Below are 72,089 nucleotides of genomic sequence, written 5' to 3'. Positions count from 1 at the left end.
TCAAAGTCTTGGATGCTCCAGAATGGTACTCCTAGGCCACCCCAGATCTAGCCCTCTCGGCTGCCCTTTCATCCTTCAAAGCTCAACACTTAGGGCTTCCAAGATTGTTGTTTCTTCTGCAATTTGTCTCAAATTTTCCAGATCTAGGGCTATTCCAAACAAGCTACAAACAGTGATAAGATGCATTCTAAAGGGATTCCAAAATTACCCATACATAGTGAACACCATGACTAATCTAGGGCTTCCAAGACTTTTGTTTCTTTTGCAATTTGTCTCCTTAAAGTGTCCAGATCTAGGGCTATTCCAAACAACCCACCAACAGTGATATGATGCATTCTATATTACTGTTCTTAGGGCTAATTACCACTGTTGTTCAAACATTTGAACAAACCTTCCCATTTGCTTTACTACATCACCCTTGTCGTTGTCTTTCCATCTCAAACTTCTACCCACAACAAAGAGTTATCTGCTGCCTTTCTAGGGTCTCGACACTCTTTATTCATCACAGATCGAGATTATTCTTTCACTGAGATTTGGATAGACTGTAGGATGGCTCTCTGCATAGGAAGAAACCTTAACTAGGGCATATCAAAATTGTTGTCCAAAACCTCATGGACAACCCTCCAACCTTAGCAATCTATCTCCTTGAGGATGCTACCACTTAGCCCCCAAGCACCCATAATTTGGTCATTTTTTTCACTGATATCCTAAGCCTTGCTACAAATCTTTGAGGCCCCAAATTTAGGGTTACCTCAGACTTGCGATACCCTTCTTCCTGCCCTGTACTTGTTGCATTGGTCCTCTAAGGCATGTGGTGTTACTCCAAATTTCATCCAATCCTCATGACATACCAAAACAACCTTATTCTAGGTGTTTTGGCCCTCTAATGAGGTACATGACTCTGTGGCTAGATCATAGAAGTACAACTGCTATTAGCCCAGAAATTTCGACCCTTTTCCACAAGTCTCTTCCACTACTTGGATGCACAGACTTGCCCATTGAAACCATCACCAAACTCAGCCAACATCCTCCTTGAACCTAAAGCAGAGCATGAAACAAAAAAACCAACACGAAACCCTTCTTCTTGCTCTTTATCTAGCTCTGCTTCCTTAGGTATGCAACCTCCTTGGATCAATCCTCACTTGAGAAGAATTGCACTTGTTGGATAATCAAATGAGTTTCACAACTTCCCTTCTTATTGTTTTCTCATGAGGGTAGACGTTGCCCTCAAATGGTGCCTTTCCAAGCCTAGGCCGACTTGAAGCTTCTAGAAAAATCCCAACTAACTTAAGGAAAATTAATTTCTTTATTTGATCAAGACCCTCCATCGTAGCCTTAGTTTACCCTTTCTCCTCTAAGGGTTCTCCACTTGCAACAATGAATGAATAATAATTCCTTTTCTTGATTTCAAACCTACACCTTGGGTACAAAATCCCAATGCTTGGGTTATTTGCTTGATAAAGGGAAAACCCTTTTGTGGTGCAAATTCACACAAACCCAATCATAGGTGGTCTGACAGCGATGACTCCTCCATCAGTAGAGATCCAGTCTTATAGAAGCACATTTCACTTAACTTTGCACTTTCATTGCTGGAATGGATCTGAGATACGCTGAGAAGCTTCATTGATACTTTTCTCCCAAAGAACTCTTTGAGATTGTCTCCAATGTCTGCAGTGAAATCACTTAAATCCAATTTTTTTCTATATCACCGCAACCCCTTTAATTTTGTGTCATGTAGATGTAAACATAATGTTGTAGCCAAACCACTGTGCGGCCTTATATATCGTTGGGTGTTTCAATCGCTTATGCCTGCTAGCAAAATTGAAGAGATTGGAGGTCAATGTCTGCATACAAATATAAAACGGAATGATTTTTATAGTCGTGGAACGAACAAAGAAAGAAGTCTCGATAGGTATGAAAAGACCACCTTTGTACTGGAGTTCTTTAAGCTAAACACAATCACCAGCCCAGAGTTTGTATAAGCGACATTAGCGTCCGGAAAAACTTGTGAAGAAGATAACAATTTTCTTGTATCTCAACTCATTGACCAAAACTAAGCGAGAAAGTCCTATTTTATGAGATTCATTTTGTTTGATTTGGTAACTAGAAAGGTTAGCAAGGTGTACGAGAGCTATATTTCCCACAAACATAAGGGAAACAATGTTTTCTACAATAATTCTTTTCACATGCATCGCTGGCCTAATCTTCTGGTAGGCTGCAAATATCGTTGAAATCACCACCCAACCTACGCATTGCTCCATGGCCCTTTTGTTTTAATCATACACAACAAACCGTAAGTTAACATGATTGGCAAAGCTATTGTATATAGTTGTTATATGTGACACTGTAAAAAATATGGGTTGAATTCTTAGACCGAAAGTGCAATGACTAATTGCTTTCATACCCAAAGGAATTTATTTCTTTTTAAACTATTTTCCCTCTGCTCATATTAAATATAAAGCTAAATATATGCCCATCCAATCCACATAGGGTCATCACTATTGGGATTTATATCAAACTCAATGACCAAATGTTTCTTTTTAAACTATTTGCCCTCTGCTCATATTAAATATAAAGCTAAATATATGCTCTTCCAATCCACATATGATCATGAGCATTGGTATTTATATCAAACTCAATCACCAAATGTTTCTCCAATTTCCAGGTAGACAATATTAACCGTTCAGTGGCAAAAAATACCTAAAGAACATTGTGACTATAATTCTAAAAAATCCAGATGGTACTATCAAATATGACTAAATCTCTTTTTTGCCCAGTGGATTTGTTGATGCGTGCTCATGACTCCAGACTATAAAAGAAATCCTCTTTAACTGCTCCAAAACAGGGAACAACTTGACCTTATGCTTGACTTTCATTTAAAATATAGAAATTCGTTATAAGATCGATATTTACATATCTTTCCAAAATTTTGAATGTGAGCTTGAAACGACTAGCTACTGATGCAATTTGATAAGTTATAAATCTCCATAGCTCGACGTTATGTACACAAATCCGCTATTTAAATAAGAAGTTTTTGAAGCAATAGATGTTTTTCTTAGAAGTTCTAGCTTGAAACTAACAACCCTTTCCCCTTGACATATGACATGCAATTGAGAAATCCCTAAGATCACATAGATGTATTGAGCAATTGAAGAAGCCTTGAGATCACCTTGAAGGTATCAAGAACCATCCGCAAATCATAAGCATTAGTGATAGTCATAGAATTGGGTTTGGCAGATATTGGAATAAGAAATTGTATCCTCACTATGAATCTCTAAAAGAAACAGCCAAAATGTTGGCCTTCACACAAATATACAAAAGATTATTCATTCGAATTACTATGACATGAGTATATTGCATTAGTCAAAGCAATTTGATATATGGATAGCTTCAAGGCTATCTTAGCTAACCCTTGTCAAAAGTTCTTAGAGTAAGTCTGCTTGATTTTCTGTTTCAAAAGTCCTCTCTCTCTCCTCTCTAGAGAGAGGGCTCCCACAATGGGAATTCAATGTGTTATGGTATAAATAAAAACTGAAACAATTAAAGTGCATTTGTTGGTGTGTAGTAAGTTATATTTACTACAATCCATCAAAATTATGGATACATGAAATACAAAATGGATTATCCCCCTTTATATAACAAAACTCAATGACAAGTATGTTTCATATTATGATTAATTATTGCATTCAATTCTCTAGTTTAAATTGTATATTGATTTTAATATCTTATTATGTATTTTTTGTAGATGTCTTGTTCTGGTGAGCACGAGTAAGTGGAATACAAAATGGAGTGTTTATCATTATATAACAAACTCTAGAGGAGGTGTGTTTGATATTATGAATAATTATTGGTTTTTTAATATGCTTACCATTACTATCTATGTTTGGATTTTAATGTTATTCACCCCCCTTTTTCCTTTCAGGTGAGGAGAGGACACTACAATAGAGATAATGTGCAAAGGGGAAGTTCGCAATTTTTGTTTGTTATTGTCTACATGTTTTGTTTTGTTGAGTTTGAGGATAGTTGTGCTTTTTGTTGTACACGTTTAGCTTTGTTTTACATTTGTTTCTCATTTCTTGTAGTTTGGTCTTGGATTTGTTTATTGGATGTGCAATAGGAAAGGAAGGCAACAAGGAGAGAAAATCAAAGATATAAGATGGAGCATATCATTTCATAGGCAGCAAGGAGAGAAAATCAAAGAGATAAGATGGAGCTTATCATTTCATAAATGAAGGTCAATCACCTTAACTATATGCAATGCATTTCACTCACAATTATCTTTCACTCATTTGTGAATCCATTTGCTTGCTTTTCAATTTATTATGTTTTATATGTGGTCTCACACTCAACTATATCAATTTTCTTTTTGTAGTGAGCGACCACAATTGTATAGTCTATGAAGGTCAAGGTGAAGATACCCTAGACATTCTACCAACACATTGTATAGTCTATGAAGGTCAAGGTGAAGATACCCTAGACATTCTACCAACACAGCTTGGACGATTGGTGAGCCATATTTTTTTCCTACATAAGAATATTGTCCTTTAATCGACTGAAATATTTGTTTTTTGCGAATCGATTTATCCTTTTGTCATGGCTTCAGGGTAGTATGATCTTGTTAATGGGTGTGAGGTTTGAGATTTTCCAAGAACTTTGATATAGAATAAAGGGAAATGTTATATTGAGGTTCACAATTTCAGGGCTTATTGTTCATGGTTGTTGTTGCTATAACATTAGCCAAGGGCGAACAGGTATGTGTATGATTAATTTATCGCTCTGTATATTTGTTATTCATTTTCTCTCGTGGTTTATTTGTGATCTCATATATAATATTACTTTGTGCAGTGAGTGACTATAGTTGCAATATCTAAGATGGTGTAGCGTATGTGTTTTTGCTCCACATCACATGCACATCCCCACACAACGTGCCTTGTAGAGGAGGTGGGTAAGGTTGAGCAGACAAGTATACTAACCCTTCAACCAATCAACCATCGTGTTAACATAAAATTATTGCCTTGTGGACCCTGGGATTTTGGGTGTTCAATATGTTTAGATATGCTTAGATTGCTTTTTTGAAAAAATTACATCTTATGAAAACATTGTTTTTATTACTTGTAGTAAAAGTATATCTGGTTTATAAAATTTATATTTTTTTGAGATATAGCACAAAATATAACTGAACTCGAACTAAGTTGCATGACAAGCTCATACCTTCAAACTCTCTAGTTTAAATTTTATTAGAAATCTAATATTTTGTTGTATATCTAGTGCAAAGGGCTTGTTCCCTTGAGCATGAATACATGAAATACAAAATGGACTCTCCCCTTTTATATAGTAGTCTTAAGGAAAGATGTGTTTCTTATGACGATTAATTATTGCGTTTGACTCTTTAGTTTAACTTACATAACGATTCTAATATCTTATTTTGTATCTGTTGTAGATGGCTTGTTTTGATGAGCACGAACAAGTGGGGAATACAAAAAGAATGTAATCGGTATAAAACAAAATCTAGGGGAGGTGCGTTTTCTATTATGAATAATTTGTTGTTTTGAAATATGTTTACCATTACTAATTGTGTGTGTATTTTAACCTTATTCAACCCACTTTTTTTCCTTTCAGCAGGGGACAACACATCGTAGGAGAGATGGCGTGCAAAGGGGATATTAGCAATTTTTCTTTCTTCTTGTTTGGATGTTTTGTTTTCTGAGTTTGAGCATGGCCATGCTTTGAGTTGTGCTTTTTTTCCTTTGTATTTTTTTTAGCTCATTTTTTGTAGTTTGGTGTTGGTTTTATTTGTTGGGTTTGTTGTACTAGCTTTCCTTTGTTTTCTTGTTTTTTGTAGTTTGGTCTTGGTTTCATTTGTTGGGTGTGCAAAAGGAAATGAAGGAAGTAGACAGAGAAAGAAATGAAGGAAGCAGACCAATGTTACTTGGGAGCGGGAGCGGAAGCGGGGAGCGGGAGCGGAAGCGACCATTTTCAGAAGCTCCCGGTTTGGGAGCGAATCCCGGAGCGATTTTTTAAAAATATATATATTTTTTATATTTTTTAATTTTTGATACATATATGTCAACAAAAACATGTAGAATGATGAAATAGACATAAAAAACATAAAAAAACATAAATTGATCATTGAACCATATCACATCAATCATCTAGAAATTATAATCGTCATCAACCTTAGTAAAATTAAAATACATATTACAGCTGCAACATATTGAGTCTTATAAATCATGATTCATCAAATTCAATATTAAAGTTTCAACTTCAAGCTTTCAGAATTGAAAATTCAATAACATTTATCATCATTGATCACCAAAGTAACAAGTTGTACTTGTAAGCCAAGTTTAACCATTACAAGAAGTAATATCGAAGATATTTCTAAGTCCTAACTTCTAACTGTTAACATGATATGAAATGTTAAAAATTTATAAAATGAAACATGAATAATGAGATGAAATGAAACAACTTTAGTCTTTCACAAAGCATCATATTCATAATTCACAATCATTACCAATGAGTTATAATTGCCAAGGCCCAACTTCAAACTTCAAATTTTCATTGTCACAGTGATATAATGTTTACAAAAAAGATCATAATGTCATAATGATATGAAAGAGTCAAGAGTCAAGAGTCAAGGACTCAAAACTCAACACTGAACAGTTATGAAAACTAAAGTGACAAGTCTAATAGAAACTAAAAAAGACAAGTAAACTGTAAATCTACAAGTGGCCCTTGCCACGAGAGTCTCCAGGAGTATAAGTAGGTCATGGTGGTCTTCTAGGAGTCTCCCGCCCAGACCGACGACCAGAACTAGAGCCTCCACGCGAGGGTGTCGATGGAGGTGGCGACAACAATGGAACAAGACTCGGGCCCCGAGAACTGCTACTGGATGGTGGAGGTGGAGGTGGCATGGCTGCTGCAGCTGCTTCAGCTTCATCCCGTACAAGCTCCTCTTCTAGTTCTTCCATATGTACAATGCCATCCTCCAAATTGTCGTCCTCAGGGTGATTGTCCCAAATTTTATATATGGGATCTTCATTAGCCCGATCACAGTAATGGCTCAACAACCTCAAATTGTAGTGCACATAAACCAAGCTTTCTGCTCGGTTTTCGTTGAGCCTGTTTCTTTTCACATTATGTATATAACTGTAGGTGCTCCAACACCTCTCTGCAGAAGAAGAATTTACAACCTGTGCAAGAACTTTTTATGCCAATTTTGGCAAATGTCCATCGCCGCCATATGTTTCCCACCATGTGAGAGAATCAAATTTATCTTTGTCGTCCATTGCATGGAAGTTACCATACAAACCACTGCCAGTGAAGTATCTGCCTATTTCAAGGCGCACAGCTGCACATTCCTCCCTGTCAGGCACCAACTTTTCTAATGCTTCCAGATATCCTCTAGTTACCTCTCGATCTAAATGGGGTTTGGTCCTAACACCACCCCCTGCTGCAGGTTTGCCCAACCAAGAATCTGAGTAGTATTTTGGCGTAAGGATATACGCCAAGCAATGTAGTGGAAGGTTAAGCCTATTCCACCGTTCACACACACAATCGTGAATCAGTTTGTACAAGTCGGGATCTCTGTTATGAACAATGTCTTTTATTTCCCCCAACATGGTATCCATTTGCTCATACACCTCGCCAATCACTGGTTTGTCTGTATCTGCAAACCGAATCATGTTATAAATTGGCTTGGTGAAATCCAATACCTGTCTCACAGTGGTCCAAAACTGCCCATCAAGAGCGGCCTCCTCCACCGTTTCAAAACCTGCAATGTCAGCTACATTTGTAGCCCTTTCCTTTAACACCTGCCAATGTGGACTTGATACCATGCTAGCTAATGCCTCTCTTACCTTCAAAAGGCGCCTGAAGGTGAGGTAATAGCTACCAAATCTAGTCCTCGCAATCTTCAGCAACTCCAATCTCGAGTGACTGCGGAAAAGGCCATGGGTATTGCTATGATTTGTAATAAATTTTATCATTTTTTTTCCTTTCTTGTACAAATCACCAATCCATTGGTATTGTTCATTTTTGTTTTTGACAATATCATGCAATAGAAGGTTCAATGTGTGAACCAAACATCTACACCAAAATATGTTCGGGTATTTATCCTCAATAATTGCTCCCGCTGCCTTACAATTAGGAGCATTATCAGTGATGACTTGGATGACATTGTATGGGCCAATACGCTCAATTGTTTCAAGTAATGCTTCTGCAATGTTGATAGCGGTCTTGAACTTGTCTGAGTAATCATGTGCAGCTAGAAAGATGGGACCACTTCGGGACACAGCAAGAACACTTATCAATGGCTTGCCTTTTACATTTGTCCATCCATCAGATACAATGGACACCCCATTGTCAGTCCAAGAACTTGTCATTTTATTCAAAGAATGTGATATTTTTGCTTTTTCATGATCAAGGCCAACAGTTCTTGCCTTGTCATACCCAGGGCTCTTGTATCCTTTAGGGGCATCATTTATGGCAGAAACCATTTCGTGCCAATAAGGTGAGCGTAGAACATTGAATGGTATCCCACATGCATAGAGGAACCTGTAAACTTTTGAATCCACATCATTCCTACACCCCTCATCAAGGAAATCTGATATGGTTCTACGGCGTAAAGATGATGACCCTGTGCCTCCATGTCCATATCCACTGCCTTGGGAGGATGCTGAAGGAGTTCTTTGTGAGCTTGGTTCAAAGAAACCCCTTGATCTTTTTGCTCTGTATTGGGCGTCCTCCTCTTCCTTTATGTATTTGGCTCTATCTGCTGTTGACACCGCGTTACAAGTTTTGATTCCTATTTGTTTCTCTCCATCCCATGGCCTTTTCCCGCAGAGGTGTCTTCTAGCACGGGTGTATGAGCCTGTGTAATCAGTGTTGCAATGGGGGCAATGAAATTTAGTGGTTCCACCCCCTCTCCCTGTTTCAGCCCTGTGAACATATTTCCACAATGGAGTTTGGTCTTGTTTAGTTTTTTGACCCTCATGTTCACCCTCCTCCACATCCTCCTCACTGGGGTTTTCACCCATTTGACTTCCTCCGGCTTCTTCATCCACCTCTTCAGTTTCAGGCCCCCTCCGTTTCCTACTCTCCACCACCATAATAACCAGAAAGGGGACCAGGAAGAGGAAAATGCCAATAAAAATCCCCAGGTCCATCGTGTTTGATGTTTGTAGGGTTTGAGTCTTGAATCTGCAAATTAATTTAGTTTATTGGGATTAATTCATTTAATTTATTAATTTAATTTAAATTAATGATCTTTAAACTCAAACAGGTAAATTAAACTAACCAAATTAACTACCTAACCAGCTAAACTAACTAAATGATTAAGTTACTTACCTCTGCAAGCTTGCTCCTCGCTCCTTGGCACTTGCTCCTCGCTCCTCAGCTCTGGCTCCTTGCTCCTCAGCTCTTGCTCCTTGCTCCTTTGCTCTTGCTCAGCTCTCAATCTCAAGCTCAATGAAGTTGAAATGATTTTTTTTTGGCCCATTGGGCTTATAAACAAAAAAAAATTAGTTAAATTTTTTTAATTTTTCGGGTCCGGTGGAATTTTTTTCCGCCGAACCGCTCCCGGCCGGTTAAAAATCGCTCCCGGAGCGTTTTTTAATGCCCGGGAGCGATCAGGGAGCGATCGCTCCCCGATCGCTCCCGGGCATTAAAAAGCGCTCCGGGAGCTCGGGAGCGATCGCTCCCTGAAACGCTCCCTATCAGAGCAGGAAGCGTAAATTTTTTTAAGGGAGCGCGCTCCCGAAAATCGCTCCCGTCCGGGAGCGATTTTGGGAGCGCGCTCCCGACCCGCTCCCGAGCCGCTCTCGCCCGGAGCGCGCTTCGGGAGCGGGTTCGAAGGGGGGGGGCGCTCCCCCGCAACACTGAAGCAGACATAGAAAATGGAGGTTATTGTTCATAAATGAAGGTGAGTTAACATACCTATATGCAATGCATTTCACTTTGAAAGTATCTTTTGCTAATTTGTGGCTCCACCTGTTTTTTATTCAGTTTATTATGTGTTATCTATGCTCTCATAATCAACTATAATGATTTTATTTATGTAGTGAACCACTACAATTTTATAATCTACAAAAGGTGGTGAAGATACACTAGAAATTCTACAAACTTGGCACAAAGGATGGGTGAGCCATACTTTTCTCCTACAAAATACAATTGTCCTTTAATACACTGGAATATTTGCTTTTTGCACAACGATTTATCCTTTGGTAATGGTTTCAAGGTAGTATTATCTTATTCATGTGGGTGAGATTCACGATTTTTTCCTAAACCTTTGATATGAATGAAATAGAAAAGTTATACTTGAGGTTCACATCTTTAGTGCTTATTTTTCATGATGGTTGCTAAGATAATATTAGCCAAGGGAGGGCAGGTATGTGTATGCTTAATTCAAGCGTAAGGTTGTTGATTTTTCCATGACACTCGAGAATCTTGTTTGATTCTAAAATCACGAACACAAACACACTCAAATGTGACAACACTTCTACTTTGCACAATGAAATTACATACATCAGTGAATCACCGAGTGCTCATGACAATTTTTTACTTTTTAAACCCTTTACTATCAATGATCTCAACTCCTTTTGTGTCACTGAACTTTGGCTCACAGATCTACCCACTAGCAACCTTCGAGCTCCACTAAGAGGTTTGCTCCCTTGGTCTTTTGGATATGCCTGCTTGTCAACCATATGACTCCTTTCATAAGTTGAACTAGGGCTCCACTACTCTGCCTCCTAATGACCCATCGATTCCTTTCATGAACATTGTACTTGAGGTCTTCTAGACTACCCACTTGTCAATGTTTTGGATGCTCCAGATTGCTACTCCTATGTCACCCTAGATCTAGCCGTCTCAACTGCCCTTTCATCCTTCAAAGCTCAACCCTTAGGGTTGTTGAAAAATGTGTAACTAGGTTTGGTCTTCTTTAATATTAAATGTATTCTTGTGAAATATAAAATGAAAAAAATTATTATTGAAGCATGGATTTCATGGTCAAGTCCTTTTATTTTATAGGTCAAGCACCCATTGAGTGTTTCTAAGGTTTAAGAGTCATTGTCATATATATTGAAGACCCAATGGGTACATTGTTTCATGTAAAGAAAAATTGTTTTTGTCTTTAAAGTGTTGAAATTCCCTCAAAGATCAAGTCGGCCTACATGAAGAGCCACATCTACCCTTGAAGAGGGCTATATATAGAGACAAACTCGTCCTCCATTAGACACTCACTCACATCTCATTCTTTGCGAAGAAGAGGACCAAGAGAAGTCGAAGAAGACAAATGAAAAGGAAGTCGAAGTGCTTGGGCTAGTTATATCTCTCCTACATGAAAGTCGAAGCTAGGGTTTCTACGCTAGAGTTGTCTTTGGTTCGATCTTGAAGGAAAGAGAGAAAATAAGTGAAGCGAAGGTGTCTTAGAGTGTCTCACTAGCCCTAAGTCTCAAGAAGGGGCATGCGAAGGGAAGAGGAGGCTATACGAAGAAGATCGAAGTCTCTAAGAAGAGCAACAATAGTTGCAGCAGCTGCCGGGAGACAACGTTTCGGATCTACAGTGGGAGGTGGAAGTTCTTGCAGTAGGAGGCTGAATTGATCTTGATCTTGGAGGGTATTTGTCTAAGTCACTAGGTCATGGTATTCATCAATTGAAGGATCTATAAGAAGAGAAAATATTTGAGGGTTTTCCCCTCAATAGGAGGGGTTTTTGCCCTGGCTTGCAGCCTATATACTGTGTCACTGTTCTTATTGTTTTTGTAGTTGTTTGATGTATCTCACACTGTGATAATAAGTAACAAAGCTAACAAGGTAAAATATAACACAAACAATTATCAATTTAAAAGAGAATTAACATGCTCACTACCCTATTGAATTCTCAACATGGTATCAAAGCTAAGGTCATCTAAGGGTATCATGAAGATCTCCTCTACAACAAAGAAGTTCATCAAGATGATTGCAAGCCATCTCAAGAAAGGTAAAAGGGAAGCATGGAGTTTTCTATTCTCTTTGGCACATTCCAAGATTAAGACATTTGGGTAATTGATAGTGGTTCATCAAGGCACATGACTAACCATTCCAATCAATTGAAGAACTTATCAAAAGGAAAATTTGCTTATTCAGTGGAAGTTGGAGATAACAAGAGCTATCTTGTGAAAGGCGTTGGATCAACCTCCATAAAGCTAGAAGATGGAAGCAACATTCACCTCAACAACATTCTATTTGTCCCAGGTTTGCACAAGAATTTACCTTTCCATTTCAAGTCTAGAAGAAAAGGGTGATAGAGTAACTTTCATGGATGGTAAGGCCGTTGTATGGAGTAAAGACTCAAGTATAGATCAAGCTAAAGTCATTGGCATTCGAGAAGGAAGAATTTACAGACTAATGTCTCTTGTGGCCCAAGCCCTAGTTCACATTGAAATTAGCCCATGTGAACTCTGGCATAGAAGATTTGGGCATTTACATTTCAAAATCCTTCCAACTCTAAGTTCCATAGTAGATGACATTTTGAATCTAAAAGAAGATCATGAAGGAGTTTGTAAGCGATGTGCATTAGGCAAAAATACCAAGAGACCATTTGGAAGCAGTGCTTCATGGTCAAAAGAAATCTTGGATCTCATTCACTCCGATGTATGTGGCCCTATGACTCCTAAATCTCTTGGAGGTCATCTATATTATGTCACATTCATCGATGATCATTCAAGAAAAACCTGGGTTTACTTAATGAAAACCAAGGACGAAGTATTTCCAAAATTTCAAGAATTCAAAGCTGAAGTGGAAAACCTTACAGGAAAAAGAATCAAGATATTAAGATCTGATAATGGAGGAGAATATACATCCAAAGAAATTATAGCATTCTATAAGGAGTCTGGGATTAAGAGGGAGTTGATAGTCCCATACAATCTCGAGCAAAATGGAGTTGCAGAATGGAAGAATAGATCCATTGAATAAAGTGTAAAAGCAATGTTACACGATCAAGATCTTCCTAAGCTCATGTGGTGAGAAGCCATGAAGACCGCTGTTTACATTCAGAATCGAAGTCCCCACAGATCTCTAGACAACAAAACTTTGGAAGAAGTGTTCATTGGAAAGAAGCCATTTGTAGATCATCTTCGAATCTTTGGGTGTCCTGTATATATCCACATACCCAAGGATAAAAGAAAGAAGTTGGATCCTTTAGGAATGAAGGGAACATTTGTTGGGTACAACAACTCATCAAAAGCTTATAGGATCTACATGAAAGATGGACATCACATAGAAGTCAATCGTGATGTCATATTTGATGAAAGCATAGCTTTCAAGAAATCAAAGGAACTTTCCATAGACTCTGATGATGAAGAACTTCCCGTAATTGAAGAGGATGTGGATATGGGAGAAGAAGAATCACACCATGAATAAGAAGGTCCTAGTGAGCCCGTTCACCCTGTGGTTATTCCTAAGACAAGAAAAAGACCTAATTGGTTAAAATCTACTCTACTTGATGCAGAATGTCATGAGGCAGCGAAAGGATCATTAAGAGAAAGCAAGAAACCCAAAAGATATTTTGGGTATGCTGCATACTTGACAAAACTAATAGAAGCAGAACCATCCACTTTTGAAGAGGCTATAAATAATAAAGAATGGAAGGATGCCATGAATGAAGAGTATCAATCTATAATGAAGAATGGAGTCTGGGAGATCGTACTTAGGCCCGAAGACAAATCTGTGGTTACTACCAAGTGGATCTATAAAATCAAACATGCAGCAGATGGAAGTATAGATAAATATAAAGTAAGATTTGTGGCTAGAGGCTTCTCTCAACTTGAAGGCATCGACTATGAAGAGACATTTGCTCCAACAACAAGATATACAACGATTTGATCATTAGTCTCTCTAGCAGGATGGGATGGAACATCCACCAAATGGATGTCAACATTGTTTTTCTGAATGGCACAATAGATGAAGAAGTCTATATAGAACAACCCTTGGGATTCAAATTTAAAGATAGGAAGGCATATGTTTGCAGATTGAAGAAAACATTATATGGCCTTAAGCAAGCACTAAGGGCATGGTATGCTAGAATGGATGCATACCTACAAAGAATAGGCTTCACAAAAGGTTCTGCTGATTCAAACCTTTATATTAAGGTTGTAGATGGAGAGCCTGTAGTCATTCTTCTGTATGTAGATGATCTTCTCTTGATAGGTGTAGAAGGCTGAATTGAAGAATGTAAGAAGCAACTAGCAGCAGAATTTGATATGAAGGATTTTTCGCTGATGCATTAATATATGGGACTAGAAGTCTCTCAAGGATTTGATGAAGTCTATTTGGTTCAGGGAAGTACATGATGAAGATGTTGAAAAGGTTTGACATGATGGATTGCAAACCTATGACCACTTCGATGATCACAAACTTGAAAAGAATAAGGAGTTATGAATCTAGCCCTGTGGATCCTTCCAAGTATAGACAACTTATTGGCTCATTGATGTACTTGGTGAATACTCTACTAGACATATGTTTTGCAGTAAATGTTCTCAGTCAATTCCAAGTGGAGCCGAAGCATGATCATTGGGTAGCAACAAAACATATTATGAGATATCTGCGAAGAACCAACCACTACTGTCTAAAGTATGATAGAAGGAATGACGTTCAACTGATTGGATATACAGATTTCGACTGGGGAGGTAGTGAGCAAGATGGAAGAAGCACTACGGGAGAATGTTTCAGTTTGGGATCCTCCATGGTCTCATGGATGAGCAGAATGCAAGACACAATTGCTTTGAGTAGTGCTGAGGTTGAATATGTTGCAGCCTGTGAAGTAAGCAGAGAAGTAGTATGGTTGAGGAAGCTGCTATCCGACCTGTTTGAAGGACTAATGGACCCTACAGTGATACTTTATGATGACACCAATTGTATACGTTTGTCTAAGGATCCATTGTTTCATGGAAAGACAAAGCATATAAACAACAAGTATCACTACATTTGAGAGCTAGTACAAAATGGTGTGCTGCAACTACAATATATCTCTACTAATGAGCAGGTAGCTGACATACTGACAAATTCACTTCCCAACAAGAAGCTTGTATACTTGAGAGACAAGCTTGGGTTGGTTGATGTTATCGTCCCTAATTGAGAGGGAGAGATAGCCACTATGTTCTTGTCTTCACTTGAGAAGAAAGAATGGAGGATTGGGTAACCATCTGACATTCAATATTCTTTGATAACGAGGTAGAGCATTTAAAATAAGAGTAGTCCTGAACCGATATTCTTTGAGGATTAGCTACCCAAGATAAGAATAGTCCAATGAAGGTCATACTCGTTGAACACCCGGGTGGAGTATGTTCCTTGAGAGATGAAGATTATGGTGTTTATACGTCATTGGTCTTGCCAACATTGTGCTTTGATCTTGTGGAGAGGTAAAGTTATTAGTCAAGGACTTGCTATGTTACAATGCTGGTTAAATATGATGCTAGATAGATGGGTTACCAATCCGAACCTTTTTATGAGACCTCTTCAGATTGAGAATGACCATGTACCTCTTATGAATACCTCCCTAGTTGAGAGGGAGTTGAAAAATGTGTAACTAGGTTCGGTCTTCATAAATATGAAATGTATTCTTGTAAAATATAAAATGAAAAGAAATTATTATTGAAGCATGGGTTTCATGCTCAAGTCCTTTTATTTTATAGTTCAAGCACACATTGAGTGCTTCTAGGGTTTAAAAGTCATTGTCATATATTTTGAAGTCCCTATGGGTACATTGTATCTTGTAAAGAAATTTTGTTTTTGTCCTTAAATGTCAAAATGCTATCCAAGATCAAGTTGACCTATCAAGTCGGCCTACATGAAGAGCCACATCTACCCTTGAAGAGGCCTATATATAGAGAGGAACTTGTCCTCCATTAGACACTCACTCACATCTCATTCTATGCGAAGAAGAGGACCAAGAGAAGACGAAGAAGAAGGACGAAAAGGAAGTCGAAGTGCTTGGGCTAGTTCTCTCTCCCACGTGAAGGTCAAAGCTAGGGTTTTTGCACTGGAGTTATCTTTGGTTCAATCTTGAAGGAAAGAGAAAAAAGAAGTCAAGCGAAGGTTTCTTACGGTGTCTCACTAGCCCTAAGTCTCAAGAAGAGGCGGCAAGCCAAGGAAAAAGGAGGCTATACGAAGAAGATCGAAGTCTCTAAGAAGAGCAATAGTAGTTGCAACAGTTGTCAAGAGATAGAATTTCCGATCTACAGTAGGAGGTCAAAGATTTTGAAGTAAGAGGCCGAGTTGATCTTGATCTTGGAGGGTATTTGTCTAAGTCACTAGGTCATGGTATTCGTTAATTGAAGGATCTATAAGAAGAGAAACGATTTAAGGGTTTTCCCCTCAAGAGGAGGGGTTTTGCCCTTGGCTTGTAGCCTATATACTATGTCACTCTTATTATTGTTTTGGTAGTTGTTTGATGTATCTCACATTGTAATAATAAGTAACAAAGCTGACAAGGTAAAACATAACACAAACAATTATCAAGTTAAAAGAGAATTAACATACTCATCGCCCTATTGAATTCTCAACATGGGCTTCCAAAATTACCCATACGCACTCAACACCATGACTAATCTAGGACTTCCAAGGCTGTAGTTTCTTCTGCAATTTGTCTCCTTAAATTGTCCAGATCTAGGGTAATTCCAAACAACCCACCAACAATGATAAGATGCATTCTAAAGGGATTCCAAAATTACGCGTACATAGTGAACACCATGACTAATCTTGGGCTTCCAAGACTTTTGTTTCTTCTGTAATTTGTCTCCTTAAATTGTCCAAATCTAGGGCTATTCCAAACAACCCACCAACAATGATAAGATGCATTCTATATCCCTGTTCTTAGGGCTAATTACAATTGTTGTTCAAACCTTTGAACAAACCTTCTCTTTTCCTTTACTACATCACCCTTGTCGTTCTCTTTCCATCTCAAACTTCTACCCACAACAAAGAGTCATCTGCCTTCCTTTCTAGGGTCTCGACCCTCTTCATTCATCACAAATCTGGGCTATTCTTTCACTGAGATTTGGATAGACCATAGGATAGCTCTCTGCATAGGAAGAAGCCCTAACTAGGGCATATCAAAATTGTTGTCCAAAACCTCATGGATAACCCTCCAACCTTAGCAATCTATCTTATTGAGGATGCTGCCACTTAGCCTCCAAGCAACCACAGTTTGGTCATTTTCTTGACTGATATCCTAAGCCTTGCTACAGATCTTTGCGGCCCCAAATCTAGGGTTACCTCAGACCTGCGATACCCTTCTTCCAGCCCTGTACTTGTTGCATTGGTCCTCTAAGGCATGCGACGTTACTCCAACTTTCTTCCAATCCTCACAACATACCAAAAAAATCTTATTCTAGGTGTTTTGGCCCTCTAATAAGGTACAAAAATCGGCGGCTAGATCATAGAAGTACCACTGATATTAGCCTAGAACTTTCCACCCTTTTCCACAAGTCTTTTCCACTACTTGGACACACAGACTTGCCCACTGAAACCCTCACCAAACTCAACCAACATCCTCCTTGAGGCTAAAGCAGAGCATGAGACCAAAAGACAAACATGAAACCCTTCTTCTTGCTCTTTATCTAGATTGGCTTCCTGAGGTTACACATTGCTCCATGGCCTTTTTAACACGAAACCCTTCTTGCTCTTTATCTAGATCGGCTTCCTGAGGTTACACACTGCTCCATGGCTATTTTGTTTTCATCAGACACAACAAACCGTAAGGTACCATGATTGGCAAAGTTGTTGCATACGTCTGTCACTCCTATGTGACACTGCAAAAAATATGCGTTGAATTCTCAGACCAAAAAGTGCGAAGACTGATTGCTTTCATACCCAAATGAATTTCTTTCTTATCAAATAATTTTGCCTTTGCTCATATTAAATATAAAGCTAAATATATGCCCATCCAATCCACATAGGATAATCACCAATGGGATTTATATCAAACTCAGTGATCAAATGTTTCTCCAATTTCCAGATAGACAATATTAACCCTTTAGTGGCCAAAATAACCTAAAGAACATTGTGACTACAATTATAGAAAATTTAGTGGATACTATCAAATATGACCAAATCTCCTTTTTGCGCAGTAGCTTTGTTGATGCGTGCTCATGACTGCAGATTGTAAGAGAAAACCCTCTTTAACTGCTCCAAAACAGGGAACAAGTTGACCTTATGCTTGACTTTCATCTAAAATACATAAATTCGTTATAAGATCGATAGTTACATATCTTTCCAAAAGTTCTACATTTGAGCTTGAAACGACAAGCCACTGATGCAATTTAATAAGTCATAAATCTCCATAGCTCGACCTTATGTACACAAATCTGCTATCTAAATAAGAAGTCTTTGAAGCAACAAATGTTTCTCCCAAAAGTTCTAGCTTAAAACTAGTAACCCTTTCCCCTTGACATATGACAAGCAATTAAAAATCCCTGAGATCACCTAGAAGTATCGAGCAATTGAAGAAGCCCTGAGATCACCTAGAAGCTATCAAGAACCATCCGCAAACCATAAGTATTAGTGATAGTCATAGAATTGGGTTTGGCAGACACTGCAATAACAAATCATCTCCTCACTATGAATCTCTAAAACAAAACCAAAATGGTGGCGTTCACATAAGTACGCAAAAGATTATTCATTCAAATTACTATGACATGACTATATTGAATTACTCAAACCATTTGATATATGGATAGCTTAAAGGCTAATTTAGCTAACGCTTATCACAAGTTCTTAGAGTAAGTCTGCTTGATTTTCTATTTCAAAAGCCCTCTCTCTCTAAAATAATTAAAGGCATTGGTTGAATTCAATGTGTTATGGTATAAATACAAAATGAAACAATTAAAGCACATTTGTTGGTGTGTAGTAAGTTATATTTACTACAATCCATCAAAATTATGGATACATGAAATACAAGATGGATTATCCTGCTTTATATAACAAAACTCAGAGACAAGTATGTTTCATATTATGATTAATTATTGCATTCAATTCTCATGTTTAAATTGTATATTGATATGAATATCTTATTATGTATTTTTTGTAGATGTCTTGTTCTAGTGAGCATGAGTACGTGGAATACAAAATGGAGTGTTTATCATTATATAACAAACTCGAGAGGAGATGTGTTTGCTATTATGAATAATTATTGGTTTTTTAATATGCTTACCAGTACTATCTATGTTTGGATTTTAATGTTATTCATCCCACTTATTTTCCTTTCAAGTGAGGAAAGGACACTACAATAGAGATAATGTGCAAAGGGGAAGTTTGCAATTTTTGTTTGTTATTGTCTACATGTTTTGTTTTTACTGAGTTTGAGCATAGTCATGCTTTTTGTTGTACAAGTTTAGCTTTGTTTTACATTTTTTTCCTCATTTCTTGTAGTTTGGTCTTGGATTTGTTCATTGGTCATGCAATAGGAAAGGAAGGCAGCAAGGAGAGAAAATCAAAGAGATAAGATGGAGCATATCATTTCAAAAGCAACAAGGAGAGAAAATCAAAGAGATAAGATGGAGCTTATAATTTCATAAATGAAGGTCAATCACCTTGACTATATGCAATGCATTACACTCACAATTATCTTTCGCTCATTTGTGAATCCATTTGCTTGCTTTTCAATTTATTTTGTTTTATATGTGGTCTCACACTCAACTATATCGATTTGCTTTGTGTAGTGAGCGACCACAATTGTATAGCCTATGAAGGTCAAGGTGAGGATACCCTAGACATTCTACCAACGTAGCTTGTACGATTGGTAAGCCATATTTTTTCCTACATAAGAATATTGTCCTTTAATCCACTGAAATATTTGTTTTTTGTGGATCGATTTATAATTTTATCCTTTTGTCATGCCTTCAGGGTAATAGGATCTTGTTAATGGGTGTGAAGCTTGAGATTTTCCAAGAACTTCAACACAGAATAAAGGGAAATGCTATATTGAGGTTCACAATTTCAGGTCTTATTGTTCATGGTTGTTGCTGCTATAACATTAGCCAAGGGTGAACATGTATGTGTATGATTAATTTGTCACTCTATATATTTGTTATTCGTTTTCTCTCGTGGTTTATTTGTGATCTGATATATAATATTACTTTGTGCAATGAGTGACTATAGTTGCAGTATCTAAGATGGTGCAGCGTATGTGTTCTTTCTCCACATCACATGCACACCTCCACATAATGTGCCTTGTAAAGGAGGTGGGTAAGGTCGAGTAGACAAGTATACTAACCCTTCAACCAATCAACCATCGTGCTAACATACAATTACTGCCTTGTGGACCCTAGGATTTTGGGTGTTCAATATGATTAGATATGCTTAGATTGTTTTTCCGAAAAAATTATATGTTATGAAAACATTGTTTTTATTACTTGTAGTAAAAGTATATCTGGTTTATAAAATTTATATTTTTTTGAGATATAGCACAAAATATAGCTGGATTCGAACTAATTTGCATGACAAGCTCATACCTTCAAACTCTCTAGTTTAAATTCTATTAGAAATCTAATATTTTATTGTATATCTAGTGCAAATGGCTTGTTCCCTTGAGCATGAATACATGAAATACAAAATGGACTCTCCACTTTTATATTATAGTGTTAAGGAAAGGTGTGTTTCTTATGACGATTAATTATTGTGTTTGACTCTTTAGTTTAACTTATATAACAATTCTAATATTTTATTTTTTATCTTTTATAGATGGCTTGTTTTGATGAGCACGAACAAGTGGAATACAAAAGAGTGTCCATCGTTATAAAACAAACTCTAGGGGAGGTGTGTTTTCTATTATGAATAATTATTGGTTTTGAAATATGTTTACCATTACTAATTGTGTGTATATTTTAACATTATTCAACCCACTTTTTTTCCTTTCAGCAGAGGACAACACATTGCAGGAGAGATGGTGTGCAAAGGGGATATTTGCAATTTTTCTTTGTTCTTGTTTGGATGTTTTGTTTTCTGAGTTTGAGCATGGCCATGCTTTGAGTTGTACTTATTTTCCTTTGTTTTTTTTTGGGCTCATTTTTTGTAGTTTGGTCTTGGTTTCATTTGTTGGGTGTGTTGTACTCGTTTTCCTTTGTTTTCTTGTTTTTTGTAGTTTGGTCTTGGTTTCGTTTGTTGGGTGTGGAAAAGGAAATGAAGGAAGCAGACAGAGAAAGAAATGAAGGAAGCAGACATAGAAAATGGAGGTTATTGTTCATAAATGAAGGTGAGTTAACATACCTATATGCAGTGCATTTCACTTAAAAGTATCTTTTGCTAATTTGTGGCTCCACTTGTTTGTTATTCAATTTATTATGTGTTATCTATGCTCTCATAATCAACTATAATGATCTTCTTTATGTAGTGAACGACTACAATTGTATAATCTACAAAGGTCAAGTGGTGAAGATACACTAGAAATTCTACAAACTTGGCACAAAGGATGGGTGAGCCATACTTTTCTCCTACAAAATACTATTGTCCTTTAATACACTGGAATATTTGCTTTTTGTACAACAATTTATCCTTTTGTAATGGTTTCGAGGTAGTATGATCTTATTCATGCATGTGAGATTCAAGAATTTTTCCAAAAACTTTGATATGAAAGAAATAGAAAAGCTATACTCGAGGTTCACATCTTTAGTGCTTATTTTTCATGATTATTGCTAAGATAATATTAGCCAAGGGAGGGCAAGTATGTGTATGCTTAATTCAAGCGTAATCTTGTTGATTTTTCCACTACACTCAAGAATCTGGTTTGACTCTAAAATCAGGGACACAAACACTCTCAAATGTGACAACACTTCTACTTTGCATAATGAAATAATATACATCAGTGAATCAACTAGTGTGCATGACAATTTTTTACTTTCTAAACCCTCTACTTGTTTACAACGGTGTTAGGGCTCACGTACTAGGGATCACGACCGTTACATACAACCCTAATGTAAGGACACAACTAGGTCTTGGTGTCAACTACTATGAACCCAGTCTACCCTAAACAATGTACACTTGACCTACTTGTTGACAACATGCACTATAGCACTTTCAGTCCACGTACCTTGAACACATATGGCAGATCCTGTTGCCGCCCAATCTGCTGATCAGTGCACTTGCATCTTCAGTTTCCACTATGAATGATCACAACTCATTTTGTGTCATTGAACATTGGTTCACGGATCTGCCCACTAGCAGTCATCTAGCTCCATTAAGAAGATTTCTCCTTGGGTCTGCTAGATATGCCCTCTTGTCAACCATATGACTCCTTTCATAAGCTGAACTAGGTGTCCACTACTCTGCCTTCTAACAACCCATTGATTCCTTTCATGAACATTGTGCTTGAGGTGTTCTAGACTACCTACTTGTCAACGTCTTGGATGCTCCAGAGTGGTACTCCTAGATCTAGCCCTCTCCGCTGCCCTTTCATCCTTCGAAGCTCAACCCTTAAGGCTTCCAAGATTGTCGTTTCTTCTGCAATTTGTCTCAAATTGTCCAGATCTAGGGCTATTACAAACAACCCACTGACAGTGATAAGATGCATTCTAAGGGGATTCCAAAATTACCCATACACAGTGAACACCATGACTAATCTAGGGCTTCCAAGACTTTTGTTTCTTTTGGAATTTGTCTCCTTAAATTGTCTAGGTCTAGGGCTATTCCAAACAACCCACCAACAATGATAAGATGCATTTTATATCACAGTTCTTAGGGCTAATTACAACTGTTGTTCAAACATTTGAACAAACCTTCTCTTTTCCTTTACTAAATCAACCTTGTCGTTGTCTTTCCATCTCAAACTTCTACCCACAAAAAAGAGTTATTTTGTCCCTTTCTAGGGTCTCGACACTCTTCATTCATCATAGATCTCAACTATTCTTTCACTGAGATTTGGATAGACCATAGGATGGCTCTCTGCATAGGAAGAAACCCTAACTAGGGCATATCAAAATTGTTGTCCGAAACCTCATGGACAACCCTCCAACCTTAGTTATCTATCTTCTTGAGGACGCTACCACTTGGACCCCAAGCAACCACAGTTTGGTTAGTCTTTTGACTGATAACCTAAGCCTTGCTACAGATCTCTGAGGCCCCAAATGTAGGGTACCTCGGACCTGCGGTACCCTTCTTCCAGCCTTGTACTTGTTTCATTGGCCCTCTAAGGCATGCGGCGTTACTCCAAATTTCCTCCAATCGTCACAACATATTAAAACAACCTTATTCTAGGTGTTTTGGCTCTCTAATAAGGTACATGACTCTACGGCTAGATCATAGAAGTACCACTTCTATTAGCCCAAAACTTTTGACCCTTTTCCACAAGTCTCTTCAACTACTTTGATGCACAAACTTTCCCACTGAAACCCTCACCAAACTCAGCCAATGTCCTCCTTGAACCTAAAGCAGAGAATGAGACAAAAAGACAAACATGAAACCCTTCTTCTTGCTCTTTATCTAGCTTGGCTTCCTGAGGTATGCAGCCTCCTTGGATCAATCCTCACTTGAGAAGAACTGCACTTGTTGGATAATCAAATGAGTTTCTCAACTTCCCTTCTTATTTTTTTCTCATGAGGGTAGACTTTGCCCTCAAATGGCGTATTTCCAAGCCTAGGCCGACTTGAAGCTTCTAGACAAACCCCAACTAACTTAAGGAAAAGTAATTTCTTTATTTGATCAAGACCCTTCATCGTAGCCTTAGTTCACCCTTTTTCCTCTAAGGGTTCTCCACTTGCAACAATGAATAAATAATAATTCCTTGTCTTGATTTCACACACACACCTTGGGTACAAAATCCCAATGCTTGGGTTCTTTGTTTACGAAAGGACAAACCCTTTTGTGGTGCAAAATCACATAAACCCAAGCATAGGTGGTCTGACAATGATGACTCCTCCATCAATAGAGATCTAGTCTTATAGAAGCACATTTCACTTAATTTTGCACTTTCATTGATGGAATGGATCTGAGGTACGCCAAGAAGCTTAATTGATACTTTTCTCCCAAAGAACTCTTTGAGATCGTCTTTATTGTCTGTAGTGAAATCATTTAAATCCAAAACATTTTTCTATATCACTGCAACCCCTTTAATTTTGTGTTGTGTAGATGCAAACATAATGTTGTAGCCAAATAATTGTGCAGCTTTATATATCGTTGGGTGTTTCAATCGCTTATGCGTGTTAGCAGAATTGAAGAGAATGGAGGTTAATGTTTGCATACAAATTTAAGACGGAATGATTTTTATAGTCGTGGAACTTGCAAAGAAAGAAGTCTCGATAGGTATGAGAAGACCACCTTTGTACTAGAGTTCTTTAAGCTAAACACAATCACCAGCCCAGAGTTTGTATAAGCGGCATTAGCGTCGGGAAAAACTTGTGAAGAAGATAACAATTTTCTTGTATGGGAACTCATTGAGCAAAACTATGCGCGAAAGTCCTATTTTATGATATTCATTTTGTTTGATATGGTAACTAGCAAGGTTAGCAAGTTGTATGAGAGCTATATTTCCCACAAACATAAGGAAACCAATGTTTTCTGCAGTGATTCTCCTCACATGCATGGCTAGCCTAATCTTCTTGTAGGCTGAAAATATCGTTGAAATCACCACCCAACCTACGCACTGCGCCATGGCCCTTTTGTTTTAATCAGGCACAACAAACCGTAAGTTACCATGATTGGCAAAGCTATTTTATATAGTTGTTAGCGTGTCACTCCTGTGTGACACTGAAAAAATATGGGTTGAATTCTTAGACAGAAAAGTGCGAAGACTAATTGCTTTCATACCCAAAGGAATTTCTTTCTTTAACTATTTTCCCTCTGCTCATATTAAATATAAAGCTAAATATATGCCCATCCAATCCACATATGATCATCACCATTGGGATTTATATCAAACTCAATGACCAAATGTTTCACCAATTTCCAAGTAGACAATATTAACCCTTCAGTGGCCAAAAATACCTAAAGAACATTGTGTCTACGATTATAAAAAATCCAGATGGTACTATCAAATATGACTAAATCTCCTTTTTGCCCAGTAGATATGTTGATGTGTGCTCATGACTGCAGACTATAAGAGAAAACCCTCTTTAATTGCTCCAAAACAGGGAACAACTTGACCTTATGCTTGACTTTCATCTAAAATACAGAAATTCGTTATAAGATCGATATTTACATATCTTTCCAAAACTTCTACATGTGAGTTTGAAACGACTAGCTACTGATGCAATTTGATAAGTTATAAATCTCCATAGCTCGACCTTATGTACACAAATCCGCTATTTAAATAAGAAATTTTTGTAGCAACATATGTTTTTCCCAGAAGTTCTAGCTTGAAACTAGCAACCCTTTCCCCTTGACATATGACAGGGAATTGAAAAATCCCTAAGATCGCGTAGATGTATTGAGCAATTGAAGAAGCCTTGAGATCACCTTGAAGGTATCAAGAACCATCCGCAACCATAAACATTAGTGATAGTCATAGAATTTGGTTTGGCAGGTTTTGCAATAACAAATCGTCTCCTCACTATGAATCTCTAAAACAAACAACGAAAATGTTGGCCTTCACACAAATACGCAGAAGATTATTCATTTAAATTACTATGACGTGTCTATATTGCATTACTCAAAACAATTTGATATATGGATAGCTTCAAGGCTATATTAGCTAACCCTTGTCACAAGTTCTTAGAGTAAGTCTGCTTGATTTTCTGTTTCAAAATCCGTGTCTCTCTCGTCTCTGGAGAGAGGGCTACCACCATGGTAATTCAATGTGTTATGGCATAAATACAAACTGAAACAATTAAAGCGCATTTGTTGGTGTGTAGTAAATTATATTTACTACAATCCATCAAAATTATGGATACATGAAATACAAAATGGATTATCCCCCTTTATATAACAAAACTCAAAGACAAGTATGTTTCATATTATGATTAGTTATTGCATTCAATTCTCCAGTTTAAATTGTATATTGATTTTAATATCTTATTATATATTTTTTGTAGATGACTTGTTCTAGTGAGCATGAGTAAGTGGAATACAAAATGGAGTGTTCATCATTATATAACAAACTCTAGAGGAGGTGTGTTTGCTATTATGTAATATGAATAATTATTGGTTTTTTAATATGCTTACCATTACTATCCATGTTTGGATTTTAATGTTATTCACTGCACTTTTTTTCCTTTCAGGTGAGGAGAGGACATTGCAGTAGAGATAATGTGCAAGGGGGGAGTTTGCAATTTTTGTTTGTTATTGTCTACATGTTTTGTTTGTTGAGTTTGAGCATAGTCATGCTTTTTGTTGTACATGTTTAGCTTTGTTTTACATTTTTTTCTCATCTTGTAGTTTGGTCTTGGATTTGATTATTGGATGTGCAATTGGAATGGAAGGCAACAAGGAGAGAAAATCAAAGAGATAAGATGGAGCTTATCATTTCATAAATGAAGGTCAATCACCTTAACTATATGCAATGCATTTTACTCACAGTTATCTTTCGCTAATTTGTGAATCCATTTGCTTGCTTTTCAATTTATTATGTTTCATATGTGATCTCACACTCAACTATATCGATCTGCTTTGTGTAGTGAGCGACCACAATTGTATAGTCTATGAAGGTCAAGGTGAAGGTACCGTAGACATTCTACCAACGCAGCTTGGACGATTGTCAAGCCATATTTTTTCCCTACATAAGAATATTGTTTTTTAATTGACTGAAATATTTGTTTTTTGCGGATTGATTTATCCTTTTGTCATGCCTTCAGGGTAGTATGATTTTGTAAATGGGTGTGAGGTTTGAGATTTTCCAAGGACTTCGACACAGAATAAAGGGAAATGCGATAGACACACAATAAAGGGAAATGCGATATTGAGGTTCACAATTTCTGGGCTTATTTTTCATGGTTGTTGCTGCTATAACATTAGCCAACATCGAATAGGTATGTGTATGATTATTTTGTCGCTCTGTATATTTGTTATTCATTTTCTCTTGTGTTTTATTTGTGATCTCATATATAATATTACTTTGTGCAATGAGTGACTATAGTTGCAGTATCTTAGATGGTGTAGCAGATGTGTTCTTGCTCCACATCACATGCACACCCCCACACAACGTGCCTTGTAGAGGAGGTGGGTAAGGTCGAGCAGACAAGTATACTAACCCTTCAACTTATTAACCATCGTGCTAACATACAATTATTGCTTTAGATATGCTTAGATTGTTATTCTGAAAAAATTACATCTTATGAAAACATTGTTTTTATTACTTGTAGTAAAATTATATGTGGTTTATAAAATTTATATTTTTTTGAGATAAAGCACAAAATGTAACTGGACTCGAACTAAGTTGCATGACAAGCTCATACCTTCAAACTCTCTAGTTTAAATTCTGTTAGAAATCTAATATTTTATTGTATATCTAGTGCAAATGGCTTGTTCCATTGAGCATGAATACATGAAACACAAAATGGACTCTCCCCTTTTATATAATAGTCTTAAGGAAAGGTGTGTTTTTTATGACGATTAATTATTGCATTCTACTTTTTAGTTTAACTTATATAATTATTCTGATATCTTATTTTATATATGTTGTAGATGACTTGTTTTGATGAGCACGAACAAGTCTTATACAAAAGAGTGTCCATCGTTATAAAACAAACTCTAGGGGAGGTGTGTTTTCTATTATGAATAATTATTGGTTTTGAAATATGTTTACCTTTACTAATTGTGTGTATATTTTAACCTTATTCAACCAACTTTTTTCCTTTTAGCAAAGGGCAACACATTGCAGGAGAGATGGTGTGCAAAGGGGATATTTGCAATTTTTCTTCTTGTTTTGATGTTTATTTTCTAAGTTTGAGCATGGCCATGCTTTGAGTTTTGCTTTTTTTTTTTTTTTTTCCTTTTTTTGGCTCATTTTTTGTAGTTTGGTCTTGGGTTCATTTGTTGGGTTTGTTGTACTCAATTTCCTTTGTTTCCCTTTTTTTCTCGTTTTTTGTAGTTTGGTCTTGGTTTCATTTTTTGGGTGTGGAAAAGGAAATGAAGGAAGCAGACAGAGAAAATGGAGGTTATTCTTCATAAATGAAGGTGAGTTAACATACCTATATGCAATGCATTTCACTTAAAAGTATATTTTGTTAATTTGTGGCTCCACCTATTTGTTATTCAATTTATTATGTGTTATCTATGCTCTCATAATCAACTATAATCATCTTATTTATGTAGTGAACCAGTACAATTGTATAATCTACAAAGGTCAAGTGGTGAAGATACACTAGAAATTCTACAAACTTGGCACAAAGGATGGGTGAGCCATACTTTTCTCCTACAAAATACTATTGTCCTTTAATAAACATGAATATTTGCTTTTTGCACAACAGTTTATCCTTTTGTAATGGTTTTGAGGTAGTATAATCTTATTCATGTGTGTGACATTCAAGATTTTTTCCTAAAATTTTGATATGAAACAAATAGGAAAGTTATACTTGAGGTTCACATCCTTAGTGCTTATTTTTCATGATTGTTGCTAAGATAATATTAGCCAAGGGAGGGCAGGTATGTGTATGCTTAATTCAAGCGTAAGCTTGTTGATTTTTCCACTACACTCAAGACTCTGGTTTGACTCTAAAATCACGAAGACAAACACACTCAAATGCGAAAACACTTCTACTTTGCACTATGAAATAATATACATCAATGAATTAACTAGTGCGCATGACAATTTTTTACTTTCTAAACCCTCTACTTGTTTACAACGGTGTTGGGGCTCACATACTAGGGATCATGGCCCTTACATAAAACCCTGATGTAAGGACACAACTAAGACTTGGTGTCAACTGCTATGACCACCAATCTACCCTAAACAAAGTACACTTGACCTACTTGTTGACAACACACACTATAGCCCTTTTAGTCCACGTACCTTGAACACATCTGGCAGATCCTGTTGCCACCCAATCTGTTGATCAGTGCACTTGCATCTTCAGTTTCCACTATGAATGATCACAACTCCTTTTTCGTCATTCAACTTTGGCTCACGGATCTGCCCACTAGCAGCCTTCTAGCTCCATTAAGATGTTTGCTCCTTGGATCTTCTAGATATGCCCTCTTGTCAACCATATGGCTCCTTTCATAAGCTGAACTAGGTGAACACTACTTTGCCTCTCAACAACCCATTGATTCCTTTCATGAACATTGTACTTGGTCTTCTAGACTACCCACTTGTCAATGTCTTAGATGCTCCATAATGGTACTCCCAGGCCACCCCAGAACTAGCCCTTGGGGCTTCCAAGATTGTCATTTCTTTTGCAATTTGTCTCCTTAAATTTTCCAGATCTAGGGCTATTCCAAACAACCCAACAACAGTGATAAGATGCTTTCTAAAGGGATTCCAAAATTACTCATACACAGTGAACACCATGACTATTCTAGGGCTTCCAAGGCTTTTGTTTCTTTTGGAATTTGTCTCCTTAAATTGTCCATATCTAGGGCTATTCCAAACAATCCATTAACAATGAAAAGATGCATTCTATATCACTGTTCTTAGGACTAATTACAACTGTTGTTCAAACATTTGAACAATCCTTCTCTTTTCCTTTACTACATCACCATCATCATTGTCTTTCCATCTCAAACTTCTACCCACAACAAAGAGTTATCTCCTCCCTTTCTAGGGTCTTGACACTCTTCATTCATCACAGATCTGGGTTGTTCTTTCACTGAGATTTGGACAGAGCATAGGATGGCTCTTTGCATAGGAAGAAACCCTAACTAGGGCATATCAAAATTGTTGTCCAAAACCTCATGGACAACCCTCCAACCTTAATAATCTATCTTCTTGAGGATGCTACCACTTAGCCCCCAAGCAACAACAGTTTGGTTATTTTTTCACTGATATCCTAAGCCTTGCTACAGATCTCTCAAGCCCCAAATCTAGGGTTACCTCAGACCTGCGGTACCCTTCTTCCATCCTTGTACATGCTACATTGGTCCTCTAAGGCATGCATCATGGCTCCTTACTCCAACTTTCCTCCAATCCTCACGGCATACCAAAACAACCTTATTCTAAGTGTTTTGGCCCCCTAATAAGCTACAGGACCGCGGCTAGATCGTAGAAGTATCACTGCTATTAGCCCAGAACTTTCGACCCTTTTCCATAAGTCCCTTCCACTACTTGGATGCACAGACTTGCCCACTGAAACCCTCAACAAACTCAGCCAGCATCCTCCTTGAACCTAAAGCAGAGCATGAGACAAAAAGACAAACACGAAACACTTATTCTTGCTCTTTATCTAACTCTGCTTCCTAAGGTATGCAGGCTCCTTGGATCAATCCTCACTTGAGAAGAATTGTAATTGTTGGATAATCAAATGAGTTTCACAACTTCCCTTCTTATTGTTTTCTCATGAGGGTAGACTTTACCCTTAAATGGCGTGTTTCCAAGCCTAGGCCGACTTGAAGCTTTTAGACAAACCCCAACTAACTTAAGGAAAATTAATTTCGTTATTTGATCAAGACCCTTCATCGTATCCTTAGGTCACCCTTTCTCCTCTAAGGGTTCTCCACTTGCAACAATGAATAAATAATAATTCCTTTTCTTGATTTCACACCCACACCTTGGGTACAAAATCCCAATGCTTGGGTTCTTTGCCCACAAAAGGGCAAACCCTTTTGTGGTGCAAACTCACACAAACCCAAGCATAGGTGGTCTGACAGTGATGACTCCTTCATCAGTAGAGATCTAGTCTTATAGAAGCACATTTCACTTAACTTTGCACTTTCATTGCTGGAATGGATCTGAGATACGCTGAGAAGCTTCATTGATACTTTTCTCCCAAAGAACTCTTTGAGATCTTCTCTAATGTTTGTAGTGAAATCATTTAAATCCAAAACATTTTTCTATATCATCGCAACCCCTTTAATTTGTTTTGTGTAGATGTAAACATAATGTTGTAGCCAAACAACTGTGTTACTTTATATATCGTTGGGTGTTTCAATCGCTTATTATTCTAGCAGAATTGAAGAGATTGGAATATAAAACGGAATGATTTTTATAGTCGTGGAATGAACAAAGAAACAAGTCTCGATAGGTATGAGAAGACCACTTTTGTATTGGAGTTCTTTAAGCTAAACACAATCACCAACCCAGAGTTTGTATAAGTGACATTAGCGTTGGGAAAAACTTGTCAAGAAGATAACAGTTTTGTTGTATGGCAACTCATTGACCAAAACTATGCGCGAAAGTCCTATTTTATGAGATTCATTTTGGTTGGTTTGGTAACTAGTAAGGTTAGCAAGATGTACGAGAGCTATATTTCCCACAAACATAAGGAAACCAATGTTTTCTGCAGTGATTCTTCTCACATGCATGGCTGGCCTAATCTTGTTGTAGGCTCCAAATATCGTTGAAATCACCACCCACCTACACACTGCTCCATGGCCCTTTTGTTTTCATCAGACACAACAAACCGTAAGTTACCATGATTGGCAAAGTTATTGTATATAGTTGTTAACCTGTCACTACTATGTGACACTCCAAAAAATATGGGTTGAATACCTAGACTGAAAAGTGCGAAGACTAATTGCTTTCATACCCAAAGGAATTTCTTTCTTTTCAAATTATTTTCTCTTTGCTCATATCAAATATGACGAAATCTCCTTTTTGCCCAGTAGATATGTTGATGTGTGCTCATGACTGCAGACTATAAGAGAAAGCCCTCTTTAACTGCTCCAAAATAGGGAACAACTTGACCTTACGCTTGACTTTCATCTAAAATACAGAAATTCGTTATACGATCGATATTTACATATCTTTCCAAAACGTCTACATGTGAGCTTGAAATGACTAGCTACCGATGCAATTTGATAAGTTATAAATTTCCATAGCTCGACCTTATGTACACAAATCCGCTATTTAAATAAGAATTTTTTGTAGCAACATATGTTTTTCCTAGAAGTTCTAGCGTGAAACTAGCAACCCTTTCCCCTCGACATATGACAGGGAATTGAAAAATCCCTAAGATCACGTAGATGTATTGAGCAATTGAAGAATCCTTGAGATCACCTTGAAGGTATCAAGAACCATCCACAAACCATAAGCATTAGTGATAGTCATAGAATTGGGTTTGGCAGGCATTGCAATAACAAATCATCTCCTTACTATGAATCTCTAAAACAAACAGCGAAAATGTTGGCCTTCACACAAATACGCAGAAGATTATTCATTCAAATTACTATGACGTGACTATATTGCATTACTCAAAACAATTTGATACATTGATAGCTTCAAGGCTATCTCAGCTAACCCTTGTCACAAGTTCTTAGAGTAAGTTTGCTTGATTTTCTGTTTCAAAAGACCTCTCTCTCTCCTCTCACAAGAGAGAGCTCCCACCATGGGAATTCAATGTGTTATGGTATAAATACAAACTGAAACAATTAAAGCGCATTTGTTGGTGTGTAGTAAGTTATATTTACTACAATCCATCAAAATTATGGATACATGAAATACAAAATGGATTACCCCCCTTTATATAAAAAAACTCAAAGACAAGTATGTTTCATATTATGGTTAATTATTGCATTCAATTCTCCAGTTTAAATTGTATATTGATTTTAATATCTTATTATGTATTTTTTGTCGATGTCTTGTTCTAGTGAGCACAAGTAAGTGGAATACAAAATGGAGTGTTTATCTTTATATAATAAACTCTAGAGGAGGTGTGTTTGTTATTATGAATAATTATTGGTTTTGAAATATGCTTACCATTACTATCTATGTTTGGATTTTAATGTTATTCACCCCACTTTTTTTCCTTTCAGCTGAGGAGAGGACACTGCAGTAGAGATAATGTGCAAAGGGGAAGTTTGCAATTTTTTGTTTGTTATTGTCTACATGTTTTGTTTTTGTTGAGTTTGAGCATAGTCATGCTTTTTGTTGTACACATTTAGCTTTGTTTTACATTTTTTTTTCTCATTTCTTGTAGTTTGGTCTTGAATTTTTTTATTGGATGTGCAATAGGAAAGCAAGGCAGCAAGGAGAGAAAATCAAAGAGATAAGATGGAGCATATCATTTCATAAGGCAGGAAGGAGAGAAAATCAAAGAGATAAGATGGAGGATATCATTTCTTAGGCAACAAGGGGAGAAAATCAAAGAGATAAGATGGAGGTTATCATTTCATAAATGAAGTTCAATCACCTTAACTATATGCAATGCATTTCACTAACAATTATCTTTCTCTTATTTGTGAATCCATTTGCTTTCTTTTCAATTTATTATGTTTTATATGTGGTCTCACACTCAACTATATCGATCTGCTTTGTGTAGTGAGCGACCACAATTGTATAGTCTATGATGGTCAAGGTGAAAATACCCTAGACATTTTACCAACGCAGCTTGGACGATTAATAAGTCATATTTTTTTCCTACATAAGAATATTGTCCTTTAATCAACTAAATATTTGTTTATTGTGATTTGATTTATCCTTTTGTCATGCCTTTAGGGTAGTATGATCTTGTTAATGGGTGTGAGGTTTGAGATTTTCCAAGAACTTTGATACAGAATAAAGGGAAATGTTATATTGAGGTTCACAATTTCAAGGCTTATTGTTCATGGTTGTTGCTGATATAACATTAGCCAAGGGCGAACAGGTATCTGTATGATTATTTGTTATTTTGTATATTTGTTATTCATTTTCTCTCATGGTTTATTTGTGATCTCATATATAATATTACTTTGTGTAGTGAGTGACTATAGTTGCAGTGTCTAGGATGGTGCAACGTATGTTTTCTTGCTCCACATCACATGCACACCCCCACACAACGTGCCTTGTAGAGGAGGTGGGTAAGGTCAAGTAGACAAGTATACTAACCCTTCAACCTATCAACCATTGTGTTAACATACAATTACTGCCTTGTGGACTATGGGATTTTGTGTGTTCAATATGTTTAGATATGCTTAGATTGCTTTTCCGAAAAAATTACATCTTATGAAAACTTTGTTTTTATTACTTATAGTAGAAGTATATCTGGTTTATAAAATTTATATTCTTTTGACATATAGCACAAACTATAACTAGACTCGAACTTAAGTTGCATGACAAGCTCATACCTTCAAACCCTCTAGTTTAAATTCTATTATAAATCTAATATTTTATTGTATATCTAGTGCAAATGGCTTGTTCCATTGAGCATGAATACATGAAATACAAAATGGATTCTCCCCTTTTATATAATAGTCTTAAGGAAAGGTGTGTTTCTTATGACAATTAATAATTGCGTTTGATTCTTTAGTTTAACTTATATAACGATTCTAATATCTTATTTTGTATCTATTGTAGATGGCTTGTTTTGATGAGCATGAACAAGTGGAATACAAAAGAGTGTCCATCGTTATTAACAAACTCTAGAGGAGGTGCGTTTTATATTATGAATAATTATTGGTTTTGAAATATGTTTACCATTACTAATTGTGTGTATATTTTAATCTTATTCAAACCACTTTTTTCCTTTCAGCAAAGGACAATACATTGCCAGAGAGATGGTGTGCAAAGGGGATATTTGCAATTTTTCCTTTTTTTTGGATGTTTTGTTTTCTGAGTTTGAGCATGGCCATGCTTTGAGTTGTTCTTTTTTTCTTTTTCCTTTTTTCTTGGCTCATTTTTTGTAGTTTGGTCTTGGTTTCATTTGTTGGGTTTGTTGTACTCGCTTTCTTTTGTTTTCCTTTGTTTTCTCGTTTTTTGTAGTTTGGTCTTGGTTTCATTTGTTGGGTGCGCAAATGGAAATGAAGGAAGCAGACAGAGAAAGAAATGAAGGAAGCAGACAGAGGAAATGGAGGTTATTCTTCATAAATGAAAGTGAGTTAACATACCTATATGCAGTGCATTTCACTTAAAAGTATCTTTTGCTAATTAGTGGCTACACTTGTTTGTTATTCAATTTATTATGTGTTATCTATCCCCTCATAATCAACTATAATGATCTTATTTATGTAGTGAACCACTACGATTGTATAATCTACAAAGTGGTGAAGATACACTAGAAATTCTACAAACTTGGCACAAAGAATGGGTGAGCCATACTTTTATCCTACAAAATACTGTTGTCCTTTAATACACTGAAATATTTACTTTTTGCACAATGATTTCTCCTTTTGTAATGGTTTCAAGGTAGTATGATCTTATTCATGTGTGTGAGATTCAAGAATTTTTCCTAAAACTTTGGTATGAAAGAAATAGAAGAGTTAAACTGGAGGTTCACATCTTTAGTGCTTATTTTTCATGATTGTTGCTTAGATAATATTAGCCAAGGGAGGGCAGGTATGTGTATGCTTAATTCAAGCGTAAGCTTGTTGATTTTTCCACTACACTCAAGAATCCGGTTTGACTCTAAAATCAAGAACACAAACAAACTTTTTAAAGTTGCTATGAGAATATAATTCGAATTTAATTCACAGTTTAATTCAAGAACAAATTAAATTGAAATTTCATGTTGCCATTTCTCAACACTCCCTCTCAATAAGAAGGGGATTATCAACTACCTCGACCCTGTCTCTGTGAAACTCGAATTTACATCTTGATGTTAGCATCTTGCTCTTCTGTGGGAATGTAATCTAACGACATGATCCACCTCAATACACAACCTCTGAGATGATGATACCAGATATCAATATGCTTGGACAAATCATGAAAGACTGGATTTTTAGAGAGTTTGATACAACTTTGATTATCACAATAAATCACTGTCGGATCCATCTGTTGACTAAACAAACCAACTAGGATCTTCCTCATCCAGATAGCCTCACGTGTTACCTGACTTGCAGCCATGTATTCTTCCTCTACCGAACTGAGTGCAACCGATCTCTGTTTCCTGCTATACCAAGAAACTGTCACTGACCCAATACTGAAGATCCCTCCTGATGTGCTCTTCCCGTCGAATCGACTCCCTTCCCAATCTGCATCGGTGAAGCATTGAAGCTTCATTCCCTCTACCCGTCTGTACCATAACCCAAACTGAGTAGTGCCTCTGAGGTATCTCAATACATGCTCTACCGCCTTCCAAGACAGCTTGGTAGGCCTAACCATCGCTTGACTAAGCAGGTTAACTGCATAGCACATATCCGGTCGTGTGTTTGCTAAGTACATGAGTGAACTCACAAGCTACATGTAAATAATAGCTTCCACTACATCCCCTGAAGTAGCATCCTCCTTCCTCCAGTTACCAGCTAGAGGAGTCTCGATGGGTTTACTGCTCTCCACGCAGGATCTCTTGAGTATCTCGTTGGCATACTTGCCTTGAGATACAAACAACTCCCCATCTCCCTGCCTTGCCTCCATGCCAAGAAAGTAATGCATGAGCCCCATGTCCTTCATCTCAAACTCTCTTGCAAGGTCCTCCTTACAAGATTTGATGAGCTTCTCATCCCCTGTCAGTGTATAATCATCTACATAAAGTACAATGATCAACAACTTACGTTCCACCACTATGTGATATAGGTTCGCATTCGCTTCACTCTTCGTGAAGCCCAACCCAGTGAAGTAGCTATCAATCATGGTGTACAAACCACGGGTTGCTTGTTTCAGCCCATACAACGCTCTCTTGAGTCAGAACAAATGCGACTCACGGTCCAAAGTTTCAAAACCTTCGGATTGTTCTATGTACACCTCTTCCTCAATCATACAATTGTGGAAGGTAGTCTTCACATCCATCTGATGGATCTTCCAACCCATCTGTGCTGATAGTGCTAAAATAGATCTGATTGATGAGTACCTTGCAACAGGACAAAAGGTCTCATTATAGTCAATCCCCTCTACCTGTGAAAAGCCACAGGCCATAAATATGGCCTTATGCTTCTCCACACCACCATCTTGCTTTACATTATAAAGCCAACGGGAGCTCACAACTGACTTGTCCTCTAGTCTCGGGACCACATCCCAAACACTGTTTCGAACTATGGAGTCATACTCCTCCACCATCGCATCAACCCAAACTGGCTGCTGCACTGCTTCCTAAAAGGAAGATGGCTCTGTCACAACACATGCACCCATAAGTGCCATGTATCCAGTGTACCTCTCTGGTGACCTCCTCTATCTACGCTGAGAAGAGGGTGCTCCCACATTCTCCTGTGCATCATCCAACAATCTGTCAGCCTCTCTAGTGCACTTTCTTCCCTCTCTGGAAGACTCTACCTGAGTGGATGTCTCCACTCTCTGAACCTCTGCATGTGGCTACTCCACATCAATCTGAGGTCCCTCAACCTTAGGAGCTAAAAGCTCCTCATCCGCATGTAGCTCAAGCTCCCTCTCAAGGGATACTCGCATGGCCTTCTCCTCATCGAACCTGATATCCCTGCGAACCACTGTCATCCAACTGGTCGGCATGTACACCCGATAGTTGTGGGGTGTATCAGTGTACCCCACAAAGATCCCCAACTCTGTTGTTGGCTCAAGCTTCTTCCGTGCATCTTTGGTCACATGGCAATAAACCGATGACCCAAAAATCCTGAAGTGACCAACATCTGGCCTCTTACCAGAATAAGCCTCCTCTGGTGTCTTCATCTCAAGTATTCGATGTGGGCTACGGTTCTGAACATAAACCGTTGTGTTGCATGCCTCAGCCCACAAGTGTAGTGGTAGGCCCTGATCATGCAACATCGCCCTTGTTGCCCCTATTATGCTCCTGTTCTTCCTCTTGACAACCCCATTTTGTTGAGGGTTATGGGGTGTCGTCAACTCTCGTTTAATCCCTTCCGCTGCACAGAAGTTCTTAAATTCATTGGAGACATACTCACCACCGTTATCACTCCATAGAGCTTTAACCTTCTTACCAAATTCTTTCTTTACTAATGCTTTGAACTCACAAAACTTTGTGAAAGTTTGATCCTTTTTTTGCATAAAAAATACCCAACATTTATGAGAATAGTCATCAACAAATATAACATAATGCCTGTGTTTGGTCGTGGATGCTGTTGAGAATGGTCCACACACATATGAATGGACCCTCTCCAAAATAGACTGTGCTTGACTGTCTTCGTCTCCAAAGGAAGACTTTGTGTATTTTCCCAAAATACAACCCTTGCATGTATCAACTTGCTCAAGTATACCTTTGGGAAGACTGGTAGAGATTTGTTGCAATATCTTCAAAGCCTCATGATGCAAGTGGCCCAATCGCTTGTGCTACAACTCGCTAACGTCTCGGCTCAACATCTTTTCCGCTTTTGAACTCAAAGCAACACAATCCTCTACTTCTATCTTATAGAGATTCTAAACCCAAATCCTTATCTTCTTTACTTGACCCATGGCTATGTGTCGAAAGAATGCCTTTCCTTTCGAAAAGATCCCGTCATAGCCTCTATCCTCAAGCATGGCAACGAATACCAAGTTCTTCGTCAATCCGAGTACATGCATAACATTCTTCAAGGTGAGTGGAGTCGTATGCTCCCTTTGAAAAGTAATAGTGTCCACACCAATAACACTATACTTACCATCATCACCCATCTCGATATGCATCTTAAGATCTTTCTCCTCCAGTTCACTGAATAACTCTTTGTCGCCAGTCATGTGAAAGGAAGCTCCACTTTCTAAGTACCAGAAACTTCCCATCATTAAAGACACCATGCATGCAATGAGGGAAAAGTCCAATTCTAATTGGGAGGCCAAAGCCTCACCTGCCACTCCTCCCGAGAACTTCTCCTTAGACTTCTTCAATGGACAATTTGTAGCAAAGTGACCCATTTTGTGACCATGAAAGCATTTAACTTTTGCCATGTCCTTCTTCTTACCTCCATGATAAGAATCTAATTTGGAATGGGAAAGTTTACCTTTCCCTTTCCTTGCCTTAATCGCTAAGGCACAATTCTCTTCATCATCAGTTTTTCCCCTGATCTCATCCTGCATCAAATCCGACCATTGACAAAGTCCTGATAACTATGCCAACTCTTTGGGAGTCCAATAAGAGTAAGGCTCACCATATCCTCCTCAGCAACCGTGATTCCAACACTTCCAAGTTCATCCCGACATTGAGTGAACTTGCTCAAGTACATTGGAATCGTTTTGCCTTTCTCCATCATGATTTTATGTAGTTTATCCTTCAGTGCCAACTTCCTTTGATCACTGCTATTCTGATACAAGTTCGTCAATGTTTTCCACATAGCATGCGGGGTTTCCTTTCCATGGAGACTCGAGACAATATGATCTCGAACTCCCTCAAGGATTATCTGCCTTGCCTTCGCCACACACTTCTTCCACTCAGCCAAGTTTTGTGCATCAGTAGCTGTTGGCTTAGGAATTGCTTGTTCAACAAATTCCTTCAAGCCATTATCCTCTAGCACAGCCTCCATCCTGTCCCTCCAGGCTATGAAATTCGAGCTGCCTTCCAAGGCATACTCAAGCCTCAACCCATGGAATGCCATCTGTCGATCTTGAAGTATGTATTGCAAATTCGACTTTCACCTGTAACCCAGAAACTCAAAACTTCGAAATCTCCTCTAGTATATTGTTCTCAGCTCCAATACCATGTAGAAAATCCTGTAGATTCACAAGCTAATGCAATTTGCTAAAGCAAGAGACAAGAATCTACTTCTACTCTTTACAACGGAAGCCCATAAACATTGAGCAAACAATAATCAATAGAGGAAGAGAATCAAAGGCACATAACACAATAAATATCCGGGGAAAGCCACAGCTCAAAACCCCACTATTTTTTTTTGTATTAATCCAGAAAAATAAGATGAAATTACAATGCTTGTTCTCTCTAGAACAATCCCAACACTCAGCAAATTCAATCTCCAACTCATAAGCAAGCTCAAGGCCAAAGCTTAGCCTCTTCACAAGCTCTCCAAGTCTATATTCCAATGCGTAATTCCTATGGAGGATAGCTTGTATTTAAAGGGAAATAAAGCCTCTAAAAATTGCACGATCCCTTAAGGATCAGTTCTTGAATGCATGCACTATCAGTGCAACTCAAAAAAATCTAAAACAAATAGTACACTGTCCCTGCACTTTAGTCTCAATTGGGTCTTTCTCAGAATCAACATGCATGAGTTTCTGATGAGTAAATATTTAGTTAATTAGAGTAGCACTGGTGGAGTTCATTAGTGACACCATTCACTGTTAACTCACTATTAGTTCTCTCAATCAGTGTGAGAACTAATTTAACTGAACTGACTCATGGAACTAAGTCTTCTATTTTACAACTCACAATTAACTCATAATTGATTCCTACTAAGTAGGGAGAACATACACATGACGACAGAAAGACTTCCAACTCGAATTTCCTAAGTTAAGTTTATTAAACTTAATTTAACTATTTTAAGTTGCTATGAGAATAGAATTCGAATTTAATTCACAATTTAATTCAAAGATAAATTAAACTGGAATTTCTTGTTGCCATTTCTCAACACGTACCTTGAACACATCTGGCAGATCTTGTTGCTGCCCAATCTGTTAATCAATGCACTTGCATCTCTAGTTGCCACTATCAATGATTACAACTCCTTTTGTGTCATTGAACTTTAGTTCACAGATCTTCCCACTAACAGCCTTCTAGCTCAATTAAGAGGTTTGCTCCTTGGGTCTTCTATATATGCCCTCTTGTCAACCATATGGCTCCTTTCATAAGTTGAACTAGGTGTCCACTACTTTGCCTCCTAACAGCCCATTGATTACTTTCATGAACATTGTACTTGAGGTCTTCTAGACTACCCACTTGTCAACGTCTTGGATGCTTCAGAATGGTACTCCTTGGCCACCCCAGATCTAGCCCTCTCGGCTGCCCTTTCATCCTTCAAAGCTCAACCCTTAGGGCTTCCAAGATTGTCGTTTCTTCTGCAATTTGTCTCCTTAAATTGTCCAGATCTAGGGCTATTCCAAACAACCCACCAACAGTGATAAGATGCATTCTAAAGGGATTCCAAAATTACCCATACACAGTCAACACCATGACTAATCTAGGGCTTCCAAGACTTCCCTTTCTTTTGCAATTTGTTTCCTTAAATTGTCCAGATCTAGGGCTATTCCAAACAACCCACCAACAGTGATAAGATGCATTCTATATCACTATTCTTAGGGCTAATTACAATTGTTGTTTAAACATTTGAACAAGCCTTCTCTTTTCCTTTACTACATCACCCTTGTCGTTGTCTTTGCATCTCAAACTTCTAACCGCAACAAAGAGCTATCTGCTCCATTTCTACGGTCTCGATACTCTTCATTCATCACAGATCTGGGTTATTCATTCACTGAGATTTGGACAGACCATAGGATGGCTCTCTACATAGGAAGAAACCCTAACTAGGGCATATCAAAATTGTTGTCCAAAACCTCATGGACAACCCTCCAACCTTAATAATCTATCTTCTTGAGGACGCTACCACTTAGCCCCCAAGCAACAACAGTTTGGTCATTTTTTTCACTAATATCCTAAGCCTTGCTACAAACCTCTGAGGTCCCAAATCTAGGGTCACCTCAGACCTGCGGTACCCTTCTTCCAGCCCCGTACCTGTTGCATTGGTCCTTTAAGGCATGCGGCATTACTCCAACTTTCCTCCAATCCTCATGGCATACCAAAACAACCTTATTCTAGGCATTTTGGCCCTCTAAGAAGGTACAAGACTTTGCAGGTGGATCATAGAATTACCACTACCGTTAGCCTAGAACTTTCGACCCTTTTCCACAAGCCTCTTCCACTACTTGGATGCATAGACTTCCCCACTGAAACCCTCACCAAACTCGGCCAACATCCTCCTTGAACCTAAAGCAGAGCATGAGACAAAAAGATAAACACGGAACCCTTCTTCTTGCTCTTTATCTAGCTCGGCTTCCTGAGGTATGCAACCTCCTTGGATCAATCCTCACTTGAGAAGACTTGCACTTGTTGGATAATCAAATGAGTTTCACAACTTCCCTTCTTATTGTTTTCTCATGAGGGTAGACTTTGCCCTCAAATGGCGTCTTTCCAAGCCTGGGCCGACTTGAAGCTTCTAGACAAACCCTTGCTCCTCTAAGGGTTCTCCACTTGCAACATGAATAAATAATAATTCCTTTTCTTGATTTCACACCCACACCCTGGGTACAAAATCTCAATGCTTGGGTTCTTTGCCCACATGGTGCAAACTCACACAAACCCAAGCATAGGTGGTTTGATAGTGGTGACTCCTCCAATAGAGATCCAGTCTTGTAGAAGCACATTTCACTTAACTTTGCACTTTCATTGTTGGAATGGATTTGAGATATGCTGAGAAGCTTCATTGATACTTTTCTCCCAAAGAACTCTTTGAGATCATCTCTTATGTCTTTAGTGAAATCATTTAAATCCAAAACATTTTTCGATATCACCGCAACCCCTTTAATTTTGTGTTGTGTAGATGTAAACATAATGTTGTGGCCAAACAACTGTGATATCGTTGGGTGTTTCAATTGCTTATGCCTGCTAGCAGAATTCAAGAGATTGGAGGTCAATGTCTGCATACAATTATAAAACAGAATGATTTTTATAGTCGTGGAACGAACAAAGAAAGAAGTCACGATAGGTATGAGAAGACCACCTTTGTATTGGAGTTCTTTATACTAAAAAAATCACCAGCCCAAAGTTTGTACAAGCGACATTAGAGTTGGGAAAACTTGTGAAGAAGATAATAGTTTTCTTGTATGGCAACTCATTGACCAAAACTATGCACGAAAGTCCTATTTTATGAGATTCATTTTGTGTAATTTGGTAACTAGCAAGGTTAGCAATGTGTACGAGAGCTATATTTCCCACAAACATAAGGAAACCAATGTTTTCTGCATTGATTCTCCTAACATGCATTGTTTGCCTAATCTTGTTGTAGGCTCCAAATATCGTTGAAATCACCACCTAGCGTGCGCACTGCTCCATGGCCCTTTTGTTTTCATCAGACACAACAAACCGTAAGTTACCTTGATTGGAAAAGCTATTGTATATAGTTGTCAGCCTATCACTTCTATGTGATGCTACAAAAAATATGCGTTGAATTCCTTGACTGAAAAGTGCGAAGACTGATTCCTTTCATACCCAAAGGAATTTATTTCTTATCAAATCATTTTCGTCTGCTCATATTAAATATAAAGCTAAATATATGCCCATCCAATCCACATAGGATCATCACCAATGGGATTTATATCAAACTCAATGACCAAATGTTTCTCCAATTTCCAGATAGACAATACTACCCCTTCAGTGGCCAAAAGAACTGAAAGAACATTGTGACTACAATTATAGAAAATCCAATGGGTACTATCAAATATGACCAAATCTCCTTTTTGCCCAGTAGCTTTGTTGATTCGTGCTCATTACTATAGACTTCAAGAGAAAACCTTCTTTAATTGCTCCAAAGCAGGGAACAACTTGACCTTATGCTTGACTATCATCTAAAATACAAAAGTTTGTTATAAGATTGATATTTACATATCTTTCCAAAACTTCTACATGTGAGCTTGAAATGACTAGCTACTGATGCAATTTAATAAGATATAAATCTCCATAGCTCGACCTTATGTACACAAATCCGTTATCTAAATAAGTTGTTGAAGCAACAGAGGTTTTTTCCAGAAGTTCTAGGTTGAAACTAGTAACCCTTTCCCCTTGACATATGACAGGCAATTGAAAAATCCTCGGGATCACCTAGAAGTATTGAGCAATTGAAGAAGCCTTGAGATCACCTTGAAGGTGTCAAGAACCATCCGCAAACCATAAGCATTAGTGATAATAATAGAATTAGGTTTGGCAGGCACTGCAATAAAAAATTGTCTCCTCGCTATGAATATCTAAAACAAACAACCAAAATGTTGGCCTTCACAGAAGTACGCAGAAGATTATTCATTCAAATTACGATGACATGACTATATTGAAGTACTCTAAACAATTTGATATATGGATAGCTTCAAGGCTATCTTAGCTAACCCTTGTCACAAGTTCTTAGAGTATGTCTGCTTGATTTTCTATTTCAAAAGCCCTCTCTTTGGAGAGAGGGCTCCCATCACGGGAATTCAATGTGTTATGGTTGAATTTTTGACTAAAATAATTAAAGGCATCTGTTGAATTCAATGTGTTATGGTGTAAATACAGACTGAAACAATTAAAGTGCATTTGTTGATGTGTAGTAAGTTATATTTACTACAATCCATCAAAATTGTGGATACATGAAATACAAAATGGATTATCCCCCTTTATATAACAAAACTCAAAGACAAGTATGTTTCATATTATGATTAATTATTGCATTCAATTCTCCAGTTTAAATTGTATATTGATTTTAATATCTTATTATGTATTTGTTGTAGATGTCTTGTTCTGGTGAGCACGAGTAAGTGGAATACAAAATGGATTATTTATCATTATATAACAAACTCTAGATGAGGTGTGTTTGCTATTATGAATAATCATTGGTTTTTTAATATGCTTACCATTAGTATCTATGTTTGGATTTTAATGTTATTCACCCCACTTTTTTTCGTTTCAGCTGAGGAGAGGACACCACAGTAGAGATAATGTGCAAAGGGGAAGTTTGCAATTTTTTGTTTGTTATTGTCTACATGTTTTGTTTTTGTTGAGTTTGAGCATAGTCATGCTTTTTGTTGTACTCGTTTAGCTTTGTTTTACATTTTTTTCTCATTTCTTGTAGTTTGGTCTTGGTTTTGTTTATTGGATGTGCAATAGGAAAGGAAGGCAACAAGGAGAGAAATCAAAGAGGTAAGATGGAGCTTCTCATTTCATAAATGAAGGTGAATCACCTTAACTATATGCAATGCATTTAACTCACAATTATGAGGCAACAAGGAGAGAAATCAAAGAGATAAGATGGAGGTTATCATTCATAAATGAAGGTGAATCACCTTAACTATATGCAATGCATTTCACTCACAATTATCTTTCGCTCATTTGTGAATCCATTTGCTTGCTTTTCAATTTATTATATGTTTTATATGTGGTCTCACACTCAACTATATCGATCTGCTTTGTGTAGTGAGCAACCACAATTGTATAGTCTATGAAGGTCAAGGTGAAGATACCCTAGACATTCTACCAATGCAGCTTGGATGATTGGTGAGCCATATTTTTTCCTACATAAGAATATTGTCCTTTAATCGACTGAAATATTTGTTTTTTGCGAATCGATTTATCCTTTTGTCATGGCTTCAAGGTAGTATGATCTTGTTAATGGGTGTGAGGTTTGAGGTTTGCCAAGGACATTGACACAGAATGACTATAGTTGCAGTGGCTCAGATGGTGCAGTGTATGTGTTCTTGCTCCACGTCACATGCACACCCCTAGACAACATGCCTTGTAGAGGAGGTGGGTAAGGTCGAGAAGACAAGTATACTAACCCTTCAACCAATCAACCATCGTGCTAACATATAATTACTGCCTTGTGGACCCTGGGATTTTGGGTGTTCAATATGTTTAGATATGCTTAGATTCCTTTTCTGAAAAATTTACATCTTATGAAAACATTGTTTGTATTACTTGTAGTAGTACATTTAGATTATAAAAATTATATTTTTTTGAGATATAGCACAAAATATAAATGGACTTGAACTAAGTTGCATGACAAGCTCATACCTTCAAACTCGCTACTTTAAATTCTATTAGAAATCTAATAATTTTATATCTAGTGCAAATGGCTTGTTCCATTGAGCATGAATACATGAAATACAAAATTGACTCTCCCCTTTTATATAATAGTCTTAAGGAAAGGTGTGTTTCTTATGACAATTAATTATTGCATTTGACTCTTTAGTTTAACTTATATAATGATTCTAATATCTTATTTTGTATTTGTTGTAGATGGCTTGTTTTGATGAGCACGAACAAGTGGAATACAAAAGAGAGTGTCCATAGTTATAAAACAAATCTAGGGCAGGTGCATTTTCTTTTATGAATAATTATTGGTTTTGAAATATGTTTATCATTACTAATTGTATGCATATTTTAACCTTATTGACTTGAACTAAGTTGCATGACAAGCTCATACCTTCAAACTCGCTACTTTAAATTCTATTAGAAATCTAATATTTTATTTTATATCTAGTGCAAATGGCTTGTTCCATTGAGCATGAATGCATGAAATACAAAATTGACTCTCCCCTTTTATATAATAGTCTTAAGGAAAGGTGTGTTTCTTATGACAATTAATTATTGCATTTGACTCTTTAGTTTAACTTATATAATGATTCTAATATCTTATTTTGTATTTGTTGTAGATGGCTTGTTTTGATGAGCACGAACAAGTGGAATACAAAAGAGAGTGTCCATAGTTATAAAACAAATCTAGGGCAGGTGCATTTTCTTTTATGAATAATTATTGGTTTTGAAATATGTTTATCATTACTAATTGTATGCATATTTTAACCTTATTCAACCCACTTTTTTTCCTTTCAGCAGAGGACAACACATTATAAGAGAGATGATGTGCAAAGGGGATATTTGCAAAAAGAATTTGTTCTTGTTTGGATGTTTTGTTTTCTGAGTTTGAGCATGGCCATGCTTTGAGTTGTACTTTTTTTCTGTTGTTTTTTTTTGGCTCATGTTTTGTAGTTTGGTCTTGGTTTCATTTGTTGGGTTTGTTGTACTTGCTTTCCTTTTTTTCTCGTTCTTTGTAGTTTGGTCTTGGTTTCATTTATTGGGTGTGCAAAAGGAAATGAAGGAAGCAGACAAAGAAAATGGAGGTTATTGTTCACAAATGAAGGTGAGTTAACATACCTATATGCAATGCATTTCACTTAAAAGTACCTTTTGCTAATTTGTGTCTCCACTTGTTTGTTATTTTATTTATTATGTGTTATCTATGCTCTCATAATCAACTATAATGATCTTCTTAATGTAGTGAACGACTACAATTGTATAATCTACAAAGGTCAAGTAGTGAAGATAAACTAGAAATTCTACAAACTTGACACAAAGGATGGGTGAGCCATACTTTTCTCCTACAAAATACTATTGTCCTTTAATGGAATATTTTCCTTTTGCACAATGATTTATCCTAAAACTTTGATATGAAAGAAATAGAAAAGTTATACTTGAGGTTCTCATCTTTATTGCTTATTTTTCATGACTGTGGCTAAGATAATATTAGCCAAGGGAGGTTAGGTATGTGTATGCTTAATTCAAACGTAAGCTTGTTGATTTTTTCACAACACTCAAGAATTTGGTTCGAGTCTAAAATCACGAACACAAACACACTCAAATGTGACAACACTTATACTTTGCATAATGAAATAAAATACATCAGTGAATCAACTAGTGTGCATGATAGTTTTTAACTTTTTAAACCCTCTACTTGTTATTTTACAAACTATAATACAACAGTCTTAGGGCTCTCGTACTAGGGATCATGGCCCTTAAATACAACCTTGATACAAGGACACAACTAAGGCTTGGTGTCAACTGCTATGACCACCAATTTACCCTAAACAAAGTACGCTTGACCTACTTGTTGACAAAACACTCTATAGCCCTTCCTCTCCATGTACCTTGAACACATTTGGCGGGTCTTTTTGCCTCCCAATTTGTTGATCACTGCACTAGCATCTTTAGCTACCACTGTCAATGATCACAACTCCTTTTGTGTCACCGAACTTTAGCTCACGGATATGCCCACTAGCAGCCTTCTAGCTCCATTAAGAAGTCTGCTCCTTCGGTCTTTTGGATATGCCTTCTTGTCAACCATATGGCTCCTTTCATAAGTTGAACTAGGGCTCCATTACTCTGCCTCCTAATAGCCCATTGATTTCTATCACGAACACAGTACTTGAGGTCTTCTAGACTACCCATTTGTCAATGTCCTAGATGCTCCAGAATGCTACACCTAGGTCACACCAGATCTAGCTCTCTTGGCTGCCCTTTCATCCTTCAAAGCTCAACCCTTATGGCTTCCAAAAATACCCATACACAGTCAACACCATGACTAATCTAGGGCTTCCATGACTAATCTGGAGCTTCCAAGATTGCCCTTTCTTCTACAATTTGTCTCCTTAAATTGTTTAGATCTAGGGCTATTCCAAACAACCCACCAACAGTGATAAGATGCTTTTTAAAAGGATTCCAAAATTACCCATACATAGTCAACACCATGACTAATCTAGGGCTTCTAAGACAACCCTTTCTTCTGCAATTTGTCTCCTTAAATTTTCGAGATCTAGGGCTTTTCCAAACAACCCACCAACAGTGATAATATGTGTTCTATATCCATGTTCTTAGGGCTAATTACAATTGTTGTTTAAACCTTTGAACAAACCTTCTCTTTTCCTTTACTACATCACCCTTGTCGCTGTCCTTCCATCTCAAACTTCTACCCACAACAAAGAGTCATCTGCCTCCCTTTCTAGGGTCTCGACCCTCTTCATTCATCACAGATTTGGGTTATTCTTTCACTGAGATTTGGACAGACCATAGGATGGCTCTCTGCATAGGAAGAAGCCCTAACTAGGGCATATCAAAATTGTTGTCCAAAACCTCATGGACAACCCTCCAACCTTAGCAATCTATCTCCTTGAGGACGCTACCACTTAGCCTCCAAGCAACCACAATTCTGGTCATTTTCTTGACTGATATCCTAAGCCTTGCTACAAATCTCTGCGGCCCCAAATCTAGGGTTACTTCAGACCTGCAATACCCTTCTTCCAGCCATGTACTTGTTGCATTGGTCCTCTAAGGCATGCAGTGTTACTCCAACTTTCCTCCAATCCTCACGACATACCAAAACAACCTTATTCTAGGTGTTTTGGCCCTCTAATAAGGTACAAGACTTTATGGTTAGATCACAGATGTGCCACTGCTATTAGCCCAGAAATTTCGGCCCTTTTCCACAAGTCTCTTCCACTACTTGGATGCATAGACTTTCCCATTGAAACCCTCACCAAACTCAGCCAACATCCTCCTTGAACTTTTCCTCCAATCCCCACGACATACCAAAACAACCTTATTCTAGGTGTTTTGGCCCTCTAATAAGGTACAGGACTTTATGGTTAGATCACAGATGTGCCACTGCTATTAGCCCAGAACTTTTGGCCCTTTTCCACAAGTCTCTTCCACTACTTGGATGCATAGACTTTCCCATTGAAACCCTCACCAAACTCAGCCAACATCCTCCTTGAACTTGAACCAGAGCATGAGAAAAAAAGACAAACATGAAACCCTTCTTCTTGCTCTTTATCTAGCTCGGCTTCCTGAGATCCGTCCTTGCTTGGATCCATCCTCGCTTGAGAAGAATTGCACTTGTTGGATAATCAAATGAGTTTCACAACTTCCTTTCTTATAGTTTTCTCATGAGGGTAGAATTTGCTCTCAAATGGTGTCTTTCCAAGCCTAGGCCGACTTGAAGTTTCTAGACAAACCCCAACTAACTTAAGGAAAAGTAATTTCTTCATTTGATCAAGACCCTTCATCGTAGCCTTAGGTCGTTCGCCACAATGAATAAATAATAATTTCTTTTCTTGATTTCACACTCACACCTTGGGTACAAAATCCCAATGCTTGGGTTCTTTGCCCACAAAAGGGCAAACCCTTTTCTGGTGCAAACTCACACAAACCCAACCATACGTGGTCTGACAGTGATGACTCCTTCATCTATAGAGATCTAGTCTTGTAGAAGCACAGTTCACTTAACTTTGCACTTCCATTGTTGGAACATATCTTAGATATGTTGAGAAGCTTCAATGATACTTTTCTCCCAAAGGACTCTTTGAGATCGTTTCTGATGTCTGTAGTGAAATCATTTAAATCCAAAACATTTTTCTATATCACCGCAACCCCTTTAATTTTGTATTGTGTAGATGTAAACATGATGTTGTAGCCAAACAACTGTGCGGCTTTATACATCATTGGGTGTTTCAATCGCTTATTCCTGCTAGCGGAATGGAAGAGATTGGAGGTCAATGTCGGCATACAAATATTAAACGAGTTGATTTTTATAGTTGTGGAGTGAACAAAGAAAGAAATCACGATAGGTAGAAGAAGACCACCTTTGTATTGGAGTTCTTTAAGCTAAAAACAATCTCAAGCGAAAAATAATCACCAACCCATAGTTTGTATAAGCGACATTAGCGTTAGGAAAAACTTGTGAAGAAGATAACAATTTTCTTGTATGGCAACTCATTGACCAAAACTATGCGCCAAAGTCCTATTTTATGAGATTCATTTTGTCTGATTTGGTAACTAGCAAGGTGTACGAGAGCTATATTGCCCACAAACATAAGGAAACCAATGTTTTCTGCAGTGATTCTCCTCACATGCATGGGTGGCCTAATCTTGTTGTAGGCTCCAAATATCGTTGAAATCACCACAATTATAGCCTCATGCAAAAATGAAACCAAAATGCTGGGAAACTTATAGCCAGATTTGCTTTTTCTCTTACTCAAGTTTAAATTAAAGGTTGAATGTTGGTTTTTCTCAAAACAATGGTGGGCTTGTACTTGCCAAATGACTAGTACTGGTCTTGCAATTGTAGTCTTGGGAGGATCCCAATTCTCTTTCAACATTTTTCTTCATCCTTTCCATCTTTTTGTCCATCTATTTTATGCTTGATTTACTCTATCAACAATTGGTGGTGGATGTTGAGAGCAGTTGCATTTTCTTCAATTTTTTAGTTGTAGTACTCTCTATGTTAGCATCCAAGTAGACCCATAAACCTTCCACAACCCTCTCAAAACAATGGTGGGCTTGTACTTGCCAAATGACTAGTACTGATCTTGCAATTGCAGCCTTGGGAGGATCCCAATTCTCTTTCAACATTTTTCTTCATCCTTTCCATCTTTTTGTCCATCTATTTTATGCTTGATTTACTCTATCAACAATTAGTGGTGGATCAGTTGCATTTTCTTCAATTTTTGAGTTGTAGTACTCTCTATATTAGCATCCAAGTAGACCCATAAACCTTCCACAACCCTCCCTCGAGTCTTGAGGTTTTGGACATCCCAAAGAAGGGTTAAATGCGCTGATAGTCTTTTTGGAGGCATAAGTCTTGAAGTGAAAAGAAAATATTTCAAACACCAAGCAAATTGTGCCAAAATCAAACTTGGCCTAGAGAATGTTGACAAGGGCATTGTTGGTGGGAAGTGGCCTCTGATTCATGTAGAATCAAAGGAAAATTTCTAATACAGAATAGCAAGATAAAAAGGAAAGAAAAAAGAGCTAAAGCTAAAATTAGCAAATACCCTTATCAAAGTTAAAGGTGCTTGAAGATATTTCGTTGTATGTGATACATGGAAAACATCTTGGATGAAGGCCATCACGATGGCCATGATAATCCAAACTAGTCAATTTATTGCCCGTGTCATGTTATGAGTGCTCAGATGCCCTAAGCAATAAATAAAGTTTGAGTATCTAGCGTAATTTGCTAATTGACCTTAACATTATAACCTTGGGCCATTTGAGTAAATATTGTATGATCAAAGAAAATTAATTGATACTTTTCCATCCCCTGATAATACAATGTAATTTGCTAATTGAACTCAACATTATAACCTTGGACCACTTGAGTAAATATTATATAATCAAAGAAAATTAACAAGGCCTTGCATCTTTGAGTTGCTTGGAATGTTTAATGTTTTTAGGTATAAAATTGTTATTAGTTGGCATTTTTACATATTGCCCTCTTCATTTTCGAGCGGGGCAAGAACTCTCAATCAGGGTTCAAATGTTATGGGCATGGGTTTCCATCCTCTGTTGCTAATTGAACTGAACATTATAACCTTGGGCCACTTGAGTAAATATTATATAATCAAAGAAAATTAACAAGGCCTTGCATCTTTGAGTAGCTTTGGAATGTTTAATGTTTTTAGGTATAACATTGTTATTAGTTGGCATTTTTACATATTTCCCTCTTCATTTTGAGCGAGGCAAGAACTCTCAATCAGGGTTCAATTGTTATGAGCATGGGTTTCCATCCTCTGGCAGCGAACAATTCTGCCAGGTGATTTCAAATTCCATTCAATACAATTCTTTATTTAAATAAATTCCTGAAGTTAATTTGGAAGATGTACCTTTTATCTTTATATATATGAGGCTCAAATAATTTAAATAAATTGAGTTAATTTGGAAGATGTACCTTCTATCTTTATAAATATGTTTACACTAACTAGTGGTTCAAATTTGGATCGCTGGCTTTATCAATTAGTTGGAACAAATGTTGGTGACATTGCAATTTGGGGAGTGGCATCTCGGCAAAAATTAGCCTGCAGGACCTTTAAGGGTTGGGAAATTTTTGCCTGTTTGATTCCCAAGCAGGTAGATGTTTTTTTCATAAATTGGTTCTCTACAATTTGGGTAGTGGCATCTCAACAAAAATTAGCCTGCAGGACCTTTATGAATTGATCATGAAAAGATTTTAGAGTCTTTACTAGAGTTGATCATTAGCATTGGCCTTAGGTAAACTCTTAATACATATTTTGTTATGTTTTCTTAAGTTGTTCTTGTGAAAAATCCAGTTGGGCCTTAGGTAAACTCTTAATATATATTTGGTTATGTTTTCTTAAGTTGCTCTTGTGAAAATTCCAGTTGTATCAATGAATTGTTGTATTTTAGCCCAAATCAGGCCACCCTGGGTAACTTAATCTACACTCTATATTCATTAATAAGATGTTTTGATATCATTTCCTTCTTTATACAACAATGTGAGTGATTTGTAATAATGCCATCTACAAATGCCTCTGGTCTCTCTGCATTTTTTATTAGGCTCTTTTCTGAAATATATAATCATTTGTATTTTTTATTAGGCTCTTCTCCTGTGGAACAAGTAAAGTTGGTGATTTATACTTGGTTGAGTGGAATGAAAGTGAGGGAACAATCAAGCGGACATATTCTAGCTAGTTTTAGGAAGCGTTCCTTAGGTGTTGTGCAATTTGATACAACCAAGAATAGATTCTTGGCAGTTGATGATGAATTTCAAATAATGTTTTGGGACATGGATAACACCAATATCCTCAACAATTGATGTTGAGGGCAGTTCGGTAAGAAGTTATTTTTGAAGACGAGGATGGTTTTTTTTCAAAGTTTGAGAGAGTGATTTTCAGAGAAAAAAATAAAAAATAAAGATAAAAAATTCTCATCAAGTTTTCTTGATCACGTCTCAATGCATAATCTTTGCTTTATTTCCAAAAAGCTCCAGGCTAGTCCTCGCCTTCGTTTCAGTTAAGATGGTTCCCTGTTGGCAGTCACAACGAATGACAATGGCATAAAGATCTTAGCCAACGCAGAGGGATTTCGCTTAATTTGCATGCTGGAGAGTAGATCCTTTGAGGGAACGAGGGTGCCACCAGAGACAATGGAAACAAAGGTAAATTGCTTCTTCCATGCACATTTACTATGTACACGAACTGCTAATTAATGGCAAAGTTGGCAAAGTTTAAACTCTAACTAGATCATTTTTACTATGCAGACTTCAATTGTGAATGCCATGCCTCCTGCAGTCATTGCCCCTGGTTCTCTTAGCAGTGCTATAGAACGTTCGGGCAGACTTCCACCTGCATTGTCAAATGACCTATTTTGTATAAGAGCTTTCTCCTAGAATTGTTTCTTTAGAATCTAGCGTATTTGTCTAGCCATATTCAGTTTAGTTGGTTACATATATCTTATCATATTCTAAACTTTCACTCCAGAGTCCAGATATTGTTGCTTTCAACTTTCCATATAGCGTAGGATTTTGTTCTTTTCCCCTTTCAAATGCTCTATTAGCCATTATTTTGGCATATCTTTAATAGGAATAGGATGATATGATCAATGAATTCTAACAATTATCTGACCCTCTAGACAACAGTGTGCAGAGTAGTTAGGAGTATAGACAGCAGTCGGACCCCAGATCTTCTAGAGGAGGTCACAGACAAGAGAAAGAACTGCAAATTGACTAAGATCACTGATTCGGGTCAGTGCAGGTCTCTGAGCAAGGTATGCAATCGTCCTTTTATTATTAAAAAAAACATTAAAGGCTGACATTACAATTTTATGTGCTACAAATTCTGTCCATATTGATCCAAACAAGTAGTGTGCTATTTCTTGCAGGTGGTAAAACTGATATACACCAATTACGGTGTTGTTGTTCTAGCTCTGACATCCAATACTCTCCTTAAGCTATGGAAATGCCCGTGGAGTGACGGGAATCCATCCGGAAAGGTGGGGTTCTTTAGTAGTTTTTGTTTGTTTCCTTTTTATTTTAGCTTGTTTTATTTATTTATTTGTTTATTATAATTTGGATATGTAATTTGCAGCTGTATTTTTTATGTAGTAATGGGGTTCTTTAGTAGTTTTTGTTTGTTTCCTTTTTATTTTAGCTTGTTTTATTTATTTATTTGTTTATTTTAATTTGGATATATAATTTGCAGCTGTATTTTTATGTAGTAATGGGGTTCTTTAGTAGTTATTGTTTGTTTCCTTTTTATTTTAGCTTGTTTTAATTATTTATTTGTTTATTATAATTTTGGATATATAATTTGCAGCTGTATTTTTTATGTAGTAATGGGGTTCTTTAGTAGTTGTTGTTTGTTTCCTTTTTATTTTAGCTTGTTTTATTTATTTATTTGTTTATTATAATTTTGGATATATAATTTGCAGCTGTATTTAGTAACTAAGAGTTAGTATTTTGTTCCACCGTCTACAGCGAGTATTCCACCACAGGCAGCCAGCTAGTGGGATTGTTATGAATAATGACAGCTGTATTTTTTATGTAGTAATGGGGTTCTTTAGTAGTTGTTGTTTGTTTCCTTTTTATTTTAGCTTGTTTTATTTATTTATTTGTTTATTATAATTTTGGATATATAATTTGCAGTTGTATTTTTTATGTAGTAATGATTGACGAGTAACTGATTGCTAGTATTTTGTTCCACCGTCTACTGCGAGTATTCCACCCCAAGCAGCCAGCTAGTGTGATTGTCATGACATTGGCGATACAAATCCAGAAGAAGCCGCTGCTTGTATAGCTTACTGAGAATGATTCCTATGTGATGTCTACTTCCGGTGGCAAGGTCTCCTTATTCAATATGATGACATTTAAGGTAAGAGAGCCTTTTACCTAAAGAGCAGTTTCATTTCAATGTTTCCGATGATATATATAATTTCAGTTTTGATACATTGGTCTGCTTAGGGTTTATTATCTAATGTCTCACCTTTAACTTTCAAATTATGAACGTAACGGGGTTCACTTCAGGATCACTCTAGGTTCTTGTGTAATGTTCCTCGCTATAGGCTAAGAATTCAAAGGCTCCCAATTTATCTAAATCACTGGTTTCATGGGATACTAATTAGTGATTCATTGCAGGTCATGACAACTTAGCCACATTTCTGGCTGTCCACCCTCAGCACAATAACATCATTCCAATTGGCATGGAGGATTCATCAATTCAAATATACAATGTTCGAGTTGATGAGGTGCTGCCTGTGAATATATCTTTGAATTTAAAATTCTTATCATTTTTCTTCATTGTGCCGTTTTATCAAAAATGACCTAAGTGGCATGCTCTGAACTTGCTGCAATTTTTATAGGTAAAAACAAAGCTCAAAGGCCACCAAAAGAAAATCACAGGCCTGACTTTTTCACATGTTTTGAATGTGTTGGTATCTTTTGGAGCTGATGCCCAGGTATATGGTTTCTCTTATTATTATATGTAGTCTGACTCCGTGATGTTCACTTTAAAGTTCACATAAATTTACCGAGTAGAAATGTTCATATACTCACAACCACGTCTTTTGGCAGTTATGGGGCATAGATGGTGGGACAAGCGAAAGTCAAAAGTTGTACCAGTACAGCCAGGAAGATCATCACTACCAGTGGGGATACAAGAGTACAGTTTCATAACATCAAATTCATTTGCTGGTTGTGCAAGAGAGCCAGATTGCAATATATACTGCTTCCAAGTTGGATCGCTTGAGCTATGTAATTACTTGTAAGCGGTGTTGAATTCAAACATAGACAGTTATATAATGTCACCTACCTTATGTATCTGATTGGATGACCTTGTTACATGGTTGCATTGCAGTGGTCTCCTCATGATTCCCTATCTGTTCTTATTTCAAAGTGCTATATACTCATGTGACAACGTCCTAGTTTATGTGAGCTTCTGTGATGGTGCAGTTGGAGTATTTGATGCAGAAAGCTTGAGGCTTCACTGTGGCATTGCACCCGCTGCATATTATTCATTTACCATCGGGAATGAACAGGTAAATGAGCTCCTTCATTCTGTCATGGTTGATACATATGTTTTTCAGATTTGCCTTTTGACAAGGCATATTATGATTTAATTTATTGTTTGGTTATTTATGCAGTAGTAATGCCTATCCTCTAGTCGCTGCATCATTGCATCAGATCCGAACCGAATCGATTTCCGAACCGAATCGATTTTCTCTTAGAATAAGAGATGGAGGAGTTCTTGTTATTGAGCCTTCAGAGTAAGAAGGGAAGTGGGGTGTTAGTGATAATGGAACTGTCGGGTCAAATCCAACATTAATTAACCAAGGTTCGGAACCCCACCCGCAAGGTAGTTCAATGGAAACATAAGAACAATTTGAAGTACACTGTACTACTTCGTGTCTATCGACTCTTTATTTACAAGAATATACCATGAATAATGGTAGCGTCTTGTCAGTGAAATGCCTCACTTGTGTTCAGTTGTTGAGGCATTCTATCAAGATTGTAATTTTCATCAGATATTGTTCAGCACTGTAGATGGAGGTTAAGCAATTGTAAATGATACCTAAATGAGTATCTAGGTGCAATCCTGGTCAGTATATTCTTTCTAGGTCGTGTAAAAATTTGAAGTCTGTCATTGGAGCATAATTCATGAATGTTCTTTCCGAGGGTTTCTCAGTGTCTATTTTTGAAACCCTTTTTTGAACCACATGAGTTTTTTTCATATGTTCATGTGCATTCGGACCAACCTGGTTTATGCGGAAGCTTTGTCATTGTCTATTTCCTTTCAGACCACTATATCTGCAAAAAGAAACCACTCCCATCAGCCCACCAACCCGCTAGCGATAAAAGCAGCACGAGGTACAGGAGACATATGATCAGCCCAGCAATCGAAAGAAGTCAATAGGTCGGGCAGCTATAGGTCTTCACGATATTATATGATCCTACAACTAGGCTTATAGCGATACATTTTCATCACCTGTGCAAGCCTGATTAGCCAACCAGGCTCACGAGGTTTCATTTTGGTGAACAATCAGACCAGCAGTATGGGCTGCTGGTGGTTCTCGATCTTGAACTGTAGGTGTGCTGCCTGCGGGAATATTATATTTATTAACAGAATCAGCATTTTAGCATTTTTGGGTTGAATGCCGTTGGAACTCAGATTGAAGTAATGAAAATATTAATTATGCACGAGTTTCTGCATTGGACTTAACGAACTTTTTTCTTGTTTGATGACTATTGTTTAAACATATTGCTTTTGTAATTGACTCACTTGTTTGATGACTATTGTTTAATCATATTTACACATATCTACTGAAAGCAAGAATCTTTCAGTTGATGGGATAATGCTAATATTTTTCATTGTTGCAGCCTTTGTGTTTAGTTTTTGATGGACTCTCTAAGGGGAGAGATCCTTCGCAAGTTGTAATGTGTCTTGTAATATCTCACATAGAGATCCTTCCTTCGCAAGTTGTAATGTGTCTTGTAATATCTCACAATTTGGATATCAGCTTAATATGCGCATGCGCTTTTCAGTAATGTTTCTTGTAATATCTCACATAGAGATCCTTCCTTCGCAAGTTGTAATGTGTCTTGTAATATCTCACAATTTGGATATCAGCTTAATATGCGCATGCGCTTTTCAGTTGATGGGATAATGCTCATAATGTTTCTTGTAATATCTCACATAGAGATCCTTCCTTCGCAAGTTGTAATGTGTCTTGTAATATCTCACAATTTGGATATCAGCTTAATATGCGCATGCGCTTTTCAGTTGATGGGATAATGCTCATATTTTTCATTGTTGCAGTCTTTGTGTTTTGCTTTTGATGGACTCTCCAAGGGGAGAGATCCTTCCTTCGCAAGTTGTAATGCGTCTTGCAATATCTCACATTTTGGATATCATCAGTTTAATAGGAGTCGCAAGTTGTAATGCGTCTTGCAATATCTCACATTTTGGATATCATCAGTTTAATAGGAGGCTTCATTTAAGCCGATGCCATTGGTAGTTTGGGTTTTATCTTATTTACCCGACTTGACAAATGCATGAATTCTAGTTGCTTTAAAATTTAAAAGTCGTTCCAACTCGAAGCTTTAATTTCCATCTTTGTTTCCTCTTCGAAGTTGTAATGTGTCTTGTAATAGTTTAATATGAGGCTTCATTTATACCAATGCCATTGGTATAGTTTAATATGAGGCTTCATTTATAACAATGCCATTGGTAGTTGGGTTTTATCTTATTCACGGGACTTGACAAATGCATGAATTCTAGTTACTTTAAAATTTAAAAGTCGCTCCACTCGAAGCTTTAATACCATCTGCATGTTTGCCTCTTCGAAGTTGTAATGTGTAATATCGCACATTTATAATGTGTCTTGTAATATCTCACATTTTGGATATCAGTTTAATAGGAGACTTCATCTATCCCAATATGGGACATTGTTTCCTCTTCGAAGTTGTAATGTGTCTTGTAATATATCACATTTAAGATATCAGTTTAGTTCAGAGTACAAAGGACTCGAAGTAGAAGGTGGCTCGGCTAAGAATAAGCAGAATAAGGTGAAGCAGGGCTATGCTGGATATCCGGGTTCGACGATTGATGCTCGGACCGATCCCCCGGTGGGAGTCATGGAATGAAATAACTCTCTTCCTTGCCTGGGCTATGAAACTAGTTACTTGAACTGCTGCTTTTTCATTGGTCTAGCCCATCTCCAACTACCTGGTTCAGGATGGCACGAGGAGATGCTGGTTAAGCTAGTTTGCTCTCCGCGCTGGGGCTTGCTGGTTAAGCTCCTTGCGGATGGATAACTATAGTCGACGGATGCTGGCTTAACTTTCGAAAGGCTGTTTGGAGACAGGATTGATGCTCGGACCGTGGGTGCCATCCTTGATAACTACTTGACCGGAGGTGGGATGAGAGCCAAACCCTAAAAGGGTTACAATGTTCAAAATCCATTGGCATAAAAAATCAATATGGAAGGGGAAAGGCATTTCCGGCCCTGCCAAAAAACCTGATCCAAGCAAGACTGATGACATCCTGTAGCTGATTCAAGATTCTATGGCGTCCCAAACACGCGACGAATGAATGGGATCTTGCTAAAGACGCAGCGGGTCAGGCAACACAGGGTCTGCCTCATAATGGCGACTGAAAATTGTCAAATAAATAACCCGTTTTGATGCTCTGGAGTTCATTATGACAAGGTACGCACCTTATTGAAGGCCCGCTAAGTTCAAAATCCACTTGGAAACCTGCCGATGAACATCATTAAAGGATATCATCATCAATCTATGCAGATGGGTTCAGCCATTACTGTATCATGATTAGCAGGCTTGCTGACCTTCTGTAGAGAAAGGTTCAAATCACATCGTATAAGACGGGAAGGAATGACGTTGAGGATGGGAGGCTTCATTTATGCCAATGCCATTATCTTATTCACAATACTTGACAAATGCATGAATTCTAGTTGCTTTAAAATTTAAAAGTCGTTCCAACTTGAAGCTTTAATACCATCTGCATGTTTGTTATGGGACATTGTTTCCTCTCGAAGTTGTAATTGTAATTTGTAATGTGTCTTGTAATATCCCACATTTTGGATATCAGTTTAATAGGAGGCTTCATTTATGCCAATGCCATTGGTAGTTGGGTTTTATCTTATCCACAGGACTTCACAAATTTATGAATTCTCGTTGCTTTAAAATTTAAGAGTCGTTCCAACTTTGAAGCTTTAATACGATTTGCATGTTAAAAGTCGCTCCAACTTGAAGTTTTAATACCATCTGTATGTTTTCTATAGGACATTGTTTCCTCTTTGAAGTGAAGTTGTAATGTGTCAATAGGTTTGCTATGGGACATTGTTTCTTCTTCAAAGTTGTAATGTGTTTTGTAATATCTCACATTTTAATTGTTTCTTCTTCAAAGTTGTAATGTTTGTTTCTTCTTCAAAGTTGTAATGTGTCTTGTAATATCTCACATTTTCAAAGTTGTAATGTGTCTTGTAATATCTCACATTTTCAAAGTTGTAATGTGTCTTGTAATATCTCACATTAATAGGAAGCATTTATGCCAATGCCATTCGTAGTTGGGTTTTATCTTATTCACAAGACAAATGCATGAATTCTAGCTACTTTAAAATTTAAGTCTTTCCAACTTGAAGCTATGGGACATTGTTTCTTCTTCTCCACTTGTTAAACCGCTTTATATCATGATACACGAAATAATGTCAAAAATTTAAAAACCACTTTATATCATGATAACCATTCAAATGGGATATTTTGATTTACTACATTGTTTCTTTTTCTTCACTTGTCAAGCCCTGCCTTATAGCATACTCAACTTTGTTTTTTTGACACTCACAATAGAAATAATGTCCTTTTGCTTCACTTGTCAAGCCCTGCCTTATATAGCATACTCAACTTTGTTTTTTTGACACTCACAATAGAATTACTGTCCTTTTGCTTAGTGACCCCTTTAGTGGGTAGATGCTTTAAGAGATTTAGACACGTAATCTTAATCCACTTTGTTTCTTGACACACTCCAAATGGAAACCCCTTTATTACTAAGTGACCCCTTTAGTGGATAGATGCTTTAAGAGATTTAGACATGTAATCTTAATCCACTTTGTTTCTTGACACACTCCAAATGGAAATAATTTCCTTGTGCTTAGTCAGTCAACCCCTTTAGTGGGTGGATGTTCTAAGAGATTTAGACATGTAATCTTAATCAACTTTGTTTCTTGAAACACTCCAAATGGAAATAATGTCCTTGTCCTTAGTAACCCGCAAATGGAAATAATGTCCTTGTCCTCAGTAACCCGCTGTGCTCAATCAGTCACCCCTTTAGTGGGTGGATGTTCTAAGAGATTTAGACGCATAATCTTAATCAACTTTGTTTCTTAACACACTCCAAATGGAAATAATGTCCTTGTGCTCAGTAACCCCTTTAGCGGGTGGATGTTCTAAGAGATTTAGATACGTAATCTTAATCAACTTTGTTTCTTGACACACTCCAAATGGAATGTCCTTGTGCTCAGTCACCCTTTAGTTGGTGGATGTCTAAGAGATTTAGACATAATTTTAATTGATGAAACATTGATTATTTATTGATATGAAGTCTTAATAGATTAAACATTGATTACTTATTTATAGATTTTAGCAAGATTTTTTATTGCTCATAAAATTCTTCTGAAATATGGAAAAGCAAAGCTCAATTTCATCATGAATTAATGTTTTCAACTCATATTTAACGAACATTGATTTTTATTTCATTGGGATTTTATTCACAACCCTAAGGGCTTCATTCTTGTCTTTTTTAATCATTTTTTCACATGTACCTTCAATAGTATTCAAATAATTTCATGCAAGCTTTTAGAATATTTAGAGTTGATGTGCTAGTGTTATAAGTAATTTTTATGAAGCAAAAATTTTGTGAAGATAGCGAGATAGATGCTTATAGAAATTGGAAAATTTGATTTAAATCCCTTCTTCCAATGTAAAGAAGGGATTGCAAACTTGTTATGGATAGAGCAATGCATTACAAAATGATGAAATCGTCGATGTTCACTTTGTCTTTCTTGTTATGCGGACACATTTTTCCATAACAATTTTTAACAAAATGATAAAATCATCAATGTTCGCTTTCTCTTTCTTGTTATGCACACACATTTTTCCATTGTCTTTACAAATTGTTTGTCTAATTAAAAGCTAACTTTTTTCACAAAATGTCTGCCTATCAAGACATCTTTAAATAATAAAAAGATATAATATCTCTTTTAATATCTCATTTACTTGTCCAAAAATTCAATTATAATTATATATGAAATTTATAGATTTAAACCATTATAAAACATTTTTAGATAATAAAAATATATAATATTTCCCTTATTTGTCCAAAAATTCAATTATAATTATATATAAAATTTATAGATTTAGAACATTATAACAATTTATAAAAGGTATAATATCTACCTTTTTATATAATATCTCATTTCATCCTTAAATAATATAAAAATATAATAAAAATTCAATTATAATTATATATAAAATTTATAGATTTAAAACATTATAACAATTTATAAAAAGTATAATATCTACTTTTTTATATAATATCCCGTTTCATTTTTAAATAAAATATCTCGTTTCATCTTTAAATAATAGAAAGATACAATATCTCGTTTTATCTCTAAATAATAGAAATATTTAATATCTCTTTTCATCATTAAATAAGAGAAGAAATCATCAAGAGTTTAAAAGTTCATAAAATCATGTCTTTTTTCATACAAATAAAATTTATGAATTGTATGTCTACAAAATAGAATTTATGAAATGTGTAAAAAGTGTCTCTTTTCATACATCTTTAAATAATAAAAAGATATAATATCTTGTTGCATCCTAAAACTTAACAATAATATTGTAATTGAGACATAATATTAGTTCTTTTCTTCTTTTATCACTTAAAATTACTTCATACTTAATATTGTAATTGAGACATAATATTAGTTCTTTTCTTCTTTTATTACTTAGAATTACTTCATACTTCGAATTACTTCATACTTGTATTATAAAATTAAACATTCAATTGCAATGTTTTAATTTGTCATACTTTTTAATTGCTTGTATCCTGAAACCTAGCAATAATATAATAATTGAGACATACTTTTTAATTGCTTGTATCCTGAAACCTAGCAATAATATAATAATTGAGACATAATATTAGTTCCTTTCTTCCTTTTTCTTTTATTACTTGGAATTACTTCATACCTGTATTATAAAATTAAACCTTCAATTGCAATGTTTTAATTTGTAATAATGTTTTGCAATGTTTTAATTCGTCATAATGTTTAACATATAATAAAGAGCATCTTATGTGAAATAAAATATGATTTAATAGCCCCTAAATTGCAACAATTTTATATTAGATTTTTACAATTGGTTTGATGGATTAGCTGGATTAGAATGCTATTTGAATTGAGATATCAAGTCTATATATTATATTTTTAGACTTGAATTGAGCTATCAAGTCAACAATATGCTTAGACTTGAATAAAAGTAGAATTATCAAGTCTATACATTATATTATTAGACTTGAATTGAGCTATCAAGTCAACACTGTGCTTAGACTTGAATAGAAGTAGAATTATAGAAATGGACATTTCATTTCTTCAAAAGAAAATTCAAGTAATATTATTAGACCTGTTATATTATTATTTTATTAGACTTGAATGGAAGTAGAATTATAAAAATGGACATTTCATTTCTTCAAAGGAAAATTCAAGTTAATAATTTTTATTGAGGTGACATTTTCATATATGCACTTTGTGGATGCTAAAAAAATTGTTTTTATATGCAAAATAACCACCCATTCACAAAACAAAAATTGGGTTGTAAAGCCCATATTATTTCATTTCTTCAAAATGTTCAAGTTAATAATTTTCATTGAGGTAAAAATTACATTTTTACATATTTACTTTGTGGATCCTTTAAAATTTGTTTTTATATGCAAAATAATCACCTATTCACAAAACAAAAAAATTTAAAAGTCCACAAAATAAACACATATCATCTCATAAATAATACATCATCAAAGTCCAACTATCTAGAACATCAAAATTTCACTGAGAATGTAACTAAAAAAACAAAAAAATTTAAAAGTCCACAAAATAAACACATATCATCTCATAAATAATACATCATCAAAGTCCAACTATCTAGAACATCAAAATTTCACTGAGAATGTAACCAAAAAAACTAATAATATCAAGAAGCTTGAGAAGCCAGAAGTATTTTATGTATGTTTACTAGTATTTTGTCTTTGCTAATTGCTCTTAGATCCTCAAGTCCCCATCTCCTATTCAGCACCAACGTTGGAAAAAGCATCTACAATAGATAGTATGTCTACTAGTATTTTGTGTCTACTAATTGCTCTTAGATCTTCCAAGTCCCCATCTCTTATTCAGCACCAACCTTGGAAAACGCATTTGCAATAGATACAGCACCAACCTTGGAAAACGCATTTGCAATAGATAGAGTACTTTCTCTATAGAAAAGAGCACATGAAATTTAATCAAAAGAAAGCTTTAACCTCAAAAATAAGCAACAATCTGTGAATGTGACATTTCAAGTATTTTGTGTCTACTAATTGCTCTTAGATCTTCCAAGTCCCCATCTCCTATTCAGCACCAACCTTGGAAAAGAATTTGCAATAGATAGAGTACTTTCTTTGTAGAAATGAACTTTCTCTGTAGAAATGAGCATGTGAAATTTAATCAAAAGAAAGATTTAACCTCAAAATTTCCTAAAAATAAGCAAGAATTTGTGAGTGTGACATTTCAATGTTAACACTATTAATATTTTAATTTCAAAAATCTATATTTATTAAAATAAAAATAAAAATAATAAAAAATTGAAGCAACATATCATTTATATAATTAATCTTAACATTAAAATAAAAGAGTTAAAAAGTGAATTGAAGCACATATAATTTATATAATTAATCTTAATATTAAAATCTTAGTTTAAATTTTAAAATGTTTACAACACTATTGACATTTGTAATCTCAAAAATTTTACAATAATGATTACTTATTAATCAAAATTAATCTTGGTATTAAAGTAAAATAGGGTGGATTGAAGCCACCTCTAATTTATATAATTAATTTTAATATTAAAATAAAAAGGTGAATTTAACAACATATAATTTATATAATTATAAAATTCGTAAAGTTCAATATTTGCGGAAATAAGTTTCATAAATCATAAAATAGGATAAGAATGATAATGGACTGGATTAGCGGGAAAATGGGGTATTGAATTGTTGGATATCTGCGTAATAAAACTAATCTCCTCTATTTTTTTACGTGTGCGGCCCGTACTGCGCCGCCGAGGGTATGGAAGTGTCGAAACCCTCCCAACACTCGCCGGCGCAGCTCCTCCCTCAGATTTTTGTGAGCAGGATACATAATGGTGCAGTTATTAGCCCATAAATTTGTTTCAGTCAAAACATTATGTCCCATCTCATATTTGTGATGACATGGTATTTCGTTGCGCTCACCAGCAGCCACCGGAATCGATCTGAAATGCATGTGCTGACGAGTTGGAACGGATTTGAGATGTGCCACGTTGTAGTCTCAAATTTTCCCACATGGTGCATCTTTCACTGATGTGGCGCATCGCGTGGAGCCACAGCCGATGTGGCGCCTTCACGTGGATCCTAACCACTGCCTCGACCAGATCTGACGGTCTAGATTTAGCGAGAGCTGACGGTCAAGATTTGGAGAGATTCGACGGCCCAGATCTGCTGAATCCTACGGTCCAGATCTGGTTAGATCTGACGGCCCAGATCTTCCATATCTAACGGTTCAGATTGGACGAGATCTAACAGTCCATATTGGACTAGATCCAACCGCTCAGATATGACGAAATCTGACGGCCCAAATTTTCCAGATCCAATGGACCATATTTATCAGATCCGACGGACCAGATCTGGCGTGATTCGATGGCTCAAATCTTTCCAAATCTGACGGCTCAGATCTTTCGAAATCTAACGGCCCAAATTTTCCAGATCCAACGGACCATATTTATCAGATCCGACGGACCAGATCTGGCGTGATTCGATGGCTCAGATCTTTCGAAATCTAACGGCCCAAATTGTCCAGATCCAATGGACCATATTTATCAGATCCGACGGACCAAATCTGGCGTGATTCGATGGCTCAGATCTTTCGAAATCTAACGGTCTAGATTTGTCGAGATCCGACGACCCAGATCTGGTGTTATTTGACGGCTCAGACCTTCCATATCTAACGGTCTAGATTTGCTGAGATTCGACGGCCCAGATTGGCCGATATCTGACGGTCCAGATCTGGCGATATCCGACAGCTCAGATCTAACTAGATCAGACGATCCAGATCTGTCTAGATCCGACTGTCCAGATTGGCGAAATCCGACGGCCCAGATTGGTGAAATCCGACGTTTCAGATTTGGTTAGATCGACGGCTGAGATATGTCAAATCCGACGGCCCAGATCTGGCGAGATTTGACGGTTCAGATCTGCCAGATCTAACGGCCTATATAGGCCGAGATCGAATGGTCCAGATTTTCCAGATCTAACGGCTGGAATATGTCAGATCCGATGGCCCAGATTGGCCTAGATCCGCCAGATCTAACAGCTCAAATTCGCTGAGATCCGACGGCCCAAATCAGCCAGATCTAACGGCCCAGATTCGTTGAGATCCAACGGCCCAAATCCGCCAGATCTAACGGCCCAGATTGGCTGAGATTCGACAGTCCAGATCTGCCAGATCTAACGACCCAGATTGACCGAGATCCGACGGCCTAGATTTGTCAAGATCTAATAATAATAATTGATAAAATAAATAAAATAAAAAACAAAACAAACATTATAAACACCCAAACACCCTTCATATGTAAACCAATAAAATCATTGTTGTTCGGTTTCATTTTCATAGTTTCACTGCTTAATAAATTCTAATTAAAATAAACGTAAAACAGTGGATATATTTAATGTTTTCCTGGAATCCAACACACTCAAAGCGAAGCATTATGGATATCTTTGAAAATAGTATAAATATGTTGGTTTTTGAGCCACACACAAATCCATCCAACAACACGATCTCGGGTTCGATTCCCTTGGGGTTCTCTAAGCTCAAGAATTTGAAACATTCTTGAAACTTCTGAGCCTGCTGTATACTAATCTGAACGGCGGAAGCATGCCTCACGGATCAACGATTTCCCCAACCTGGAGATTGCCCAGATTTATGTTTCCGCCAATAAATTCAAGGTCGCCGGATCTCTGCGCAAGCGGGAAGCTCTTCGAGCTCCAACAGATTGCCGTTAATTATCGGAAGAACAAGTTCTTAGCCGATACGTTCTCATTCGTTATTTTTGATCACTTATTGATATCGGTGGATAACTTCTAAGCATATAAGTTGTATTTTAATGACTTATAAAGTTCTGGATGATAACTTATCTACTGATAAGTGAATGATAAGTACTCTACAATTCGATAGCTAATCTTGTTATGGATGATAACCTATCTACTGATAAGTGTATGATAAGGTCTCTGAAATTTGATAACTTATAAGTTATCGATGATGGCTTATCGGTATTGAGGATAGCTTATCAAGTAATTGATGATAACTTCTTTACAATTACATAACTTATCAAGTAGTGGATGATATCTTATCTATAATTCAATAACTTATCAAGTAATGGATGATATCTTATCTATAATTCGAACTTATCAAGTTATGGATGATAACTTATCTTCCCATATGTTATCTGTGTATAGCTTATCGTTATAGCGATCAATAAATAGGTTATTAGATGATAAATACTTAGAAGAGCAGTTATCAATATATAAATTATTAGGGAAATAAGTTGTCGAATAACGTACTTATCCGCTGATCGCTCTGATTGGACGGATAAGAAACACATCTGACGGCTGAGAACGTCAATATCCAACGGTCCATATTGTGCATATCAGACGGTTCAGATCTCGTTGATCGAACGGATGACATCAAACAGATCCAACGGCGGAGATCGCCCATATTGGACGGTCAAGATTGCACCGATCTGATGGTCTAGATTCTTTAGATCTGACGGCCTATATTGAGCAGATCTTACGGTTAAAATAGTCGAGATCCAAAGGTCCAGATAGTGTAAATCGGACAGTACATATCGCGTTGATCAGACGGTCAAGATTGGGTAGATCAAATGGTCTAGATAGTGCAGACCGATGGTCAAGATCTGGTTGAGTGGACGGTCTAGATTGTCAAATTCGACGATCGAGATCTGGTTCATTGGACGGTCCAGATCGCACAAATCTGATGGTCCAGATTATTCAGATCTAACATACCAGATTGAGAAGATCTGACGGTTAAAATCGAACCGATCTAACGGCTGAGATAGTTGAGATCCAATGGTCCAGATCATGTAGATCGGACAGTCTAGATCGTGCAGATCCAATGGTCCAGATCGGCTTGATCGGACGGTTCATATTGTGCACATCTACGGTCAGATCACCCTAATCGAACGGATGAGATCAAAATGATCTAACGGCTGAGATCGTTCGGGTTGGACGGTCTAGATCAAACAGATCCAATGGTCCAGAAATTTCGGAGATGACCGCTGAGATCTGTTTGCCACTTGGCAGCGCGTGGGCCCTCGGATCAAGCCGTTGGATGGGCGCCACTTGGCAGGGCGGCCCCTCGGAGCAAGCCGTCGGATGGGCGCCACTTGGCAGCGCGTGGGCCCTCAGATCGAGCCATTGGATGGGAGCCACTTGGCAGCGCGTGGGCCCTCGGATCGGGCCGTTGGTTGGGCGCCACCTGGCAGCGCTGCCCTCGGATAGGGCCATTGGATGGGCGCCACCTGGCAGCACGTGGACCCTCGGATCGGCCTGTGGATGGGCGCCACCTAGCAGCGCGTGGACGCTCGGATCGGGCCTGTGCATGGGTGCCACTTGGCAGCGCGTGGACGCTCGGATCGGCATTGTGGATGGGCGCCACTTGGCAGCGCCTGGACCCTCGGATCGGACCTGTGGATGGGCGCCACTTGGCAGCGCCTGGACCCTCGGATCAGGGCTGTGGATGGGCACCACTTGGCAGCGCGTGGACCCTTGGATCGGGTCTATGGATGGGCGCTACTTGGCAGTACCTGGACCCTCGGATCGGGCCTGTGGATGGGCGCCACTTGGCAGCGCCTGGACCCTTGGATCGGGCCTGTGGATGGGCGCCACTTGGCAGCGCCTGGACGCTCGGATCAGGGCTGTGTATGGGTGCCACTTGGCAGCGCGTGGACCCTCGGATCGGGCCTGTGGATGGGTGCCACTTGGCAGCGCGTGGACCCTCGGATCGGGCCTGTGCGGGCGCCACTTGGCAGCCCCTGGACCCTCGGATTGGGCCTGTGGATGGGCGCCACTTGGCAGTGCATGGACCCTCCGATCGGACCTGTGGATGGGCGCCACTTGGCAGCGCATGTCGGGCCTGTGGATGGACGCCACTTGGCAGCGCGTGGACCCTCGGATCGGGCCTGTGGATGGGCACCACTTGGCAGCGCCTGGACCCTTGGATGGTGTCGATGGATGGGCGCCACTTGGCAGCGCGTCGACCCACGGATCGGGCCGCTGGATGGTCGCCACATGGCTGCGGTTGGACCCACGGATCAGGCCGGTGGATGGGCGCCACATGGCAACGATTGGACCCATGCACTGGGCCGGTGATGGGCGCCACATGGCAGCGGTTGGACCCACGGATCAAGCCGGTCGATGGGCGCCACATGGCAGCGGTTGGACCCACGGATCGGGCCCGTGGATGGGCGCCATTTGGCAGCGCTTGGACCTCTGGATTGGGCCTGTGGATGGGCACCACTTGGCAGCGCGTGGACGCTCGGATCGGGCCTGTGGATGGGCGCCACTTGGCAGCACGTGGACCCTCTGATCAAGCCGTGCGATGGCCGCCACTTTGCAGCACGTGGACCCTCTGATCAAGCCGTGTGATGGCCGCCACTTGGCAGCACGTGGACCTTCTGATCAAGCCAGCGATGGCCGCCACTTGGCAGCACGTGGACCCTCTGATCAAGCCGCAGGATGGGTATCACTTGCCAGCACGGGACCCTCCGATCAAGCCGTGGGATGGGAGCCACTTGCCAGCACGGAGATCCTCAGATCCACGATCCTCAGATCAAGCCGTGGGATGGGCGCCACTTGCCAGCCCATGGACTGTCGGATCAAGCCAGTGGACCGTCGGATCAAGCGGAGTCCAACCTACTATTTATAATTGGACGTAATTGGCTATAAATTTTGGATAGTTATCAATTTCACGTGGTATAAAACCGTTAATTTACAACTGTTTGTTAACACCGAGCGGATTCACAAATGGTCAGCACAGTAATTCACACAGCGTACACCTAAACTTTGGATCAGTGTAAGAGCAGTGCTGTGGATAAGTGAAGACTTTAGACAGCGATGGTTATGCCCACACCGCCAGAGATTTCGATCAGATATTCTTTGTCAGCTTTCAGTGTTAATTCTCCGTATATTTCAGTGGACAAATTTTTATGTATCTTTTTAAAGCTGTAAACTACAGAAGCTTACGAAATATCTCTGCATTTGATTACCAAATTACTCCCCTGTGATAGGGATATATATTTTACGGAGAAAGCATTACACAAGAGGTTACAAAACTATATAAGAAGTCTTAGAGGAGTTTTTTTGGGAAAGAAAGAGGAGTGAAAAGAGATTTAAAAGTATTTTTCTGAAAGCCTTTCCGTGTTTAATATTTCAGAAAACAAAGTAATAAATATACAATATACAATATTATCGACCATGCAATCTTGTCCTTGGTACTCCGATTCTATCACATCAACGACCATATCATGTGTCACGTCTTCCACCCTGCATCTTCTCGTTAGCACTCCGATTCAATCATGAATGAAAGCATGGACATTGAGACATCGTTTGATAACATCATGGGCTTCTTAGCATCTTTTAGTTATTGCATTTTATTTCACATTATATTATTTTAGTTTTCCAACTGCCTTCGCCATTTACTTTTCTATGGCCAATGCCAAGGAAACGCCGTGGTCCCTGCCATGGAGATATGACTATGCGAACAATTGCTTAAAAGCCCTTGCCATGGAGATGACTATGCTAACAATTTGCTTAAAAGCCCCAGCAATCAACACGGAGGAGTGCAAAACTAGTATTTGAAAGAATTATATGAAGATTGAATGTTTCAACAAACAAATGGTTAACACGTCGACTCTTGACCTCGACAAAGTCTTGTGTAGGAATAGTTGATGGCCGAAATATTTGGAGTTTGGTTATTTTTGGTATATTAAATTTTCTTTTAATTAAATTTTTTATTTTATGGTTATAAATGAAAGATGTATTGAAAGAATTTTTTGTATTTTATGGTTATAAATGAAAGATGTGTTGAAAGAAATGTAATTAGGCTAGGTCTTCATCAATGTAGTTTTGATATTTGTATTTATTAAAGAAAAGAGAAATTATTATGATATTATTTGTCAGTGAGTTTCTTGCTCATTGAAATTAGGTCAAGCACATTTTGAAGTGTTTCTAGAGAGTCAAAGTCAAAATGTAATTATGATGAGACCCTTTGAGGGCATGTTACATCATGTCTGTCAACATACAAGGTCATGGGAAGTTTCCTAGCAACCAAATAATGAATAAAATATGAGATATAATAAATAAAAGATGAGATATAATGACACTGTCAAGTTAGACTAAAAAGGAAGAACAAACCTCTACTTACAGAGGTTGTCCATTCCTCATACAACACATCATTGAGCTCTGAAATCAACAAAGAATCATAACCAAAAGGTGGAAAGAAGATAAGCTTGAGGAGCCTCTAGTGCAGCGAAAGAGAAGAAGTCAACGCCGAAGTCAAAGGGATTGTTTTTAGGGTGAAAAACAATGACACGTGCAAGAAACAAAGTCACCTCTACGATCAACCCAACAGTGAAATAACAGTCTCAAATCCATCATCGTTTGGGCTTCTAAATAGGTTTACTAAGCCTCCTATCCAAGCGAAGAGAGAAGGACCTCCAACAAAGTTAGAAGGAGCCTCACACATGCGAAGATTACGGTTACAGCGTTGTCACACTCTGCCTACTACCATACATCAAAAGGAACTCAGATGATCTAGAGGAGCGAGTATCCTTAGGTGAAAGATATCACTTAGTAAAAATATCTCTCCTAGAAGACCTACTTACTATAGAAGGAAGAACAAAGTACCAAAAGAATGACAAGGATCTAGGGTTTGGCAGTTGTTCAAATAAGAAGCTTCAATAAAAGAAAACTTACATAGGGTTTTCCTCTCAAGAGTGGAGAGGTTTTGTCCTTGGCAGAGAGACAAACTTTGTGTTCTTGTTATTTTGTTTTAGTAGCAGTTTGATGATACACACACATTAATAAGAAGAAAAAAATAAATTGTCAAAGT

General features: G+C 37.5%; 1 protein-coding gene and 3 long non-coding RNA genes across 10 annotated transcripts; all 4 read left to right on the top strand.

Annotated features, from left to right (window-relative positions):
- The first annotated feature begins 16,693 nt into the window (after window positions 1–16,693).
- On the top strand, window positions 16,694–26,079 carry LOC149140040 (uncharacterized). The gene is made up of 7 exons (XR_016264727.1): window positions 16,694–19,556; window positions 19,695–19,774; window positions 19,879–20,026; window positions 20,134–20,216; window positions 20,716–20,790; window positions 20,896–21,226; window positions 25,995–26,079. It is a non-coding gene; the product is annotated as an uncharacterized LOC149140040 (long non-coding RNA).
- Window positions 26,080–26,571: 492 nt separating this feature from the next.
- LOC149140039 (uncharacterized) lies at window positions 26,572–33,615 on the top strand. The gene is made up of 7 exons (XR_016264755.1): window positions 26,572–26,618; window positions 26,754–26,927; window positions 27,035–27,117; window positions 27,583–27,657; window positions 27,759–28,074; window positions 28,213–28,294; window positions 32,806–33,615. It is a non-coding gene; the product is annotated as an uncharacterized LOC149140039 (long non-coding RNA).
- Window positions 33,616–33,726: 111 nt separating this feature from the next.
- LOC149140038 (uncharacterized) lies at window positions 33,727–45,829 on the top strand. The gene is made up of 8 exons (XR_016264914.1): window positions 33,727–33,824; window positions 34,325–34,398; window positions 34,500–34,840; window positions 34,979–35,054; window positions 44,282–44,358; window positions 44,658–44,722; window positions 44,965–45,044; window positions 45,786–45,829. It is a non-coding gene; the product is annotated as an uncharacterized LOC149140038 (long non-coding RNA).
- A 370-nt stretch (window positions 45,830–46,199) lies between these two features.
- On the top strand, window positions 46,200–56,370 carry LOC149140037 (protein TOPLESS-RELATED PROTEIN 2-like). 7 transcript variants are annotated; one of them, XM_089449299.1, is made up of 12 exons: window positions 46,200–46,277; window positions 46,383–46,686; window positions 53,104–53,271; window positions 53,374–53,482; window positions 53,752–53,879; window positions 53,994–54,104; window positions 54,845–54,982; window positions 55,261–55,355; window positions 55,470–55,565; window positions 55,681–55,870; window positions 55,964–56,144; window positions 56,250–56,370. In XM_089449299.1, exons 3-7 carry the CDS (start codon window positions 53,212–53,214, stop codon window positions 54,905–54,907), a joined length of 471 nt encoding a protein of 156 aa, XP_089305425.1. In that variant the 5' UTR covers window positions 46,200–46,277; window positions 46,383–46,686; window positions 53,104–53,211; the 3' UTR covers window positions 54,908–54,982; window positions 55,261–55,355; window positions 55,470–55,565; window positions 55,681–55,870; window positions 55,964–56,144; window positions 56,250–56,370. The 7 variants fall into 7 exon arrangements, with proteins under 7 accessions (XP_089305425.1, XP_089305426.1, XP_089305427.1 ...); XM_089449300.1 differs by having other exon boundaries at window positions 55,246–55,355; window positions 55,681–55,860; XM_089449301.1 differs by having other exon boundaries at window positions 55,246–55,355; window positions 56,059–56,144.
- The last annotated feature ends 15,719 nt before the right edge of the window (window positions 56,371–72,089 follow it).

This window comes from Pinus tabuliformis, chromosome X (genome assembly GCF_031772625.1).
Source record: "Pinus tabuliformis cultivar Carrire ecotype Pingquan chromosome X, CPIR1, whole genome shotgun sequence".
NCBI lineage: Eukaryota > Viridiplantae > Streptophyta > Pinopsida > Pinales > Pinaceae > Pinus > Pinus tabuliformis.
Note: the sequence above shows the minus strand (reverse complement) of the source record. Positions and strands in the feature narration are given on the sequence as shown.

What these genes read in the sequence shown, in the direction of transcription:
- LOC149140037 (XM_089449299.1), top strand. Translation starts at nt 53,212, where the DNA reads ATGCTGGAGAGTAGATCCTTTGAGGGAACGAGGGTGCCACCAGAGACA. An exon ending in CAGAGACAATGGAAACAAAG is followed by an intron (nt 53,272 to 53,373) that starts GTAAATTGCTTC and finishes TTTACTATGCAG; the next exon opens with ACTTCAATTGTGAATGCCAT. An exon ending in AGTGCAGGTCTCTGAGCAAG is followed by an intron (nt 53,880 to 53,993) that starts GTATGCAATCGT and finishes TATTTCTTGCAG; the next exon opens with GTGGTAAAACTGATATACAC.